Source organism: Salvelinus alpinus, chromosome 2 (assembly GCF_045679555.1).
Source record: "Salvelinus alpinus chromosome 2, SLU_Salpinus.1, whole genome shotgun sequence".
NCBI classification, from domain to species: domain Eukaryota; kingdom Metazoa; phylum Chordata; class Actinopteri; order Salmoniformes; family Salmonidae; genus Salvelinus; species Salvelinus alpinus.
Window position 1 is genome coordinate 104210321 of NC_092087.1, and position 72089 is coordinate 104282409.

At 44.9% G+C, this 72089-nt stretch overlaps 3 protein-coding genes across 3 annotated transcripts; 2 read left to right on the forward strand and 1 right to left on the reverse strand.

Moving 5' to 3' along the window:
* Nucleotides 1-8257: 8257 nt before the first annotated feature.
* LOC139546900 (zinc finger protein 260-like) lies at nt 8258-16495 on the reverse strand. Its single transcript, XM_071355831.1, has 4 exons — nt 15891-16495; nt 15380-15477; nt 15066-15243; nt 8258-9955 (listed from the first exon to the last, which is right to left on the reverse strand). Exons 1-4 carry the CDS (start codon nt 16249-16251, stop codon nt 9108-9110), a joined length of 1485 nt encoding a protein of 494 aa, XP_071211932.1. The 5' UTR covers nt 16252-16495; the 3' UTR covers nt 8258-9107.
* Nucleotides 16496-24372: 7877 nt separating this feature from the next.
* Nucleotides 24373-36032, forward strand: LOC139546863 (zinc finger protein ZFP2-like). Its single transcript, XM_071355763.1, has 2 exons — nt 24373-24982; nt 34378-36032. The coding sequence occupies exons 1-2, from the start codon at nt 24616-24618 to the stop codon at nt 35520-35522; spliced, it is 1512 nt and encodes a 503-aa protein (XP_071211864.1). The 5' UTR covers nt 24373-24615; the 3' UTR covers nt 35523-36032.
* A 5842-nt stretch (nt 36033-41874) lies between these two features.
* Nucleotides 41875-54912, forward strand: LOC139547009 (zinc finger and SCAN domain-containing protein 2-like). The gene is made up of 2 exons (XM_071356045.1): nt 41875-42864; nt 54024-54912. The coding sequence occupies exons 1-2, from the start codon at nt 42186-42188 to the stop codon at nt 54668-54670; spliced, it is 1326 nt and encodes a 441-aa protein (XP_071212146.1). The 5' UTR covers nt 41875-42185; the 3' UTR covers nt 54671-54912.
* Nucleotides 54913-72089: the final 17177 nt, after the last annotated feature.

Consider the following 72089-nt stretch of genomic DNA (forward strand, 5'->3'; position numbering starts at 1 on the left):
TGATAGTGGCAACACATGGAGTTGGGTTTGATATAGTCATGGTAGGATACATGATAGTAACAACACATGGAGTTGGATATAGTCATGGTAGGATACATGATAGTAACAACACATGGAGTTGGATATAGTCATGGTAGGATACATGATAGTGGACACACATGGAGTAGGGTTGGATATAGTCATGGTAGGATACATGATAGTGGCAACACATGAAGTAGGGTTTGATATAGTCATGGTAGGATACATGATAGTGGCAACACATGGAGTTGGGTTGGATATAGTCATGGTAGGATACATGATAGTGGCAACACATGAAGTAGGGTTTGATATAGTCATGGTAGGATACATGATAGTGGACACACATGGAGTAGGGTTGGATATAGTCATGGTAGGATGCATGATAGTGGCAACACATGGAGTTGGGTTGGATATAGTCATGGTAGGATACATGATAGTGGCAACACATGGAGTAGGGTTTGATATAGTCATGGTAGGATACATGATAGTGGCAACACATGTTGTGTTGGATATAGTCATGGTAGAACAAATATTGTGGTTAAACTCAAATATACTAATTGATAAAAAAAAAACGTATTTTTCTAAGAAATTGAAATGTTAAAAAAGGTATAGTTTTAATGAATGATATCATAAATAGGACTGGTGGAGTTATACCACACATACAGCTAACACAGACATATGGAAATGTCTGCTTTCAACTAATTGCAGCATTACCACAGAAATGGGGGGAAAGGTAAGGAGCTTTGTATGTCGGCCTCGGTATTAAAGAACATAAATGGTTAAAGAAAAGTATGATAAATTAAAGCATATACCAATTTCATTTCAGGACCAAAAAACTGACAGCTGTGCCATATAAATTGCAAAATAGTTGGGAAGAGATTTTCGATGTACCCATTCCATGGTTTATGAATTGATACGCAAAACAACGGCAGATTCAAAACTTCACATTTTTCAATTTAAAATACTATATAAAATTCTTGCAACCAATAGAATGTTATATATATACTGTATATCATACAATCATACATACAATCTTTCCAGCTCTGCAGATTTTACTGTGAGGAGGCAGAGTCATTAGATCATTTATTTTGGTATTGCCCATATGTAGCTCGTTTTTGGTAGCAGGTCCAGGAATGGCTGAAGAATTGCAACGAGAACTAACGCTGCAAATAGCAATACTGGGTGATTTGAAAAGACATAGTCAATCAATTAATAATATTATTATTATTTTAGCAAAAAAAAAGGTTTTTAATTTACAATCTGTAGAATCTATGAGAATAGAAAGGTTTAGTACTTTTGAGAAGCATCACAGCACAGTTGAAAAATATATGGCAAATAGAAATCCAAAATGGATGGTGTTGAGAGAAAGATGGGAGGGGTTGAATGGAGCCGAAGGGTGGGACTAATAACAAGATAACCAATGTAAAACATACAGGGTCTGTAAAATGTATATAGGTTCAGAACTTTTGTGAAATAACACAGTTTCAAATAGAAATCAGAAATAGAGGAAGGACTAAAAACAAACAAAATATAACTATTGTAAAGTAGATTGTGTCTGTAAAATGTGTATAAGATGTATAAACTGAAGGTAGAAGCCTAAGTGTTTATTAGTTCACTCCAATTGGGGGAAGGGTGGTAGGGTTTGTGGAGTAATAAAGGTATATTCAAAAAAAATATGTATGTATATATAGGTATGTGTATGTATATATGTGTATATGTGTCTATATAGGTATGTGTATGTATATATGTGTATATGTATCTATATAGGTATGTGTATGTATATATGTATATATGTATCTATATAGGTATGTGTATGTATATATGTGTATATGTATCTATATAGGTATGTGTATGTATATATGTGTATATGTATCTATATAGGTATGTGTATGTATATATGTGTATATGTATCTATATAGGTATGTGTATGTATATATGTGTATATGTATCTATATAGGTATGTTTATGTATATATGTGTATATGTATCTATATAGGTATGTGTATGTATATATGTGTATATGTATCTATATAGGTATGTGTATGTATATATGTCTATATAGGTATGTGTATGTATATATGTGTATATGTATCTATATAGGTATGTGTATGCATATATGTGTATATGTATCTATATAGGTATGTGTATGTATATATGTGTATATGTATCTATATAGGTATGTGTATGTATATATGTGTATATGTATCTATATAGGTATGTGTATGTATATATGTATATATGTATGCATATGTGTATGTATATGGATATATATATTTACCCCAAAAAAGATATGGAGGATTGGAAATGATGCAGACAATTACATTGATGGAAGCTACAATCTTTCTGCAATATTAATCTGATTCACCCCTTAAAAACAAACAAATGAAAAAAAACTACGTTGAGTCAACCAGTTTTGCCCAGTGGGGTTTTGTTTATGAGAGAGAATATGGTTGCTGTCTAAAAGTTATTGATGTGTTTTTCTGTGTCCTTTGGTTGTCCTCTCGTTGACCTGTTAATGACATCCTCTCTGGATGTTCTCACCATATTTAGTGTGTGATTATGTAACTTTATAGTGCAGCTGTTTCTTTGTAGTAAAACACATGTTTGAAGTAAAAAAGTAATGTCCTGGTGATTGATGTGGCGTGTAGTAACCTTGTTGAGCTTAAAGAAATGTGTTTGATGTAAAATATCTGGGATGTCTCAGTCAACCCCACCAAAATAAGCCCCCGAGGCCTCACACCATCCTCTTTAAAAGGGTCATTGTACTCTTTAACTGTGCTTCCTTTACTGACGACCTAAACAGATCACTTTTACCCTTTTAAAAATAGTTGTCAGCAATCCAGATTTAATGGTCAACCTAGAGGGGCCCTTGCAGACATGTTGTGTTTAGGTACACATATGTTTTCTGTTTATGAAGGAATAAATGATTGACAGGATATAGATCAAAAAACAACAAGATAATTCTTTAACGATGTGCCCTTTACTAATGACTATAACAGATCATTTTACCACATGAATAACCTTTTACTGCAGGGGGCTAAATCAGGGGCACACAGAGTGTTTTATTGGTAGTTTTAAAACAAATCTACTGTGAAACAAAAGTATCCACATCACACACATGGTTATGGGCTTAAAAAAAGAAGACACCAGTACCGGGTCAGATATAGTTTCCATGTATTTATATTTGAGTTTGCATCTCAATATGACACTTTAAATACATCACAGAAGACTGAAATGTAACAAAATGCCTCTTGTGTTTATTGAGCTGTACATTGAGATGCTCAGTTGGTCAATATTCCCCTCCAGCGATTCCCCAACATCTTGTCAAAATGTTCTATAAAAACGGAGCAGATATCTTATACCAGTCTTTCTTTATAGACATGTATCCATAACAAGGCTTAGACCTCCCCTATAGTGTCCAAAAACCTCTTCAAAATGTCATATTTTTAAAACAACTTTCTTTTCATGCATATATATTTGAAGTCGGAAGTTTACATACACCTTAACCAAATACATTGTAATACATCTGTGGAGATGGGAGAACCTTCCAGAAGGACAACCATCTCTGCACCCCTCCACCAATCATGCCTTTATGATAGAGTTGCCTGACGGATGCAACTCCTCAGTAAAAGGCACATGACAGCCCACTTGGAGTTTGCCAAAAGGCACCTAAAGACTCTCAGACCATGAGAAACATGATTCTCTGGTCTGATAAAACCAAGATTGAACTCTTTGCTTGAATGCCAAGCGTCACGTCTGGAGGAAACCTGGCACCATCCCTAGGGTGAAGCATGGTGGTGGCAGCATCATGCTGTGGGGATGTCTTTTAGCGGCAGGGACTGTGAGACTAGTCAGAATCGAGGGAAAGAAGAACGGAGCAAAGTATCCTTGATGAAAACATGCTCCAGAGCACTCAGGACCTCAGACTGAGGATGAAGGTTCACCTTCCAACAGGTCAACGACCCTAAGCACACAGCCCAGACAACGCAGTCGACAAGTCTCCGGGACAAGTCTCCGGTCTCTGAATGTCCTTAAGTGGCCAAGCCAGAGCCCGGACTTGAACCCGATCAAACATCTCTGGAGGGACCTGAAAATAGCTGTGCAGAAACGCTCCCCATCCAACCTGACAGAGCTTGGGAGGATCTGCAGAGAAGAATGTGACAAACTCTCCAAATACAGGTGTGCCGAGCTTGTAGCGTCATTCCCAAGAAGACTCAATGCTGTAATCGCTGCCAAAGGTGCATCAACAAAGTACTGAGTAAAGGGTCTGAATACTTATGTAAACGTTATATTTCAGTTTTTTTAAAATAAATTAGCAACAATTTCTAAAAACCTGTTTTTGTTTTGTTATTATGGGGTATTGTTTGTACAGTTGAAGTCGGAAGTTTACATACACCTTAACCAATTTCATTTAAACTCAGTTTTTCACAATTTCTGAAGTTTAATCCTAGTAAAAATTCCCTGTCTTAGGTCAGATAAGATCACCACTTTATTTTAATAATGTGAAATGTCAGAATAATAGTAGAGAGAATGATTCATTTCAGCTTTTATTTCTTTCATCACATTCCCAGTGGGTCAGAAGTTTACATACACTCAATTAGTATTTGGTAGCATTTCCTTTAAATTGTTTAACTTGGGTCAAACATTTTGGGTAGCCTTCCACAAGCTTCCCATAATAAGTTGGGTGAATGTTGGCCCATTCCTCCTGACAGAGCTGGTGTAACTGAGTCAGGTTTGTAGGCCTCCTTGCTCGCACACGCTTTTTCAGTTCTGCCCACCAATTTTCTGTAGGAATGAGGTCAGGGCTTTGTGATGGCCACTCCAATACCTTGACTTTGTTGTCCTTAAGCCATTTTGCCACAATTTTGGAAGTATGCTTGGGGTCATTGTCCATTTGGAAGACATATTTGCGACCAAGCTTTAACTTCCTGTCTGATGTCTTGAGATGTTGCTTCAATATATCCACATAATTTTCCTCCCTCAAGATGCCATCTATTTTGTGAAGTGCACCAGTCCCTCCTGCAGCAAAGCACCCCCACAACATGATGCTGCTACCCCCGTGCTTCACGGTTGGGATGGTGTTCTTCGGCTTGCAAGCCTCCCCCTTTTTCCTCCAAACATAACGATGGTCATTATGGCCAAACAGTTATATTTTTGTTTCATCAGACCAGAGGACATTTTTCCAAAAAGTACGATCTTTGTCCCCATGTGCAGTTGCAAAACGTAGTCTGGCTTTTTTATGGCTTTTTTTGGGGCAGGACTCATTTTACTGTGGATATAGATACTTTTGTACCCGTTTCCTCCAGCATCTTCACAAGGTCCTTTGCTGTTGTTCTGGGATTGATTTGCACTTTTCGCACCAAAGTACGTTCATCTCTAGGAGACAGAATGCGTCTCCTTCCTGAGCGGTATGACGGATGCGTGGTCCTATGGTGTTTATACTTGCGTACTATTGTTTGTACAGATGAACGTGGTACCTTCAGGTGTTTGGAAATTGCTCCCAAGGATGAACCAGACTTGTGGAGGTCTTTGCTGATTTTCTTTTGATTTTCCCATGATGTCAAGCAAAGAGGCACTGAGTTTCAAGGTAGGCCTTGAAATACATCCACAAGTACACCTCCAATTGACTCAAATGATTTCAATTAGCCTATCAGAAGCTTCTAAATCCATGACATCATTTTCTGGAATTTTCCAAGCTGTTTAAAGGCACAGTCAACTTAGTGCATGTAAACTTCTGACCCACTGGAATTGTGATACAGTGAAATAATCTGTCTGTAAACAATTGTTGGAAAAATGACTTGTGTCATGCACAAAGTAGATGTCCTAACCGACTTGCCAAAACTATAGTTTGTTAACAAGAAACATGTGTGGAGTGGTTGAAAAACGAGTTTTAATGACTCCAACCTAAGTGTATGTAAACTTCCGACTTCAACTGTAGATTGATGAGGGGAATTTAAACATTTTTTGAATAAAGACTGTAATGTAACAAAATGTGGAAAAAGTCAAGGGGTCAGAATACTTTCTGAAGGCACTGTATATATCCTAATTAATAAACTTAGGACAGAAACATAGTTATTTAAGCTGGTAACTCAACTGAGAACAGTCTCATTTACAGAAAATACCTGGGGAATAGTTACAGGGGAGAGGGGTTGAATGAGCCAATTGTAAGCTGGGGATGATTAGGTGACAGTGATGGTCAGATTTGGAACTAAGCCAGGACACCAGGGCTAACACCCCTACTCTTACAATAAGCGCAATGGGATCTTTAGTGACCACAGAGAGGACACCCGTTTAACATCCCATCCAAAAGACAGCAAACTACACAGGGTAATGTCAACCAATCACTGCCCGGGATATTTTTTTAGACCAGTGCCTCCTATTGGCCCTCCAACACCACTCCCAGCAGAATCTGGTATCCCATCCAGGGATCAACCAGGACCAACCCTGCTTAGCTGGAGAAGCCAGCCAGCAGTGGGATGCAGGGTGGTATGCTGCTGTCTCTAAACTCCAGCCTAATTATTATCCCTCAGGAAGCTCTGGTAAACAGTGTTTGTAGTGCACTGCTGTCACCACCAGGCCTGGAGGGCATTTTGACTTTGTTGATAGCGAGTTGTGTTGCTAAAGACATAGCAGCAAGCTAACTGGCTACTGATCAACCTATTGTGTGTATTGAACATTTATATTGGACAGCCTTACCTATAGAGTAGCACCACCACCCATCAGCCCATTCTCTTCTTGACTTCAAAGCTGCAGTGTATTGTATCTGTAGGAGTTTATGATTAATAATCCTATTTATTTAAAGCCCCACTAAGATGTCACCATACTATTCCTTTAAAGCCCCTCTGTCAGATATAAATCATCAGAGTGGGAAACCAACTGACATGGAAACAATGGAGCAAATGGATCACTATCAGAGTGGTGAATTATGACATCATATAGAACTACTCAGACATTCCAAATATCACTTGATTATCAGAGGAGTGTATTATGACATCAGATAGAACTACTCAGACATTCCAAATATCATTTGATTATCAGAGGGGTGTATTATGACATCAGATAGAACTACTCAGACATTCTAAATCAGGCTTCATCCATATCATGAAGGTGGATATTGATCCAACCATTTCAAAGGTAATGACCGGGCTGACGGAAACAAGATATGCCTGTACACTTTTATAAAAGCCGACAGACAATTTGTTAGTTCGTTTGACATGGTGGGGTCTTTTTGTGTCAGTAAAAACGTTTTAGTGAGAAATGGCGATGGAAACTCCTTTATGTACAAATATTTATATAATAACCATCACATCTTAGTTAACTTGGAGTCACATGATGACATGTTGTGTGGTCAGTTTCACCATCACAAGGTGGTGAAACTGCATGTGATGAGCTTGATGCTCCTTTCCAATACATTGTGATGGTCTTATTCTGGTGACATGATGATTGATGGTTGGTTGCCATTTGACAAATAAAATAATATCTCTCTTATCCATATTAATCTCATCATGTAGGTAGCTATTGGCTACAGTGCACGTGCCATGTTCACATTGTCTATAAAACCCAACAGCTTTTTAAAACCACCAGTAGAGTTGAAAATGCGATAGAAACCCATTTAACTTGTATTTTTCATTCGGTACATGGTAATGTAACAACAAACAAAAGTATTTTTTTGTGCACTAGGTTATCATGCAAAGCCTTTTATCCGCAATAAGTCTGTTTGATGCAAACATTTCTGATGGGAAAATGTGTATATTGTTTTATGCAGATTTGAGAATATTCACATGAAAATCTGTCGCAAATTGCATGGAAACTTAGCTACTAAGGTGGATATTGATCCAACACCTGCTACTTATTCGAACCAGCCCACTGGGCACAGACGTCAGTTCAACATCTAGTTTACATTTCTTTGACAAAATGTCATTGGATTTAGGTTGCCAGTTGGGTGAAAAACAAAATGTCATCTGTCATTGGATTTAGGTTGCCAGTTGGGTGAAAAATAAACAAAGATTCCTGATGTTGATGGCTTTTTACAAATCCAGTCAGTTTTCAACATCTAACATCATCACATGGATTTGTTTTGTTGAAATGACGTGGAAACAACGTTTATTCAACCAGTGGGAGGCTTGTAAATAACCCCAGGGAAGTGGAACGAGGAACTCTTCAATGAGACAATGATGAAACAGCAATCCGTGAGAGAGTTGATGTAGATATTATAAAATAAGGATCTGCTGGAGTCCAAGTCAAACCAAGATTCTTTATTTCTGAGCTCAGAGAGAATAACAGAATTACACAGCGCAGTGTAGACAGTCTGAATTCCTGAATCATTGGGTGATGGGCACATACCTTTTTAGTTTCCTGTTCCTGGGAGGGACTTTATTCATACAACCTGCGTAGGTGCAAATTGGTTTGCAACACAGAATGATACTCCCAAGAACAGGAGATTATAATAGGACAGTTTCACAAGGTTAGTCACATAATCAGTTATGTGGACACATACGATTAACATTTTCCATCACAGTCTGTGAACATTTTAATTTCATTAAATCATCAGTGGACCAACAATGCAAATGTAAACAATGGAACAAATGCATCACATCCAAATATCACTTGATTATCTGTAGTGCTGGAGGAATGACACACCCAGGTAAACACACACATAGTCAGAGTTTAAAAAAGGACCATTTAAACACATGGAATCCGATCTACTCTATATTCAAACTGACAGACTCCATATTCACTTCATGTTTTCTAATTAAAACGTATAATATATGTGTAAGTATTCTTTGTATAATTACATTTGATATGGTATAAACAAGTAAACACATTCTCAGTCAACAATATAAGACAATGGGAGCACTGTGTAAGTTCTCTGATGAATTTTAAGTCAATGTGATGTGAAATATCAATTTACACACTAGGAGAAGTAATTAAGTCAACGCGAAGTGAAATATCAATATACACACTAGAAGTAATAATTCTCTGCTGTGTGGATTCTCACATGATGATTAAGTGACCGTGAAAAGTAATATCTCTTCCCACAGTCTGAGCATTGGTAAGGCTTCACCCCTGTGCGCAGTCTCATGTGTTTTTTCAGGCTTCATAATTTGGTAAAATTCTTTGCACAGTGGAAGCAGGCTTCTCCCCTGTGTGTATTCGCTCATGGGCTTTCAGGTGTCCTAACTGGATAAAACTCTTTGCACACTGGGAGCAGTGGTAAGGCTTCTCCCCTGTGTGGGTTCTCACATGAATTTTAAGTGACTGTGATGAGCAATATGTCTTCCCACAGTCTGAGCATTGGTAAGGCTTCACCCCTGTGTGCAGTATCATGTGTTCTTTCAGATGTCCTAAATGGATAAAACTCTTTGCACAGTGGGAGCAGTGGTAAGGTTTCTCCCCTGTGTGTATTCGCTCATGAGTTTTCAGGCTTCCTGACTGGCTAAAACTCTTTCCACAATGGGAGCAATGGTAAAGCTTCTCCCCTGTGTGTATTCGCTCATGAACTTTCAGGTTTCCTAACTGGCTAAAACTACTTCCACATTGGGAACAATGGTAAGGCTTCTCCCCTGTGTGTATTCGCTCATGGGCTTTCAGGTATCCTAACTGGCTAAAACTCTTTGCACATTGGGAGCAGTGGTAAGGCTTCTCCCCTGTGTGGGTTCTTACATGAACTTTAAGTGACCATGAAGAGTAATATGTCTTCCCACAGTCTGAGCATTTGTAAGGCTTCTCCCCTGTGTGTATTCGCTCATGAGCTTTCAGGCTTCTTAACTGGTTAAAACTATGTCCACACTGGGCGCAATGGTGTGGCTTATCTCCAGTGTGTGTCCTCCCATGTCTTTTCAGGCTTCCTAACTTGGTAAAACGCTTTCCAATCTGGGAGCAGAGGTGCCGGCTTGCTGGTTTGGATGTCTCCTGTTCCTCCGAATTTTGTTTTTCTCCTGCCAAAGACAGTGTTTATTTAAAGACAGACCAGAATGAAATCTCCACATGATAAAACTGCCTTGCTATGAGGTTTAATCCAAATCAGAGCCCTCAACCTGAGGCCAGTTTCCAAACATTTAATCACTTAAAACAAATTATGTTGTAGAGCTTCCTGGTAATTACTGTTATGTTTACTTACTTATTTTATTCTGTTTTAGAAGTCAGAATACAAACAACAAGACAGTTCTAGGACACTCAAGACACAGACGTCGATGGATTCCTATCCAGCAGGTGGTTCTAAATATATAACCTTCATTATATAACCTTCATATTTGTAAGATACATAATTGGACTTTTTCCATACGCACAAATTTCGTGCACAAATTTGTTAACATCCTTTTGCCAAGATAATCCATCCACCAGACAGGTGTGGCATATCATGAAGCTGATTAAAAAGCATGATCATTACACAGGTCCACCTTGTGCTGGGGACAATAAACGGCCACTCTAAAATGTGCAGTTTTGTCACACGACACAATGCCACAGATTTCTCAAGTTTGAGGGAGCGTGACATTGGCATGCTGACTGCAGGAATATCCACTAGAGCTGTTACCTGAGAATGTAATGTTAATTTCTCTACCATAAGCCACCTCAAACGTTGCTTTAGAGAATTTGGCAGTACATCCAACTAGCCTCACAACCGCAGATCACGTTTAACAAAGCCAGCCCAGGACCTCCACATTGTCTTAGACCAGCCACTCGGACAGCTTCATTGGCTGGGCCTGGCTCCCCAGTGGGTGGGACTAGCTCCCCAGCAGGTGGATGGCTGCGCCCCTGCCTAGTAATGTGAAGTCCATAGATTAGGGCCTAATTAATTTATTTACATTGACTGATTTCCTTAAATTAACTGTAAATCATTGAACTTGTTGCAGGATGCTCTCGATGGTGCAGCTGTAGAACTTTTTGATGATCTGGGGACCCATGATAAATATTTTCAGTCTCCTGAGGGGGAATAGGTTTTATTGTGCCCTCTTCACGACTGTCTTGGTGTGCTTGGACCATGTTAGTTTGTTGGTGATGTGGACACCAAGGAACTTGAAGCTCTCAACCTGCTGCACTACAGCCCCGTCGATGAGAATGGGGGCGCGCTCGGTCCTCCTTTTCCTGTAGTCCACAATCATCTCCTTTGTTTTGATCACGTTGAGGGAGAGGTTGTTGTCCTGGCACCACACGGCCAGGTCTCCGACCTCCTCCCTATAGGCGGTGTCATGATGTTGGCCTGTGGGTAAGGTTAATGACCCCCCATAAATACCTTTCTCCCTTTCCTCTCGACTCTACTGAAGGACTCTTGAAAAGCCTTTGTTAAACATAGAGAGTCGGGGAACATCAACAGTTGGGGGGGAAAGGAACCATATTTCGGTAATCCAACCAGTTGAAAATATGCGTTGGTACTTAATGAATATGATGTCAGTTTGGTTGTCATCTGAGACATTCTTATTAATGATAGGATGACAAACTGTATTGTGGAAAGTCTACACATTATAGTTATCAGATTCACATGGAATTGTTGTACAATTTAAATGTTTAAATATAAAACTATTTGTGAAAAGATTCAATGGAATTTTAGCTTCCAAATGAGAGAATTGGGTTTTCATAAGGTTAGAGCTCTGCTCACTCAGTGGCCCGCCCATGTGAAGAGACATTGGTTATAAACTATGAAACACACCCTTCTCTCCCTCCACTATATAAGCCCTTTACGAAAATATAACTTCCTGTTCCGAGTACGCGAGGCCTGCAGCCTCTGCGTTAAAAGGGTGAATAACTTGCTGTTCCGGGTACATTAGGGCGGTGGTCCGATGTCAGAAGGATTCAGATAATAAGCAGTTCCGGGTACATTAGGGTGACGGTCCGATGTCAGAACGATTCAGATAATAACCTAACGAAATTAGCATCGTGATTCAATGTGAAGGTGACGATCGACACGCCGAACAGATGAATTTCGACCATACCAGCCAGAATATAGCATGAGCTTAAAGTATGGCAACTTGGTATGAACTTTGAACTCTTATTCACTAAAGAAGTGATACCTACTAGCCGTTGCGTTAGCAACCGCAGCTGTAAACGTGGGCTAGGAAAGGACGGACAAAGGATCTCTTCTAATAAACAACACTGCCAGGTATCCAGTTAACGACCAGAGACATTCTTCCGAGGACAGGAAGATCTCTGTTGGGCAACACGGCCTTCCATCTACAACCAACCTATTGAGGCGCAGCTCAGAGTAAATATTTATTGCATTTTCTTTTTCCAAATGGGCGGATATTTAGAATGCATAAGATTCTGTATTTACGATAGCATAGCTTCTCCCTTTGTTCTTCAGTTCTCCCGCGCTTTCATTCAAACCCAACCCCCTCTCTATGTCAAATCAAATCAAATCAAACCCAACCCCCTCTCTATGTCAAATCAAATCAAATCAAATCAAACCCAACCCCCTCTCTATGTCAAATCAAATCAAATCAAACCCAACCCCCTCTCTATGTCAAATCAAATCAAATCAAACCCAACCCCCTCTCTATGTCAAATCAAATCAAACCCAACCCCCTCTCTCTATGTGTAACCAGCCGTCACACAGGTTCTGTCCCCAGGGACGTTTTCTTGTAGGACATAATTAGTAATCAATGTATGATCCATTCTGTGTATATGTGATAAGGGAATTATATGCTTAATGGTAATGATTAAAATATTCCACCCTGAAACCATATAATTGTATGAAATTTATAAGAATCATAAATCTATAATCTGATGGTGTGTGTAGTTTTAGTCAGACTTAGAACAAGGACCTTTTGTTCCTTTTTAGTAGGTAAGCAGGGTGCAAGTGTGAAACAAATGATAAGAGGAGCTATCGACAGACAAGCTGTGCTACTGTGTTCCTTACAGGACATTCTGTCTCCACCCGTGGAGGGGAGAAACTGTTAGACTTGCAGAAGATTATGAAACATGTTGCAGATTAAACAATGTATCTGTGTAGTGGAAAAACCCTGACTGTCTGAGCAAGGCGTAGCTTAAAATTTTAACTTGTTTGTGTGTGTGTTATAAAGACTGTGTTTGCATTTTTGATTTCAGAGCGCTCTCGTGAATAAACTGTACTAACCTTTTGCATAAGCTGAGTCTTTATTATTAAACCCAGGGTCTTACGAACCTCGGGGATTGGTCAAAGTTTATTGATTGTGATTGAAAATTCTCGTGACAATATGTAGTTCTGTGTGATTAGTTAGTAAATAAATAATTAAACCAACGTTTGTGTATTGCTGATTCAACTTGTTAGCCAGGGTACATTAGGGCGACGGTCCGATGTCAGAAGGATTCAGGGTTCCTGAAGATAACAAAGATTTCAATGATGTTCAGATGAGACTGAAATAAGGTGACGATTAATGATTGACTGCTATTGAGGTGAAAGATAACCAGGTCTTTAAGAGTTTATTCGGAAGATAACAGCTCTATTAACACTCTTTCGTGGTGCCCCATACTTCCCAGTTAATTACATATACATGATTAGCTTAATCAGGTAATATTAATTACAGACAAAGGATTTTATAGAATAGCATGTCATATCACTTAATCCAGCATAGCCAAAGACACGACAGCGGTCTCGTCGTTGTCGGTGATCAGGCCTACCACTGTTGTGTCATCGGCACAAACTTAATGATGGTGTTGGAGTCATGCCTGGTCGTGCAGTCATGAGTGAACAGTGAGTACAGGAGGGGACTGAGTACGAAGCTCTGAGGGGCTTCTGTGTTGAGGATCAGCGAAGTGGTGTTGTTTCCTACCTTCACCACCTGGGGGCGGCCCGTCAGGAAGTCCAAACCCAGTTGCACAGGGCGAGGTTCAGACCCAGGGCCTTGAGCTTAATGATGAGTTGAGCGTACTATGGTGGTAAATGCTGAGCTATAGTCAAAGAACAGCATTCTTACATAGCTATTCCTCTTGTCCAGATTCTTTATGCGTTTGAGCCAATAAGTTGTGTTGTGACAAGGTAGGGGGGAAGATAGCCCTATTTGGTAAAAGACCAAGTCCATATTATGTCAAGAACAGCTCAAATAAGCAAAGAGAAAAAACAGTCCTTCATTACTTTAAGATATGAAGGTCAGTCAATACCGAAAATTTCAAGAACTTTTAAAGTTTCTTCAAGTGCAGTCACACAAAACTTCAAGCGCTATGATGAAACTGGCTCTCATGAGGACCGCCACAAGAATGGAAGACCCAGAGTTACCTCTGCTGCAGAGGATAGGTTCATTAGAGTTAACTGCACCTCAGATTGCAGCCCAAATAAATGATTCAGAGTTCAAGTAACAGACACATCTCAACATCAACTGTTCAGAGGAGACTGTGTGAATCAGGCCTTCATGGTCAAATTGCTGCAAATAAACCACTACTAAAGGACACCAATAAGAACAGGAGACTTGTTGGGGCCAAGAAACACGAGCAATGGACATTAGACCGGCGGAAATCTGTCCTTTGGTCTGATGAGTCCAAATGTGAGATTTTTGATTCCAACCGTCGTGTCTTTGTGAGACGCAGAGTAGGTGAACGGATGATCTCTGCATGTGTGGTTCCCACCGTGAAGCATGGAGGAGGAGGTGTGATGGTGCTTTGCTGGTGACACTGTCTGTGATTTATTTAGAACTCAAGACACACTTAACCAGCATGGCTACCACAGCATTCTGCAGCCATACACGATCCCATCTGGTTTGCGCTTAGTGGAGCTGTAATCTGTTTTTCAATGGACAATGACCAAACACACCTCCAGGCTGTGTAAGGGCTATTTGACCAAGAAGGAGAGTGATGGAGTGCTGCATCCTATGACCTGCCCTCCACAATCCCCAGACCTCAACCCAATTGAGATGGTTTGGGATGAGGTGGACCGTAGAGTGAAGGAAAAGCAGCCAACAAGTGCTCAGCATATGTGGGACCTCCTTCAAGACTGTGGGAAAAGCATTCCAGGTGAAGCTGGTTGAGAAAATGCCAAGAGTGTGCAGAGCTGTATTTGTATTAGTCAGGGACAGCCCTATTGGAAACAGATACCAGTGGACAGATATATTTCATTTGTTCAAACTAAATTACAGCACTTACTTTGATGTGTCAAATCTGATCCTTTCTTCTCTTCTCCTCCTCTCACAGTTCCCCTCAGCCCCGTTATTTTCCTGCAGTCCACCAGCAGCACAGACAACCTCTTCATACCCAGCAGTAAGGTGCTACCAGGAGAGGCACGACATGGGGACTCCGGGAGGGAGGAAGGGCTAGTGTTGTCCTGGTAACCATAAAGAGGAGACACAGACACATATCATTATGGATGCTGATGTCACTGTTGTCATGAAGTGTCTTTACAGAAACCCAGCCCAGACCCTGATAGCGCAAGCTGTATGCTAGACCAGACTAAGCTGTACCATCTGGTGTTCTGATCTGGAGAGACTCTTCTCTTCCTCGTCAGCATCAGGATGTTGTTGAGGCTCCCCAGAGGATCCACAATAGTCATGTCTCTCTCCTGTGTGAACGAGGACATCAAACAGGTGGTAAACTTACGACTGTCTATTAAAATCATAGGGTCTTACAAGAGTCATTAATATCTCTAAACTGGGCCTAAAACGCAAACGTTAAAGGGTTGTTCAGTGAAATGAGTGCATTTTGTGTCCCTTTGATATTTTAAGTAGACATTATGCTCCAATATTGCATTTTAAAAGCCTGTTGTATTAGATGAGGTGCACTTTAATACAGACCACATGGAGAATTCAAAACATCTTATTGAAAAGTCCCAACAATATATGTACCAATGGCAGATCGAACCGTTAACAATTTATACAGTACTGAACAACATATTCAAATATAGAACTTCAGTAGAACGCCCCCACAGTTCAACAACTGCAAAGTTTGTGCCCCTGCTTTGAAGAAAGTACTCACTGGTGTAAATCGGATCTTCTGTCTCCTCCTTTTTCACTCCCAAAACGTCTTCCTCCTTCACCTTTATTGAGTTAGCATCCTCTTCCTCTCTGAAAGGTTCTTTCTCTTCTTCCTTCACTATAACAGCCTCTTCTTCCTTCACTATAACAGCCTCTTCTTCCTTCACTATAAATGCCTCTTCTTCCTTCACTATAAACGCCTCCTCTTCCTCCTTTTTCATTCTGAAAGGTTCTTTCTCTCCTTTCACTGTAATATCCACCTCTTCTTCTTCTTTCACGACAATGTTCAGCGCCAGAGCCTCTTTCTCCATACAGCAAACCTCCTCTTCTTTAACAGGGGATGAGTAGTTTAGTGAACTCATGGTCAGGGATGTTCGTTAGTTAGCATTAGCGACTAGCCTAGTGCTAGGCTCAGTATCAATCTTTAACAAGTTTACAAATTGAACAAGCAAATTAGGTTCAAGTTAACCAGTTGATACGTCAACAGAACTGTGTTTAAAACACTGAGATCAGCTAATGAACATTAACATGGTCTAAAGCCTCAATCTTTCAGTTTTAAGTTGGCTAGCAAGCTACCGAGGTGGTTGTAAGTGTAGCTGCGTTGTTGTTCCTGAAGAACCGTCCCGTCCATTATACGTCACGCAAGAAGCATCCCCTGAAAGACGCAAATCGCCGTCTGCTGGCTGGAGTGGGTAACGCAGTTTGGAAACAATAGTTACTACACTTTTTGTATTGGAAAGAACGTCATAATAATTTAACAATTAGCTGCTATATTTTCTCTTACGTCTTACAAATAATAAGTTTGCTGACAACACAACAGTGGTAGGCCTGATCACCGACAACGATGAGACGGTTTACAGGTAGGTCAGAGAACTGTCAGTGTGGTGCCAGGACAACTACCTCTCCCTCAATATGAGCAAGACAAAGGAGCTGATCGTGGACTACAGGAAAAGACGGGCCCGAACAGGCCCCCATTAACATCAACGGGGCTGTAGTGGAGCGGGTAGAGAGTTTCAAGATCCTTGGTGTCCACATCACCAACGAACTATCATGGTCCAAACATACCAAGACAGTCTTGAAGAGGGCACTACAAAACCTTTTCCACCTCAGGAGACTGAAAAGATCTGGCATGGGTCCCCAGATCCTCAAAAGTTTCTACAGCTGCACCATCGAGAGCATCCTAACCGGTTGCATCACCGCCTGGTATGGCAAAAGCTTGGCAGCTGCCTGCTCCTCAGTCCCAGTTGCTAATATATGCATATTATTATTAGTATTGGATAAGGCGCTACAGAGGGTAGTGCAAACAGCCCAGTACATCACTGGGGCCAAGCTTCCTGCCATCCAGGATCGGTGTCAGAAGAAAGCCAGTAAAATTGTCAGAGACTCTGGTCACTCAAGTTATAGACAGTTTTCTCTGCTACCGCACGGCAAGTGGTACTGGAGCGCCAAGTCTAGGATCAAAAGGTTCCTCAACAGCTTCTACTCCCAAGACATAAGACTGCTGAACAATTAATACAATCGCCACTGGACTATTTACTATTTACATTTACTTGTACACTGCGGCTACTCAATGTTTATTATCTATGCGTAGTCACTTCACCCCCACCTACATGTACAAATTACCTCAACTAACCTGTACCCCCGCACACTGACTCGGTACCAGTACCTCCTGTATATAGCCTGCACACTGACTCGGTACCAGTACCTCCTGTATATAGCCTGCACACTGACTCGGTACCAGTACCCCCTGTACATAGCCTGCACACTGACTCGGTACCAGTACCTCCTGTATATAGCCTGCACACTGACTCGGTACCAGTACCTCCTGTACATAGCCTGCACACTGACTCGGTACCAGTACTCCCTGTATATAGCCTGCACACTGACTCGGTACCAGTACCTCCTGTATAGAGCCTGCACACTGACTCGGTACCAGTACCTCCTGTATATAGCCTGCACACTGACTCGGTACCAGTACTCCCTGTATATAGCCTGCACACTGACTCGGTACCAGTACCTCCTGTATATAGCCTGCACACTGACTCGGTACCAGTACCTCCTGTATATAGCCTGCACACTGACTCGGTACCAGTACCTCCTGTATATAGCCTGCACACTGACTCGGTACCAGTACCTCCTGTATATAGCCTGCACACTGACTCGGTACCAGTACCTCCTGTATATAGCCTGCACACTGACTCGGTACCAGTACCTCCTGTATATAGCCTGCACACTGACTCGGTACCAGTACCTCCTGTATATAGCCTGCACACTGACTCGGTACCAGTACCTCCTGTATATAGCCTGCACACTGACTCGGTACCAGTACTCCCTGTATATAGCCTGCACACTGACTCGGTACCAGTACCCCCTGTACATAGCCTGCACACTGACTCGGTACCAGTACCCCCTGTACATAGCCTCGTTATTGTTATTCTTATTGTGTTATTTCTATTTAATATTTTTTGCTTTAGTCTATTTGGGAGATTTGTTTTCTTAACTCTTCTTGACCTGCACTGTTGGTTGGGGGCTTGTAAGTAAGCATTTCACGGTAAGGTTGTATTCGGCGCATGTGACAAATAAAGTTTAAATTTGATTTGATTTAATACTTTCTTGTACACAGACATACAAGCTTAATATGAATATGTAGATGATGAATAAATACTTATATGAATAGGTAGTGTGTTAATACACATTTGCTCTGTTTATTTTTCACATTCGTTTTTATCTAGATGTGACCATACTATTCCCTTAAAGCCACGCTCTATAAAATACAAATCATCCTGTAAACAACAGAGCAAATGCATCACATGCAAATAGCACTTGATTATCTGTAGTGCTACACACTGAGTCTACAAAACATTAAGAACACCTGCTCCTTCCATGACTTAGACTGACCAGGTGAATCCAGGCTAAAGCTATGATCCCTTACTGATGTCACTAGTTAAATCCACTTCAATCAGTGTAGACGAAGGGGGAGGAGACAGGTTACATATGGATTTTTAAGCCTTAAGACAAATGAGACATGGATTGTGTATGTGTGCCATTCAGAGAGTGAATGGGGAAGACAAAATATTTAAGTGTCTTTGAAAGGTGTATGGTACTAGGCCGGTTTGTGTCAAGAACTGCAACGCTGCTGGGTTTTTCAGCTCAACAGTTTATTTCAGCTCAACAGTTTCCAGTTTTCTGAAAATCACTCAGGAGGATCGTGCTCCCCTTCCTCCTCTGAGGAGCCTCCACTGCACCCAAAGGACATCCAGCCAACATGACACAATTGTGGGAAGCATTGGAGTCAACATGGGCCAGCATCCCTGTGGAACGCTTTCAACACCTTGTAGAGTCCATGCCCCGACGAATTGAGGCTGTTCTGAGGGAGAAAGGGGAGGGTCTAACTCCATATTAGGAAGGTGTTCCAAATGTTTGGTATAATCAGTGTACACCGTTGAAGTCGTACGTTTACATACACCTTAGCCAAATACATTTAAACTCAGTTTTTCACAATTCCTGTCATTTAATCATAGTAAAAATCCCCTGTTTTAGGTCAGTTAGGATAACCACTTTATTTTAATAATGTGAAACGTCAGAATAATAGTAGAGAGAATTATTTATTTCAGCATTTATTTCTTTCATCACATTCCCAGTGGGTCAGAAGTTTAGTCATAGACATGGTAGGATACATGATAGTGGAAACACATGGAGTTGGATATAGTCATGGTAGGATACATGATAGTGGCAACACATGGAGTTGGATATAGTCATGGTAGGATACATGATAGTGGCAACACATGGAGTTGGATATAGTCATGGTAGGATACATGATAGTGGCAACACATGGAGTTGGGTTGGATATGGTCATGGTAGGATGCATGATAGTGGCAACACATGGAGTTGGGTTGGATATAGTCATGGTAGGATACATGATAGTGGCAACACATGGAGTAGGGTTTGATATAGTCATGGTAGGATACATGATAGTGATAACACATGTAGTTGGATATAGTCATGGTAGGATACATGATAGTGGCAACACATGGAGTTGGATATAGTCATGGTAGGATACATGATAGTGGCAACACATGGAGTTGGATATAGTCATGGTAGGATACATGATAGTGGCAACACATGGAGTTGGGTTGGATATGGTCATGGTAGGATGCATGATAGTGGCAACACATGGAGTTGGGTTGGATATAGTCATGGTAGGATACATGTAGTATATACTATAGTAACAATACTATAGTATTATATTATAGTATTACTAATACTATAGTATTAGGACAGCAGAGTCCCTGTCCATCTTCCCTCTGGAGCTAGGACAGCAGAGTCCCTGTCCATCTTCCCTCTGGAGCTAGGATAGCAGAGTCCCTGTCCATCTTCCCTCTGGAGCTAGGACAGCAGAGTCCCTGTCCATCTTCCCTCTGGAGCTAGGACAGCAGAGTCCCTGTCCATCTTCCCTCTGGAGCTAGGACAGCAGAGTCCCTGTCCATCTTCCCTCTGGAGCTAGGATAGCAGAGTCCCTGTCCATCTTCCCTCTGGAGCTAGGACAGCAGAGTCCCTGTCCATCTTCCCTCTGGAGCTAGGATAGCAGAGTCCCTGTCCGTCTTCCCTCTAGAGCTAGGACAGCAGAGTCCCTGTCCATCTTCCCTCTGGAGCTAGGACAGCAGAGTCCCTGTCCATCTTCCCTCTGGAGCTAGGATAGCAGAGTCCCTGTCCATCTTCCCTCTGGAGCTAGGACAGCAGAGTCCCTGTCCATCTTCCCTCTGGAGCTAGGACAGCAGAGTCCCTGTCCATCTTCCCTCTGGAGCTAGGATAGCAGAGTCCCTGTCCATCTTCCCTCTGGAGCTAGGATAGCAGAGTCCCTGTCCATCTTCCCTCTGGAGCTAGGATAGCAGAGTCCCTGTCCATCTTCCCTCTGGAGCTAGGATAGCAGAGTCCCTGTCCATCTTCCCTCTGGAGCTAGGACAGCAGAGTCCCTGTCCATCTTCCCTCTGGAGCTAGGATAGCAGAGTCCCTGTCCATCTTCCCGAAAACATCTGAAACCCTACCTACCTCTTCAAAGAGTATCTTAAATCATCCCTTTTGGAACACCTTTTTTATTTACCTCAATCTGACTTCATTAAACCTGTTCTCTGATCAGCCCAACTAGTACAGCAGAGACTGACCTGACTTCATTAAACCTGTTCTCTGATCAGCCCAACTAGTAGAGCAGAGACTGATCTGACTTCATTAAACCTGTTCTCTGATCAGCCCAACTAGTACAGCAGAGACTGATCTGACTTCATTAAACCTGTTCTCTGATCAGCCCAACTAGTAGAGCAGAGACTGATCTAACTTCATTATTAAACCTGTTCTCTGATCAGCCTAACTTGTAGAGCAGAGGCTGATCTAACTTCATTAAACCTGTTCTCTGATCAGCCCAACTAGTAGAGCAGAGACTGATCTAACTTCATTAAACCTGTTCTCTGATCAGCCCAACTTGTACAGCAGAGACTGATCTGACTTCATTAAACCTGTTCTCTGATCAGCACTACTAGTAAAGCAGAGACTGATCTGACTTCATTAAACCTGTTCTCTGATCAGCCCAACTAGTAGAGCAGAGACCGATCTGACTTCATTAAACCTGTTCTCTGATCAGCCCAACTAGTAGAGCAGAGACTGATCTGACGTCATTAAACCTGTTCTCTGATCAGCACTACTAGTAGAGCAGAGACTGATCTGACTTAATTAAACCTGTTCTCTGATCAGCACTACTAGTAGAGCAGAGACTGATCTGACTTCATTAAACCTGTTCTCTGATCAGCCCAACTAGTACAGCAGAGACTGATCTGACTTCATTAAACCTGTTCTCTGATCAGCACTACTAGTAGAGCAGAGACTGATCTGACTTCATTAAACCTGTTCTCTGATCAGCCCAACTAGTACAGCAGAGACTGATCGGACTTCATTAAACCTGTTCTCTGATCAGCCCAACTAGTACAGCAGAGACTGATCTGACGTCATTAAACCTGTTCTCTGATCAGCCCAACTAGTAGAGCAGAGACCGATCTGACTTCAATAAACCTGTTCTCTGATCAGCACTACTAGTAGAGCAGAGACTGATCTGACTTCATTAAACCTGTTCTCTGATCAGCCCAACTTGTACAGCAGAGACTGATCTGACTTCATTAAACCTGTTCTCTGATCAGCCCAACTAGTAGAGCAGAGACCGATCTGACTTCATTAAACCTGTTCTCTGATCAGCCCAACTAGTAGAGCAGAGACTGATCTGACGTCATTAAACCTGTTCTCTGATCAGCCCAACTAGTAGAGCAGAGACCGATCTGACTTCATTAAACCTGTTCTCTGATCAGTCCAACTAGTAGAGCAGAGACTGATCTGACTTCATTAAACCTGTTCTCTGATCAGCCCAACTAGTAGAGCAGAGACTGATCTGACTTCATTAAACCTGTTCTCTGATCAGCCCAACTAGTAGAGCAGAGACCGATCTGACGTCATTAAACCTGTTCTCTGATCAGCCCAACTAGTAGAGCAGAGACTGATCTGACGTCATTAAACCTGTTCTCTGATCAGCCCAACTAGTAGAGCAGAGACCGATCTGACTTCATTAAACCTGTTCTCTGATCAGCCCAACTAGTAGAGCAGAGACCGATCTGACTTCATTAAACCTGTTCTCTGATCAGCCCAACTAGTAGAGCAGAGACCGATCTGACGTCATTAAACCTGTTCTCTGATCAGCCCAACTAGTAGAGCAGAGACCGATCTGACTTCATTAAACCTGTTCTCTGATCAGCCCAACTAGTAGAGCAGAGACCGTGCGTAGAGTACAGAATCCTGCACACGCCGAATATATAATGACAAGTCACCTTGTCTGAGAGAAATTTATATGGTTATCAAAACGTCACGACAAGATAAGCCTACACGAAACATAGCCCTTATTTTAAGTGTTTCTAAAATCCCATATGGGGAAAAATGAATGGTGGAAAAATGATTGGAACCATTTCCCGGTTTGACCGCTAGGTTTTATGGGTGTTATGACACCTCCACTGTGCAATGCTGTTTTGCTCGCTTATTTCAGCAGAAAGGAAGAGGCAAAAACGAGAGGGCTCACTTGCCAAAACCTGTCCTGAATAAGCCCAGTGCGTTTCCATGGGCATAATATGCATTACTAAGCTTGTCGTCTACATACAAGCTTTAGGGACAACGACTCACATTGTTATGGCGGAGACATGAGCATCTCGTCATTATATACAGGTCTCTGGTTTCAGCCTCTTCTGAATTAGAAAGGAAAGTTGGTGGTGCACTGTTCAGATGCTGACTTTGTCACGCCCTGATCTGTTTCACCTGTCTTTGTGATTGTCTCCACCCACCTCCAGGTGTCACCTGTTTTCCCCATTTAATCTCTGGGTATTTATACCTGTGTTTTCTGTCTGTCTGTCAGTTCGTCTTCTCTTATCAAGTCAACCAGTGTGGTTTTGCAGTGCTCCTGCTTTTTCCTCATCACTGTTTTGCTAGTCCTCCCAGTTTTGACCCTTGCCTGCCTTGACTCTGAACCCGCCTGCCTACCCATTCTGCCTGCCCTGACCTTGAGCCTGCCTGCCTGACCATACAGCCTGCCCTGACCTCGAGCCTGCCTGCCACTCTGTACCTCCCGGACTCTGACCTTGTTTATGATCCTTTGTTTGTCCATGACCATTTTCTTGCCTGCCCCTTGGATTATAATAAATATCACAGACTGGAACCATCTGCCTCCCGTGTCTGCATCTGGGTCTCGCCCTGTGCCCTTATTGGCTTCCCCTAAAATAAATAGACTTTTTGCCAAAATTACATAATTACTCCTGTCTAAGTAAAATTATTCAAAATACTTAAATAGGTGTGGATTGTTTCAAACCACAAGTGTATAGGCCTTTGCTATTGGGGAAGCCAGCAGTTTGGGGGGAATGTGTAGAAACAGGCCTAGCTGTTTACTGGGGCCCCTCCTGTTCAGCCTCTACTGTAATGATCTGCCTTCTGTCTGTACTGGGTCTAAAGTACACATGTATGCAGATTATACAGTGATATGTGCATGCAAAGAGCAAACAACAAGCTGCACAAGAACTCACAGCAGAAATTGTCCATGTTACAAAGTGGCTCAGTGACTCATGTTTGCATCTCCTATAATGTTCTATACATACGGAATTGTTTGATTGCAGAGGCACCAAAACTGTACTTAAATGCTATGATACTGCTATGCCCCCCCCCCCCCCTTCTTTTTTCCACACGTGCCGCCCCTTGACTAGTTGGGCCCAAGCTTGCTGTACAACATTTCAACTCATTCAGTCTGTCCATAAACAAACTATTTTGTGAAATACATGTACCCATGTCGTGTATTCAAGTTCGTAAACGGCAATAAAACTTTTCGCTCAACTGCGTTACCCACTCCAGTCAATAGAGGGCGATGTGCGACTTGCATGCGAAGATGTTGGTGTGACGTATAATCTAGTGGACGGGACGCTTCTTCAACAACACAGCTACTCAAACCTCTTCGGTAGCTTGCTAGCCAACATAGCCGAAACATTACAGTTCTTTATACACTTTCTGTGTATATTAGCCTCTGTGTTTTAAGCAAACTTATGTTGTATAGCAAGTTGCCGCATTTAATTTCATTTTACGTTGTTAGTAGTCAGCTAGCTGGCTTGCTAAATTAGCGCAGCACTATTGCTAACTAGCTAGCTAACATCCCCGACCATATGAGCTCCCTAAACTACTCCTCCCCTGCTAAAGAAGAGGGGGTCAGATGGACGGAGAAAGAAACTCTCGTGAAAGAGGAGAAGGAAGAGGAGGCTGTTACAGTGAAACAAGTAGAGGGTGAGGCTGTTACAGTGAAACAAGTAGAGGGTGAGGCTGTTACAGTGAAACAAGTAGAGGATGAGGCTGTTACAGTGAAACAAGTAGAGGATGAGACTGTTACAGTGAAAAAAGAGGAAGAAGCTTTCAGAGTGAAAGAAGAGCATGTTACCGCGGAAGAAGAAAAGGAAGAGGAAGTGTTTGGATTGAAGGAGGAGGGGGAGATTACTGTCACATTGGAGGAGGAGACTGGAGATCTGATTAACACCAGTGAGTATTGTCTTAAAAACAGAGGCACAGCCTCCGCTGTTGATGAATCAATGTGTGGTTTTAAAGGTGCGTTCTACTGAAGTTCTACACTTGGATATGTTGGTCTGTACTGTAGGAATCATTAAAGCTACAAAGAATGGAGGCCACCAACAGAACATAAGTAATGGATAAAACGCTTCCTATATCTCTACATGCAGTGATTCGTTCAGTTTAAATACTCAACATCCCATAGACTCAGTAAGTCCCAAATAAAATGTCGCTTTTCTTCTGGTTTAATATATCTCGAAATTAATTTGCCATTTGGGTCACATCCAATTGATAAAACTGAAGGTTTTATGAATTTTAAGTACAGAAGCTTTGTTTACAAATTATAGGTCAGATTTCTCAAGGTAATAATGACGCAAAGGCCTATTGATAGTTTCTCTCGTGCACGTTCTATCCTTCTGATCCATCCACGACTACGGCAACACATCAACAATACATAGGCCTATATCTAACTACATCCCCCTCATTGCAAACGAGACTCGTTTATAAATGAGAGTTGAGTGATACAAAAAAAGCAGAGAAATCTTTTCTTCTTCAGTGGGGTTTATCGGCGTTATGGTGCATTACCGCCACCTACTGTACTGGAGTGTGGGCCAAAGACAGGGATAAACTAAATCCTACCTGCCAGCCCCATTGATCTTTAAAAAAAAAGATAACAAAATATTTGAGACTATATCTCATGACGTTCACCTCCAATATACTATTTAAACTCATTTCCTGTATCCCCTTTTCCCTCACAATAGATCTCAGCCTCTCTCTTTGCCTCTGATACTGCCCACACTGTATCAATACATGCTCCACGGTCTCTGTTTCCCTCTGATACTGCCCACACTGTATCAATACATGCTCCACGGTCTCTGTTTCCCTCTGATACTGCCCACACTGTATCAATACATGCTCCACGGTCTCTGTTTCCCTCTGATACTGCCCACACTGTATCAATACATGTTCCACGGTCTCTGTTTCCCTCTGATACTGCCCACACTGTATCAATACATGCTCCACGGTCTCTGTTTCCCTCTGATACTGCCCACACTGTATCAATACATGCTCCACGGTCTCTGTTTCCCTCTGATACTGCCCACACTGTATCAATACATGCTCCACGGTCTCTGTTTCCCTCTGATACTGCCCACACTGTATCAATACATGTTCCACGGTCTCTGTTTCCCTCTGATACTGCCCACACTGTATCAATACATGCTCCACGGTCTCTGTTTCCCTCTGATACTGCCCACACTGTATCAATACATGCTCCACGGTCTCTGTTTCCCTCTGATACTGCCCACACTGTATCAATACATGCTCCACGGTCTCTGTTTCCCTCTGATACTGCCCACACTGTATCAATACATGCTCCACGGTCTCTGTTTCCCTCTGATACTGCCCACACTGTATCAATACATGCTCCACGGTCTCTGTTTCCTGGCAATAATCACACCTTCCTGTTGGATGCTTTCCTATCACTGTCCACATCAGGCTTTTGGCCTTGCTCATTGAAACTACAACATCCCCACTACTAAGTGCTTGTTTAGCCAGTACATCAACATCCCCACTACTAAGTGCTTGTTTAGCCAGTACATCAACATCCCCACTACTAAGTGCTTGTTCAGCCAGTACATCAACATCCCCACTACTAAGTGCTTGTTTAGCCAGTACATCAACATCCCCACTACTAAGTGCTTGTTTAGCCAGTACATCAACATCCCCACTACTAAGTGCTTGTTTAGCCAGTACATCAACATCCCCACTACTAAGTGCTTGTTTAGCCAGTACATCAACATCCCCACTACTAAGTGCTTGTTCAGCCAGTACATCAACATCCCCACTACTAAGTGCTTGTTTAGCCAGTACATCAACATCCCCACTACTAAGTGCTTGTTTAGCCAGTACATCAACATCCCCACTACTAAGTGCTTGTTTAGCCAGTACATCAACATCCCCACTACTAAGTGCTTGTTTAGCCAGTACATCAACATCCCCACTACTAAGTGCTTGTTTAGCCAGTACATCAACATCCCCCACTACTTAGTGCTTGTTTAGCCAGTACATCAACATCCCCACTACTAAGTGCTTGTTTAGCCAGTACATCAACATCCCCACTACTAAGTGCTTGTTTAGCCAGTACATCAACATCCCCACTACTAAGTGCTTGTTTAGCCAGTACATCAACATCCCCACTACTTAGTGCTTGTTTAGCCGGTACATCAACATCCCCACTACTAAGTGCTTGTTTAGCCAGTACATCAACATCCCCACTACTTAGTGCTTGTTTAGCCAGTACATCAACATCCCCCACTACTTAGTGCTTGTTTAGCCAGTACATCAACATCCCCACTACTAAGTGCTTGTTTAGCCAGTACATCAACATCCCCCACTACTTAGTGCTTGTTTAGCCAGTACATCAACATCCCCACTACTAAGAGCTTGTTTAGCCAGTACATCAACATCCCCACTACTTAGTGCTTGTTTAGCCAGTACATCAACATCCCCACTACTAAGTGCTTGTTTAGCCAGTACATCAACATCCCCACTACTAAGTGCTTGTTTAGCCAGTACATCAACATCCCCACTACTTAGTGCTTGTTTAGCCAGTACATCAACATCCCCACTACTAAGTGCTTGTTTAGCCAGTACATCAACATCCCCACTACTTAGTGCTTGTTTAGCCAGTACATCAACATCCCCACTACTTAGTGCTTGTTTAGCCAGTACATCAACATCCCCACTACTGAGTGCTTGTTTAGCCAGTACATCAACATCCCCACTACTAAGTGCTTGTTTAGCCAGTACATCAACATCCCCACTACTAAGTGCTTGTTTAGCCAGTACATCAACATCCCCACTACTTAGTGCTTGTTTAGCCGGTACATCAACATCCCCACTACTTAGTGCTTGTTTAGCCAGTACATCAACATCCCCACTACTAAGTGCTTGTTTAGCCAGTACATCAACATCCCCACTACTAAGTGCTTGTTTAGCCAGTACATCAACATCCCCCACTACTTAGTGCTTGTTTAGCCAGTACATCAACATCCCCACTACTAAGTGCTTGTTTAGCCAGTACATCAACATCCCCACTACTAAGTGCTTGTTTAGCCAGTACATCAACATCCCCACTACTAAGTGCTTGTTTAGCCAGTACATCAACATCCCCACTACTAAGTGCTTGTTTAGCCAGTACATCAACATCCCCACTACTTAGTGCTTGTTTAGCCAGTACATCAACATCCCCACTACTAAGTGCTTGTTTAGCCAGTACATCAACATCCCCCACTACTTAGTGCTTGTTTAGCCAGTACATCAACATCCCCACTACTAAGTGCTTGTTTAGCCAGTACATCAACATCCCCACTACTAAGTGCTTGTTTAGCCAGTACATCAACATCCCCACTACTAAGTGCTTGTTTAGCCAGTACATCAACATCCCCACTACTTAGTGCTTGTTTAGCCAGTACATCAACATCCCCACTACTAAGTGCTTGTTTAGCCAGTACATCAACATCCCCCACTACTTAGTGCTTGTTTAGCCAGTACATCAACATCCCCACTACTAAGTGCTTGTTTAGCCAGTACATCAACATCCCCACTACTAAGTGCTTGTTTAGCCAGTACATCAACATCCCCACTACTAAGTGCTTGTTTAGCCAGTACATCAACATCCCCACTACTAAGTGCTTGTTTAGCCAGTACATCAACATCCCCACTACTAAGTGCTTGTTTAGCCAGTACATCAACATCCCCACTACTAAGTGCTTGTTTAGCCAGTACATCAACATCCCCCACTACTTAGTGCTTGTTTAGCCGGTACATCAACATCCCCACTACTAAGTGCTTGTTTAGCCAGTACATCAACATCCCCACTACTAAGTGCTTGTTTAGCCAGTACATCAACATCCCCACTACTAAGTGCTTGTTTAGCCAGTACATCAACATCCCCACTACTTAGTGCTTGTTTAGCCAGTACATCAACATCCCCACTACTAAGAGCTTGTTTAGCCAGTACATCAACATCCCCACTACTTAGTGCTTGTTTAGCCAGTACATCAACATCCCCACTACTAAGTGCTTGTTTAGCCAGTACATCAACATCCCCACTACTAAGTGCTTGTTTAGCCAGTACATCAACATCCCCACTACTAAGTGCTTGTTTAGCCAGTACATCAACATCCCCACTACTAAGTGCTTGTTTAGCCAGTACATCAACATCCCCACTACTAAGTGCTTGTTTAGCCAGTACATCAACATCCCCACTACTTAGTGCTTGTTTAGCCAGTACATCAACATCCCCACTACTAAGAGCTTGTTTAGCCAGTACATCAACATCCCCACTACTTAGTGCTTGTTTAGCCGGTACATCAACATCCCCACTACTAAGTGCTTGTTTAGCCAGTACATCAACATCCCCACTACTTAGTGCTTGTTTAGCCAGTACATCAACATCCCCACTACTTAGTGCTTGTTTAGCCGGTACATCAACATCCCCACTACTAAGTGCTTGTTTAGCCAGTACATCAACATCCCCACTACTTAGTGCTTGTTTAGCCGGTACATCAACATCCCCACTACTAAGTGCTTGTTTAGCCAGTACATCAACATCCCCACTACTAAGTGCTTGTTTAGCCAGTACATCAACATCCCCACTACTAAGTGCTTGTTTAGCCGGTACATCAACATCCCCACTACTAAGTGCTTGTTTAGCCAGTACATCAACATCCCCACTACTAAGTGCTTGTTTAGCCGGTACATCAACATCCCCACTACTAAGTGCTTGTTTAGCCAGTACATCAACATCCCCACTACTAAGTGCTTGTTTAGCCAGTACATCAACATCCCCACTACTAAGTGCTTGTTTAGCCAGTACATCAACATCCCCACTACTAAGTGCTTGTTTAGCCGGTACATCAACATCCCCACTACTAAGAGCTTGTTTAGCCAGTACATCAACATCCCCACTACTAAGTGCTTGTTTAGCCAGTACATCAACATCCCCACTACTTAGTGCTTGTTTAGCCGGTACATCAACATCCCCACTACTAAGTGCTTGTTTAGCCGGTACATCAACATCCCCACTACTAAGAGCTTGTTCAGCCAGTACATCAACATCCCCACTACTGGAAAACATGATTATAACTTTGTATAATGCTAATTTAACAGTGACACTATAAAACACTGAACTGTTACAGTAGTTCACCTCCTAGAGACACTCTCACCTTTTCCATTTGCTTCTGTACTTCAATGCACAACACATCAGCTGTATGTGACAAGGCGATAAATAACTCCAGTGTTATGGACATGTAGCATATGGAATGTCATGTGTGAAACTTCCAGGGGTGATCCGCTATCAATCAATCAATCAATCAATCAAGTTTATTTTATATAGCCCTTCGTACATCAGCTAATATCTCGAAGTGCTGTACAAAACTCCCTAGAAAGGCCAAAACCTAGGAAGAAACCTAGAGAGGAACCAGGCTATGAGGGGTGATCCGCTATATTGAGGAAATGTGGATAGCCACGTTAGCATCCCCCTTGTGTGGGTGCTGGCAAACACGGTAGATTGGCTGTTAATACCTAGCACTATCGAGTAGGGCTGGAATCTGACAGGAAGTCGCAGAGATATTTGCAGAATTTTGGGCAACCAATCACAGTGCTTAATGGATAGCAACTGTCGTCAAGTCCGACACCTCAGACAAGCTCACGTTTCAAATGCATGAAAGCCAATGAGAACTATGGCAAAACTTCTCGAAATGTATGTTAGTTTTCTGATTAACAAGCGGTAGTCCGTGTTTTAATTTGATTGTGTATTAAAAAACACATTTGGAGATCATTGTGAGGGGTTTTATCCAGTAGTTTAAATGGGGAATGGGGCCTCCCAGGAAAATGTTGTACAAGGTTGCAACAGTACTCAAGGGGTTCAGTGCTTAGCGAAGGGTAAATTGTTTGTAAGACTTTGGCAATTTTGTATTTATAGGCCGGCCAACTTTGTTTTTATAGGCCCGGTCAACTTTGTTTTTATACGCCTGGTCAACTTTGTATTTATAGGCCTGGTCAACTTTGTATTTATAGGCCTGGTCAACTTTGTATTTAAAGGCCTGGTCAACTTTGTTTTTATAGGCCTGGTCAACTTTGTATTTATAGGCCTGGTCAACTTTGTATTTATAGGCCTGGTCAACTTTGTATTTATAGGCCTGGTCAACTTTGTATTTATAGGCCTGGTCAACTTTGTATTTATAGGCCTGGTCAACTTTGTATTTATAGGCCTGGTCAACTTTGTTTTTAAAGGCCTGGTCAACTTTGTTTTTATAGGCTTGGTTAACTTTGTTTTTATAGGCTTGGTTAACTTTGTATTTATAGGCCTGGTCAACTTTGTTTTTAAAAGGCCTGGTCAACTTTGTTTTTAAAGGCCTGGTCAACTTTGTTTTTAAAGGCCTGGTCAACTTTGTATTTAAAGGCCTGGTCAACTTTGTATTTATAGGCCTGGTCAACTTTGTATTTATAGGCCTGGTCAACTTTGTTTTTAAAGGCCTGGTCAACTTTGTATTTATAGGCCTGGTCAACTTTGTATTTATAGGCCTGGTCAACTTTGTATTTATAGGCCTGGTCAACTTTGTTTTTAAAGGCCTGGTCAACTTTGTTTTTATAGGCCTGGTCAACTTTGTATTTATAGGCCTGGTCAACTTTGTATTTATAGGCCTGGTCAACTTTGTATTTATAGACCTGGTCAACTTTGTTTTTATAGGCCTGGTCAACTTTGTTTTTAAAGGCCTGGTCAACTTTGTATTTAAAGGCCTGGTCAACTTTGTATTTATAGGCCTGGTCAACTTTGTATTTATAGACCTGGTCAACTTTGTTTTTATAGGCCTGGTCAACTTTGTTTTTATAGGCCTGGTCAACTTTGTTTTTATAGGCCTGGTCAACTTTGTTTTTAAAAGGCCTGGTCAACTTTGTTCTGAAGTTATCGGCTGTCACTGTCAGATAAACTTCTTGATTCTATGTTTAGCATAGATCCTCTCTGAATAAAGTGAGGCGGAATGGATTTCTTGGCAAATTGCGAGAAGACAGTATTTCTGCTCATAGATTATGAACGTATAAACTACACATTGACACATTCAGCCCAAAGCAGGAAGTTTAAAAAAGACTTACCAGTCGCCAAAGTACCGGAGCATGTCTTTAAGGTTTGATGTTAAACAGAGAGCACTGGGATTGGACCTGTCATCCTGCATGTCGTTAAGGGTTAATGTTTGGTGTTAAACAGAGAGCACTGGGATTGGACCTGCCATCCTGCATGTCTTTAAGGGTTAAGGTTTGGGGTTAAACAGAGAGCACTGGGATTGAACCTGCCATCCTGCATGTCTTTAAGGGTTAAGGTTTGGGGTTAAACAGAGAGCACTGGGATTGGACCTGCCATCCTGCATGTCTTTAAGGGTTAAGGTTTGCTGTTAAACAGATAGCACTGGGATTGAACCTGCCATCCTGCATGTCTTTAAGGGTTAAGGTTTGGGGTTAAACAGAGAGCACTGGGATTGAACCTGCCATCCTGCATGTCTTTAAGGGTTAAGGTTTGGTGTTAATCAGAGAGCACTGGGATTGAACCTGCCATCCTGCATGTCTTTAAGGGGTAAGGTTTGGTGTTAAACAGAGAGCACTGGGATTGAACCTGCCATCCTGCATGTCGTTAAGATGCTTTTGGGAAACCTGGCCCTGGACTATTCACAGATATTTTTATAAACACATTTCTAATCTTTCTATCTAAAAAACACTACTGCCATGTATGAGAGAGACATTTTCCATGACTGACTACTATCACATGGACAGACTATATTAGTGTGTTTGTGTCAGACTGACTACTACCACATGGACAGACTGACTAGTACCACATGGACAGACTGACTAGTACCACATGGACAGACTGACTAGTAGCACGTGGACAGACTGACTAGTACCACATGGACAGACTGACTAGTACCACATGGACAGACTGACTAGTACCACATGGACAGACTGACTAGTACCACATGGACAGACTGACTAGTACCACATGGACAGGCTGACTAGTACCACATGGACAGACTGACTACTACCACATGGACAGACTGACTAGTACCACATGGACAGACTGACTAGTACCACATGGACAGACTGACTAGTAGCACATGGACAGGCTGACTAGTACCACATGGACAGACTGACTACTATCACATGGACAGACTGACTAGTACCACATGGACAGGCTGACTAGTACCACATGGACAGACTGACTAGTACCACATGGACAGACTGACTACTACCACATGGACAGACTGACTAGTACCACATGGACAGACTGACTAGTACTACATGGACAGGCTGACTACTACCACATGGACAGACTGACTAGTACCACATGGACAGACTGACTACTATCACATGGACTGACATCACCCACTAAATGTCAGTTGACACTGGCCCGGTGTGCCACTGGCAAATGTACTTGAATGTTGAACCCTGTGTATTCGGTTCACGTTGGTCCTATATGTCTACCACTTTGTGTAGCCGTTAGCGATGCTAATGTCTTCAGGTAGACTGAAAGACAATTTAAAGGTAACTACAAAGTAGCCTCTGTCTACCTGCCAGAATCGTGTGATTATTTGCATCAATCCATTGGCCATTTGTTTGGAAAACTTCCATCACAACTGTGCTACAGAAATACTGCTAGACAATCAAGAATGTCTGGCTGGTGGCACTAGAATTAAAGGGTAACTACACACAAAAAATAATAATATTGCAGATTTTTTCCTCCCAAAAATAAATGTATTCTGATGTGGTTAAAGTTGTGGATTTAGAACATTCAATATTGTTTTTCTATTAAAGTGTGATTTTGAGAGAGCGAAAACCTGAAGAAGAAAAAATAATGGGGAAATCAGTTCTCCCCACGTTTTGTTTTGTTGTCGTGGTATCTCTTTTCTTTGCTGTTACAGTAAATCGATGTAAGAACACAGGGGAATGCTAATTTAACAGATGGCTAGTCATTATTAGCCTGGTTCTATTATGGGACACAGGCCAGGTCATTATAAATTAGCACATTTAATTGAGGGGAAATGTGGTTGCTATCACTGTTGTGGTTGTGTCACCTAGCTACCTTAAGATGGATGCACTAACTGCAAGTTGCTCTGGATAGTGACCATACTATTCCCTTAAAGCCACACAGTGTAAAATACATGGGTCATGTAAAACAATGGAGCACATGCATCACATGCTAAGAGTACTTGACTGTAAGTCTCTCTGGATAAGAGGGTCTGCTAAATGACTAAAATGTATGTGGAGATTTCATTCAGGTCTCCCTCTTTAACCACTCTGTTTGTCTTTAGCAGAAGACCGACCAGAATCAGAGGAACCAGACACGTCTGAACCAACGAGACGCCACCACTGTTCCCAGTGTGGAAAGAGTTTTACCCGTTTAGGGAGCCTTAAAAACCACAAGAGAACACATGCAGAGAAGAAGTCTTACAACTGCTCTCAGTGTGGAAAGAGTTTTAGCTGGTCTGGGCAACTGAAAGAACATGAGAGAATACACACAGGAGTGAAGCCTCACCAGTGCTCCCAATGTGGAAAGAGATTTTTCAAGTCATCACATCTGAACGAGCATAACCGAATACACACAGGAGAAAAACCATTCCAATGCTCTCAGTGTGGAAGGACATTTTCCCGATCAGGGGACCTGAAATCTCATGAGAGAACACACACAGGGGAGAAGCCTTATCACTGCTCTCAATGTGGAAAGAGTTTTACCCGTTTAGGGAACCAAAAAACGCATGAGCGAATACACACAGGAGTGAAGCCTTACCCCTGCTCACAGTGTGAAAAGAGTTTTGCGAAGTTAGGGAACCTTAAAATACATAACCGAATACACACAGGAGAAAAACCATTCCAATGCTCTCAGTGTGGAAAGACATTTTCACGATCAGGGGACTTGAAATCACACGAAAAAATACACACAGGGGAAAAGCCTTATCACTGTTCCCATTGTAAAAGTAGTTTTAGCTGGTCAGGGCAACTGAAAGAGCATGAGAGAACACACACAGGAGTGAAGCCATACCACTGTTCCCAGTGTGGAAAGAGTTTTAGGAGGTTGGGGTCCCTTAAATCACATAAGATGTATACACACACAGGAGAAAAGCCATGTAACTTCTCCCAGTGTGAAAACAATAAGTACGTGTCATTAGGGGACATGAAAAAGCATGAGGGAACACACTCTGTAGAGAAGCCATTCCAGTGCTCACAGTGTGGAAAGGGATTTATCCAGTCATCGCATCTGAAAGTGCATAAGAGAATACACACAAGAGAGAAGCCATTCCAATGCTTGCTGTGTGGAAAGAGTTATACCCGGTTAGGGAACTTGAAAACGCATGAGATGACACACACAGGAGAGAAGCCATTCCAATGCCGTCAGTGTGGAAAGCGTTTTACCTGGTTAGGGAACCTGAAAATGCATAAGGTGACACATAAAGTAGGATAGCCTCACCTCTTTTCCCAGTGTGAAAAGGGTTTTGTTCATTTAAAGGGCTTGAAAGAGCATGAGAAAGTACATACAGGGGACGAGAAGACATACCACTGCTCTCATTGCCCAAATACACTTTCAGAGGACCTGAAATCACATGAGAGAAAAGAGAGGCTGTTCTGACTTATTTTTTTGATGAAGAATTGTTGTTTTTGGGGTTTGTGACATGAAATCTAATTGTATATATTAAATCATACTCACAATTAGGCCGACATTTGTTTTTAGTTTTTAAATCTCCAGACATGGTCATATCTCAAATCTGATTCAATCAAATGAAATGTGTATTAGGTTTTCATTATACACATTGATTGAATGGATGCAAATGTGGATGTTAATTTGATGATTTGGATATTTCAAAATGTAAATTAACAAGTAGATTAATATAATTCAGATTTCTTTATTCTAACCTTGAAAACTTCTTGAATTTAGTTGTTGTGTTTCATTGACTTAATTTGTGTACTAGTCATCATTAAAAACATTCACTACCTCATGAATGTTCCGATCATTATTATAAAAAACATTCACTACCTCATGAATGTTCCCATCAGTATTATTATAACATTCACTACCTCATGAATGTTCCCATCAGTATTATTAAAAACACTCACTACCTCATGAATGTTCCCATCAGTATTATTAAAACACTCACTACCTCATGAATGTTCCCATCAGTATTATTATAACATTCACTACCTCATGAATGTTCCGATCATTATTATTAAAAACATTCACTACCTCATGAATGTTCCCATCAGTATTATTATAACATTCACTACCTCATGAATGTTCCGATCATTATTATAAAAAACATTCACTACCTCATGAATGTTCCCATCAGTATTATTATAACATTCACTACCTCATGAATGTTCCCATCAGTATTATTAAAAACACTCACTACCTCATGAATGTTCCCATCAGTATTATTAAAACACTCACTACCTCATGAATGTTCCCATCAGTATTATTAAAACACTCACTACCTCAACATCAGTATTATTAAAACACTCAATACCTCAACATCAGTATTATTAAAACACTCACTACCTCATGAATGTTCTCATCAGTATTATTAAAACACTCACTACCTCATGAATGTTCCCATCAGTATTATTCAAACATTCACTCTACCTCATGAAAGTTCCCATCAGTATTATTAAAACACTCAGTACCTCATGAATGTTCCCATCAGTATTATTGCTATGTCAGAAAAACACAGGTGCTGATTATAAAAAGTACTTGATTAATGCAACAGTTTTTTCTGAATAGTGTAGGATGTTAGTCTGATGATGGCAGTGTGGTGCTGGGGAGTAGTTCTCTAGAGGTTATAGCATATGTATGAAGGTGCATTAACTCTGGAGAACCTTAAAGGTGAGCAGCACAATCTGACATTTGATCTTAAACACGAAGCCAATAGAGGTTGAATAAAACAGTAAGCCAATAGAGGTGAGCAAACAGGAAGCTTCCTAAACAGGAAGCCAATAGAGGTGAGCAAACAGGAAGCTTCCTAAACAGGAAGCCAATAGAGGTGAGCAAACAGGAAGCTTCCTAAACAGGAAGCCAATAGAGGTGAGCAAACAGGAAGCTTCCTAAACAGGAAGCCAATAGAGGTGAGCAAACAGGAAGCTTCCTAAACAGTAAGCCAATAGAGGTGAGCAAACAGGAACCCTCTTAAACAGTAAGCCAATAGAGGTGAGCAAACAGGAAGCTTCCTAAACAGGAAGCCAATAGAGGTTGAATAAAACAGGGGGTGATGTTTTTTTCTGGTTTGTGGTCTGGAAAGAAGCCTGGGATTCCTGTCAGCAGTAGTCAAGAACGACCTGATTGGAGCGATGTTACGCGGGTGGGAAAATGACACTTTATTGATGTTGCTTCAAATGAGAAAGTGATCATCTTGTTCTGTGCACTTTTAGAGCCAATAAGCAGAAGGTCTGTTTTGCTGCAATTAAGTTGAACTGCATCCGTCTTTTGGTTGCATCTAGACAGTCTGTCAGTTTGTTTCTCAGTGTCCTCAGCTAGACAGTCTGTCAGTCTGGTTCTCAGTGTCCTCAGCTAGACAGTTTGTCAGTCTGGTTCTCAGTGTCCTCAGCTAGACAGTCTGTCAGTTTGTTTCTTGAAGTCTCAGTGTCCTCATCTAGACAGTTTGTCAGTCTGGTTCTTGAAGTCTCAGTGTCCTCATCTAGACAGTTTGTCAGTTTGTTTCGAAGTCTCAGCCGTATCAATACAGTCTGTCAGTCTGGTTCTCAGTGTCCTCAGCTAGACAGTTTGTCAGTTTGGTTATTGAAGTCTCAGTGTCCTCATCTAGACAGTTTGTCAGTCTGGTTCTTGAAGTCTCAGTGTCCTCATCTAGACAGTTTGTCAGTTTGGTTCTTGAAGTCTCAGCCGTATCAATACAGTCTGTCAGTCTGGTTCTCAGTGTCCTCATCTAGACAGTTTGTCAGTTTGGTTCTTGAAGTCTCAGTGTCCTCATCTAGACAGTTTGTCAGTTTGGTTCTTGAAGTATCAGTGTCCTCATCTAGACAGTTTGTCAGTTTGGTTCTTGAAGTCTCAGTGTCCTCATCTAGACAGTTTGTCAGTTTGGTTCTTGAAGTCTCAGTGTCCTCATCTAGACAGTTTGTCAGTTTGGTTCTTGAAGTCAGTGTCCTCATCTAGACAGTTTGTGAGTTTGGTTCTTGAAGTCAGTGTCCTCATCTAGACAGTTTGTCAGTTTGGTTCTTGACGTCTCAGTGTCCTCATCTAGACAGTTTGTCAGTTTGGTTCTTGAAGTCTCAGTGTCCTCATCTAGACAGTTTGTCAGTTTGGTTCTTGAAGTCAGTGTCCTCATCTAGACAGTTTGTCAGTTTGGTTCTTGAAGTCAGTGTCCTCATCTAGACAGTTTGTCATTTTGGTTCTTGAAGTCTCAGTGTCCTCATCTAGACAGTCTGTCAGTTTGGTTCTTGAAGTCTCAATGTGAGTCTTTGTCCTCACATATATTTATGTCAGCAGCATAACCCTAACCCATAACCCTAACCCTAATAGATAAACAATATTATTTTCTACTGGTGTGGGTGTTTAATAGAAAAACAACATAAATTTCTACTGGTGTGGGTGTTTAAAACTTCTTGTGAATAGGGGGCGCTGTTTTCACTTTGGGAAAAAATCGTGCCCAATTTAAACGGCCTCGTACTCTATTCTACATCGTACAATATGCATATTATTATTACTATTGGATAGAAAACACTCTCAAGTTTCTAAAACTGTTTGAATTATATCTGTGAGTAAAACAGAACTCATTTTGCAGCAAACTTCCATACAGGAAGTGAAAAATCTGAAAACGAGGCTCTGTTCCAGGGCCTGCCTATTCAACTGGCTTATATTTATTGATATGCATGCACTTCATACGCCTTCCACTAGATGTCAACAGGCAGTGGAAGGTGGAATGGGGTGTCTAGCTTGATCTGAGGTCGAACAAGAGCTTTTGGAGTGGCAGGTCAGGAATTTCTCTACCTAGTATACACGGTTAATATCTCCGGATTTTATTTGATACATGTGATAATACCATCGTAAAGTATGTTTTTTCAACCGAGTTTTATCAGATTATTCAACGTTTATTGGGACTTTTGGAGTTTTCCGTTCTTTGCGTCGAGAGAAACTGGGAACGTCATCAACATTGGCTAGCATTGTGGCGCGAATTCGACAGGAGAAAAGGACATTCTAAAACCAAACAACGATTTATTCTGGAAATAGGACTCCTTGTACAAGATTCTGATGGAAGCTCAGCAAAAGTAAGAACAATTTATGATGTTATTTCGTATTTCTGTGGAAAATGTTATTTCTATTCTCTGCCGTTTTGGCGGGCGCTGTCTCGTAATAACGCAAGCTGTTTGTTATGGTAAAGTTATTTTTAAAAATCTAACACAGCGGTTGCATTAAGAACCAGTGTATCTTTCATTTGCTGTACAACAAGTATTTTTTAGTAAAGTTTATGATGAGTTCTTTGGTCAGATTAGGTGAGTGTCCAAAATAGCTCCTGACATTCTGGGGAAATGTTGCTACATTTTCACAATGTATAACCACGGTTTGCAGCTCTAAATATGCACATTTTTGAACAAAACATAAGTGTATTGTATAACCTGATGTTATAAGACTGTCATCTGATGAAGTTGTTCAAGGTTAGTGATTAATTTTATATCTTTTGCTGGTTTTTGCAAATGCTATCTATGCGGTGAATAAATGCGGTTGTGTGTTTGGCTATTGTGGTAAGCTAATATAATTCTATATTGTGTTTTCAATGTGAAAAATCAGAAATATTGGCTGGATTCACAAGATGTTTATCTTTCATTTGCTGTACACCATGTATTTTTCATAAATGTTGAGTATTTAGGTATTTCACGTTGCTCTCTGTAATTATTCTGGCTGCTTTGGTGATATTTTTGATGGTAGCTGCAATGTAAAACTATGATTTATACCTCAAATATGCACATTTTCGAACAAAACATAAATTTATTGTATAACATGTTATAAGACTGTCATCTGATGAAGTTGTTTCTTGGTTAGTGACTAATTATATCTCTATTTGGTCGGTTATGTGATAGCTACCTATGCGGTAGAAACATGGTGAAAATATGCAGTTGAGTCTTTGGCTATTGTGGTTAGCTAATAGAAATACATATTGTGTTTTCGCTGTAAAACATTTTAAAAATCGGAAATGATGGCTGGAGATGTTTATCTTTCATTTGCTGTATTGGACTTGTGATTTCATGAAAATTATATTATATGATATCCCTGTCCCGTTAGGCTAGGCTATGCTAGTCAGCTTTTTTGATGAGGATGCTCCCGGATCCGGGAGTATCACTGAAAGGTTAATAGAAAAACAACATCAATTTCTACTGGTGTGGGTGTTTAATAGAATAACAACAGAAGTGGATATTTAAAGTCCACAACAATGCTTAAACCACATCAGGAGACCACTCTTGAGCTATAGGAAAATCTAAGAAATGTTAATTTTTGTGTGTAGATACCCTTTAATTCAAGTGGCACCAGCAAGAGCCTTGCTTGGTTAGTGGTGTCTCTGTAGCACACATGTGATTGCAGAGTCTGCTGAACAAATCACAACTGGATTGATGCAAATAATCATGATATCATTCTGCCAGGTAGGCATAGACTACTATGAAGAGACTTGCTTGGGCCAAGAAACACGAGCAATGGACATTAGACCGGTGTCCTTTGGTCTGGAGTCCAAATTGGTCTGGAGTCCAAACAAAGACACACCGCTGTGTCTTTGTGAGACGCGGTGTGGGTGAACGGATGATCTCTGCATGTGTATTTCCCACCGTAAAGAATGGAGGAGGAGGTGTTATGGGGTTGGGGTGCTTTGCTGGTGACACTGTCAGTGATTTATTTAGAATTCAAGGCACACTTAACCAGCATGGCTACCACAGCATTCTGCAGTGGTACGCCACGCCGTCTGGTTTGGGCTTAGTGGGACTATCATTTGTTTTTCAACAGGACAATGACCCACCACACCTCCAGGCGGTGTAAGGGCAATTTTACCAAGAAGGAGAGTTATGGAGTGCTGCATCAGATGACCTGGCCTCCCCCGACCTCAACCAAATTAAAATGGTTTGGGATGAGTTGGACCGCAGAGTGAAGGAAAAGCAGCCAACATGTGCTCAGCATATTTACCTTTATTTAGCATATGTGGGAATTCCTTCAAGACTGTTGGAAAATAATTACAGGTGAAGCTGATTGAGAGAATGCCAAGAGTGTGCAAAGCTGTCATCAAGGCAAAGGGTGGCTATTTGAAGAATCTCAAATATAAAATAGATTTAGATTGGTTTAACACTTTTTTGGTTACTACATGATTCCATATGTGTTATTTCATAGTTTTGATGTAGAAAACTGTAAAAATAAAGAAAAACCCTTGAACGAGTCGGTGCTCTGAAAGTTGACTGGTAGTGTATATATATATGTAATAAACAACAGTAACATACAACACGGAACAGCCAGAGGGATTACATCAATACAAGATTACAAAGAGGAAAAATAATAACAAATCCGCATATCAAACACAGACATGTAGCCAATAAATTTGGGACATTTTGTTTTGCATACTTTTGAATGATTCTAAATCGTTTTCCAAATCAGTAAACAAAAAGGCCCTTTTCCACCTTGTATGTTGATTTGTGTATTACATTTTTTCCTAGTAAAAGAAGGAGATTGTTCGTTAATAAGAGCTTGTGAGTAAGCGTTTCACGGTAAGGTCTACAACTGTTGTATTCGGCGCATGTGACAAATAACATTTGATTTGATGTAGTGGATAATTGTGTTACCCACTCCAGTCAGCAGACGGCGATATGAGTATTTCAGGTGATTCTTCTTGCGTGACGTAAAATCTAGTGGACAGTACGGCTGTCGACTACTGAATCAGCCACATCGGTAGCTTGCTAGCCGACATAAAACCGAACAATTGAAGCTACTTTGACAATTTTGTGTATATTAATCGGCGTTTTAGACAATTATTTGTACGTATATAGTAGCTAACTTAATGTACTTGTTCAATTTACTACGTTGTTCAGATTGATTCTGAGCCTAGCACTAGGCTAATCGCTAATGCTAACTAGCTAGCTAACGTCCCTCACCATGAGCTCACTAAGCTACTCGTCCCTTGCTAAAGAAGAGGAGGTCTACTGGACGGAGAAAGAAGCTCTGGAGCTGAACATTGTCGTAAAAGCAGAAGATGAGAATATTACAGTGAAAGAAGAAGAAGCTTTCAGAATAAAACAGGAGGAAGAGGAGGCTATCACATTGAAAGAAGAAGAGGAGGATGTTAAAGTGAAAGAAGAGAAAAAACAGTTTGCAGTGAAAGAGGAAGAGGGGATATATGCTGTCACAGTGAAAGAGGAAGAGGGGATAGAGGCTGTCACAGTGAAAGAGGAGGAGGTAGAAGCTTTCAGAATGAAAAAGGAGGAAGAGGAAGCTGTTATAGTGAAAGAAGATAAGTATATTTTTGGAGTGAAAGAGGAGGTAGAAGTTTTCAGAATAAAAAAGGAGGAAGAGGAGGCTGTTATAGTGAAAGAAGAGAAATATATTTTTGGAGTGAAAGTGGAAGAGGGGATAGAGGCAGTCACAGTGGAAGAGGAGAAGGTAGAAGCTTTCAGAATGAAAAAGGAGGAAGAGGAGGATGTTATCGTGAAAAAAGTGGAAGAACCTTTTAGAGAGGAAGAGGATGATATCTCAATGAAGGTAAAGGAGGAAGACGTTTTGGGAGTGGAAGAGGAGGAAGGAGAGGAAGAGGAGACTGAAGATCTGATTAACACCCGTGAGTATTGTCTTAAAAACGGGCATAGACTCCGCACTGTCTACACATGAATAGGTTGTTCAGTACTATAGGAATTGTTAAAGGGCCAATCTGCGATTGGTACATGGACTTTTACATGAATAATATTTAAGACTAGCTCTCAATAACCCTTCTATGTATGTAGGGTTTTCAGCCATTACAGTCACCCACATGTGGCTCCATGTAAACTACTATTCTTCTATGTATGTAGGGTTTTCGGCCATAACATTCACCCACATTTGGCTCCATGTAAACTACTATTCTTCTATGTATGTAGGGTTTTCGGCCATTACAGTCACCCACATGTGGCTCCATGTAAACTACTATTCTTCTATGTATGTAGGGTTTTCGGCCATAACAGTCACCCACATGTGGCTCCATGTAAACTACTATTCTTCTATGTATGTAGGGTTTTCGGCCATAACAGTCACCCACATGTGGCTCCATGTAAACTACTATTCTTCTATGTATGTAGGGTTTTCGGCCATAACAGTCACCCACATGTGGCTCCATGTAAACTACTATTCTTCTATGTATGTAGGGTTTTCGGCCATAACATTCACCCACATTTGGCTCCATGTAAACTACTATTCTTCTATGTATGTAGGGTTTTCGGCCATAACAGTCACCCACATGTGGCTCCATGTAAACTACTATTCTTCTATGTATGTAGGGTTTTCGGCCATAACAGTCACCCACATGTGGCTCCATGTAAACTACTATTCTTCTATGTATGTAGGGTTTTCGGCCATAACAGTCACCCACATGTGGCTCCATGTAAACTACTATTCTTCTATGTATGTAGGGTTTTCAGCCATTACAGTCACCCACATGTGGCTCCATGTAAACTACTATTCTTCTATGTATGTAGGGTTTTCAGCCATTACAGTCACCCACATGTGGCTCCATGTAAACTACAATTCTTCTATGTATGTAGGGTTTTCGGCCATTACAGTCACCGACATGTGGCTCCATGTAAACTACTATTCTTCTATGTATGTAGGGTTTTCAGCCATAACATTCACCCACATGTGGCTCCATGTAAACTACAATTCTTCTATGTATGTAGGGTTTTCAGCCATAACATTCACCCACATGTGGCTCCATGTAAACTACAATTCTTCTATGTATGTAGGGTTTTCAGCCATAACATTCACCCACATGTGGCTCCATGTAAACTACAATTATTCTATGTATGTAGGGTTTTCAGCCATAACATTCACCCACATGTGGCTCCATGTAAACTACAATTCTTCTATGTATGTAGGGTTTTCAGCCATAACATTCACCCACATGTGGCTCCATGTAAACTACAATTATTCTATGTATGTAGGGTTTTCAGCCATTACAGTCACCCACATGTGGCTCCATGTAAACTACAATTCCGACGCTGTGCTCCAACAGGTTTAGAAACATGCTGATATGCCCGTTATAGTTCGTGTCAGCGACAAAGATTCTTTGAAATAGAAAAGAGACTTACTGTAGCTGTTTTGCACGGATCCAAACACTGTGTATGTCTCCAATTGACGAACTAAACTTCCTCCCCAGTTAGCTTACACACAGGTGTTCGGAGCATGCTAAATATTCAAATCAAGCTTTATTTATACAGCACATTTCAGACATGGCATTCAAAACAATGTCCTTCACAGGAAATAAATAAAAACACTGAAAATAAACTGAAATATTTACTACAAAACACATAAGGGGATATACATTCAAAGAACAGCAATACAAACTGAATCCTTTACCATACAACACATATGATAAAACAACTGAATCCTTTACCACACAACACATATGATAAAACAACTGAATCCTTTACCACACAACACATATGATAAAACAACTGAAACCATACAACACATATGATAAAACAACTGAATCCTTTACCACACAACACATATGATAAAACAACTGAAACCACACAACACATATGATAAATCAACTGAATCCTTTACCCCACAACACATATGATAAATCAACTGAATCCTTTACCACACAACACATATGATAAAACAACTGAAACCACACAACACATATGATAAATCAACTGAATCCTTTACCCCACAACACATATGATAAAACAACTGAATCCTTTACCACACAACACATATGATAAAACAACTGAAACCATACAACACATATGATAAAACAACTGAATCCTTTACCATACAACACATATGATAAAACAACTGAAACCACACAACACATATGATAAATCAACTGAATCCTTTACCACACAACACATATGATAAAACAACTGAATCCTTTACCACACAACACATATGATAAAACAACTGAATCCTTTACCATACAACACATATGATAAAACAACTGAAACCACACAACACATATGATAAAACAACTGAATCCTTTACCACACAACACATATGATAAAACAACTGAAGCCTTTACCACACAACACATATGATAAAACAACTGAATCCTTTACCATACAACACATATGATAAAACAACTGAATCCTTTACCACACAACACATATGATAAAACAACTGAATCCTTTACCACACAACACTTATGATAAAACAACTGAAACCTTTACCACACAACACATATGATAAAACAACTGAAAAATAACTAAAACTGAATGACTAAAAAGCAACCTGAGGAAAAGCACCGCTAAAAAGGTGTTGTAAGATCTCTTTTAAATATGTCCACAGTTTCAGCCCCCCTCAGGTTCTCTGGCAGGCTGTTACAGAGGCTGGGGGCATATTAGGCTACCTGCTGGGGCGGCAGGTAGCCTAGTGGTTAGAGAGGGGGCGGCAGGTAGCCTAGTGGTTAGAGCGTTGGACTAGTAACCGGAAGGTTGCAAGATCGAATCACCGAGCTGACAAGGTAAACATCTGTTGTTCTGCCTCTGAACAAGGCAGTTAATTGAAAATAAGAATTTGTTCTTAACTGACTTGCCTAGTAAAATAAAGGTAAAATAAATAAATAAATCAAATTAACTCAAGGCTGCCTCTCCATGGCTCTTGGTCCTCTTGGTCCAAGGTTAAAAGGCCAGTGCCAGAGGACCTGGGTACATCACTTAAAAGCATGTCTGACATGTATTGCTGTGCACAATCGTGGATTGATTTAAAAACCAATAGAGTACTTTTCAAATTAATTCTAAAACTCACAGGCAGCCAGTGCAGAGACCTTAAAACCAGTGTAGCGTATGTTCTCTGTCTGGTCTTGGTCAGTACCCGTGCTGCAGCATTCTGTATGTTTTGCTGTTGACCAATGGCTTTCTTGGGTAGACCAGACAGGAGAGACACCAGACAAGCTTGCTTGTAATAAAAGCATGGATGAGTCTCTCTGTATCAGCCTGAGAGTGAAACGGCCGCACATGTTCCTCAGTTGGTAAAAAGTTTTTGTCACATTCTTAATGTGTGATTAGAAATTTAGTTCAGAATCTAAAATAACACCTAGGTTTTTTTACCTGGTGTTTTATCGTTATTGCCCGTGAATGAAAATGTGTGGCCAGAATAGCAGGAGGAAGTTGTGAGCCATCCAAGTATTTAAATCACTAATACAGTCTAATAATTTATCCGTGGAGGGTAACATACAGTGCCTTCGGAAAGTATTCAGACCCCTTCCACATTTTGTACATTACAGCCTTATTATAAAATGGATTAAATACATACAAGATCCTCAGACATCTTTTTTATTTAACCCTTTATTTTACCAGGTAAATTGAGTGAGAACACATTCTCATTTACAGCAACAACCTGGGGAATAGTTACATGGGAAGATGAGGGGGAATGAATGAGCCAATTGTAAGCTGGGGATGATTAGGTGACCTTGATGGTGTGAGGGCCAGATTGGGAATTCAGCCAGGACACCGGGGTTAACACCCCTACTCTTACGATAAGTGCCATGGGATCTTTACTGACCACAGAGAGTCAGGACACCCGTTTAACATCCCATCCTAAAGACCGCACCCTACACAGGGCAATGTCCCAAATCACTGCCCTGGGGCATTGAGATATTTTTTTAGACTCAGAGGAAATGGTGCCTCCTACTGGCCCTCCAACACCACTTCCAGCAGCATCTGGTCTCCCATCCAGGGATCAACCAGGACCAACCCTGCTTAGCTTCAGAAGCAAGCCAGCAGTGGTATGCAAGGTGGTATGCAAGGTGGTATGCTGCTGACCTAACATTACCCCATAATGGCAAAGCAAAAACACGTTTTTTTAGAAAACTGAAATACCTTATTTACATAAGTATTCAGACCCTTCGTAATGAGACTAGAAATCATTCTTAAATGGAAGAAGTCCGAAACAAACAGGAGCTGGCCGTCCGGCCAAACTGAGCAAACTGGGGAGAAGGGCCTTGGTCAGGGAGGTGACCAAGTACCTGGTGGTCACTCTGACAGAGCTCCAGAGTTCCTCTGTGGAGATGGGAGAACCTTCCAGAAGTACAACCATCTCTGCAGCACTCCACCAATCAGTGGCAGGGACTGGGAGACTAGTCAGGATCAAGGTAAAGATGAACGGAGCAAAGTACAGAGAGATCCTTGATGAAAACCTGCTCCAGAGCTCTCAGAACCTCAGACTGGGGCAAGGTCTCTGAATGTCCTTGAGTGGCCTAGCCAGAGCCCGGACTTGAACCCGATCAAACATCTCTGAAGAGACCTGAAAATAGCTGTGCAGCGACGCTCCCCATCCAACCTGACAGAGCTTGAGAGGATCTGCAGAGAACAATGGGAGAAATTCCCCAAATACAGGTGTGCCAAGCTTGTAGCGTCATACCCAAGAAGACTCAAGGCTGTAATCGCTGCCAAAGGTGTTTCAACAAAGTACTGAGTAAAGGGTCTGAATACTTATGTAAATGTTATATTCTAGTTTTTTATTTTTTATAAATTAGATACAAATTTTAAAAACCTGTTTTTGCTTTGTCATTATTGGGTATTGTGTGTAGATTGATGAGTAAATGGGTAAAAAGCAATTTAATCAATTTTAGAATAAAGCTGTAACGTAACAAAATGTGAAAAAAAGGTCAAGGGGTCTGAATACTTTCCGAAGGACCTATATATAAAAATAGCTAATTAGCACAGGTGGTGGCTTATGTATATACAGTCGTGGCCAAAAGTTTTGAGAATCACACAAATATTAATTTTAACAAAGTCTGTTGCCTCAGTTTGTATGATGGCAATTTGCATATACTCCAGAATGTTATGAATAGTGATCAGATGAATTGCAATTAATTGCTAAGTCCCTCTTTGCCATGCAAATGAACTGAATCGCCCAAAAACATTTCCACTGCATTTCAGCCCTGCCACAAAAGGACCAGCTGACATCATGTCAGTGAATATGCAGATTCGGTGAGCGAGTTCATTAGGAAGTGCATTGACGATGTCGTACCCAGAGCAACGATTAAAACATTCCCAAACCAGAAACCGTGGATTAACGGCAGCATTCGCGTGAAACTGAAAGCGCGAACCACTGCTTTTAACCAGGGCAAGGTGACCGGAAACATGACCGAATACACACAGTGTAGCTATTCTCTCCGCAAGGCTATCAAACAGGCTAAGTCCCAGTACAGAGACAAAATTGAATCGCAATTCAACAGCTCAGACACAAGGGGTATGTGGCAGGGTCTACAGTCTATCACGGATTACAAAAAGAAAAGCAGCCCCGTCGCGGATCAGGATGTCTTGCTCCCAGACAGGCTAAATACCTTTTTTGCCCGCTTTGAGGATAATACAGTGCCACTGACACGGCCCACTACCAAAACCTGCGGGCTCTCCTTCACTGCAGCCGAGGTGAGTAAAACATTTAAACGTGTTAACCCTCGCAAGGCTGCAGGCCCAGACGGCATTCCCAGCCGCGTCCTCAGAGCATGCGCAGACCAGCTGGCTGGTGTGTTTACGGACATATTCAATCAATCCTTAGCCCAGTCTGCTGTTCCCACATGCTTCAAGAGGGCCACCATTGTTCCTGTTCCCAAGAAAGCTAAGGTAACTGAGCTAAACGACTACCGCCCCGTAGCACTCACTTCCGTCATCATGAAGTGCTTTGAGAGACTAGTCAAGGACCATATCACCTCCACCCTACCGGACACCCTAGACCCACTCCAATTTGCTTACCGACCCAATAGGTCCACAGACGACGCAATCGCAACCACACTGCACACTGCCCTAACCCATCTGGACAAGAGGAATACCTATGTGAGAATGCTGTTCATCGACTACAGCTCAGCATTCAACACCATAGTACCCTCCAAACTCGTCATCAAGCTCGAGACCCTGGGCCTCGACCCCGCCCTGTGCAACTGGGTCCTGGACTTCCTGACGGGCCGCCCCCAGGTGGTGAGGGTAGGTAACAACATCTCCACCCCGCTGATCCTCAACACTGGGGCCCCACAAGGGTGCGTTCTGAGCCCTCTCCTGTACTCCCTGTTCACCCACGACTGCGTGGCCATGCACGCCTCCAACTCAATCATCAAGTTTGCGGACGACTCTACAGTGGTAGGCTTGATTACCAACAACGACGAGACGGCCTACAGGGAGGAGGTGAGGGCCCTCGGAGTGTGGTGTCAGGAAAATAACCTCACACTCAACGTCAACAAAACAAAGGAGATGATTGTGGACTTCAGGAAACAGCAGAGGGAGCTCCCCCCTATCCACATCGACGGGTCAGTAGTGGAGAAGGTGGAAAGTTTTAAGTTCCTCGGTGTACACATCACGGACAAACTGAATTGGTCCACCCACACAGACAGCGTTGTGAAGAAGGCGCAGCAGCGCCTCTTCAACCTCAGGAGGCTGAAGAAATTCGGCTTGTCACCAAAAGCACTCACAAACTTCTACAGATGCACAATCGAGAGCATCCTGTCGGGCTGTATCACCGCCTGGTACGGCAACTGCTCCGCACACAACCGTAAGGCTCTCCAGAGGGTAGTGAGGTCGGCAGAACGCATCACCCGGGGCAAACTACCTGCCCTCCAGGACACCTACACCACCCGATGTCACAGGAAGGCCATAAAGATCATCAAGGACAACAACCACCCAAGCCACTACCTGTTCACCCCGCTATCATCCAGAAGGCGAGGTCAGTACAGGTGCATCCAAGCAGGGACCGAGAGACTGAAAAACAGCTTCTATCTCAAGGCCATCAGACTGTTAAACAGCCACCACTAACATTTAGCGGCCGCTGCCAACAAACTGACTCAGCTCCAGCCACCTTAAAAATGGGAATTGATGGAAATTATGTAAAAATGTACCACCAGCCACTTTAAACAATGCCACCTAATATAATGTTTACATACCCTACATTACACATCTCTTATGTATATGTATATACTGTACTCTATATCATCTACTGCATCTTGCCATCTTATGTAATACATGGACCACTAGCCACTTTAAACTATGCCACTTTATGTTTACATACCCTACAGTACTCATCTCATAGGTATATACCGTACTCTATACCATCTACTGCACCTTGCCTATGCCGTCTGTACCATCACTCATTCATATATCTTTATGTACATATTCTTTATCCCTTTACACTTGCGTGTATAAGGTAGTAGTTGCGGAATTGTTAGGTTAGATTACTTGTTGTTATTACTGCATTGTCGGAACTAGAAGCACAAGCATTTCGCTACACTCGCATTAACATCTGCTAACCATGTGTATGTGACTAATAAATTTGATTTGATTTGATTTGATTTGATTCTCTCGTTAATACAGGTGTGAGTGTTGACGAGGACAAGGCTGGAGATCACTCTGTCATGCTGATTGAGTTCGAATAACAGACTGGAAGCTTCAAAAGGAGGGTGGTGCTTGGAATCATTGTTCTTCCTCTGTCAACCATGGTTACCTGCAAGGAAACACATGCCGTCATCATTGCTTTGCACATAAAGGGCTTCACAGGCAAGGATATTGCTGCCAGTAAGATTGCACCTAAATCAACCATTTATCGGATCCTCAAGAACTTCAAGGAGAGCTGTTCAATTGTTGTGAAGAAGGCTTCAGGGCGGCCAAGAAAGTCCATCAAGCGCCAGGACCGTCTCCTAAAGTTGATTCAGCTGCGGGATCGGGGCACCACCAGTATAGAGCTTGCTCAGGAATGGCAGCAGGCAGGTGTGAGTGCAACTGCACGCACAGTGAGGCGAAGACTTTTGGAGGATGGCCTAGTGTCAAGAAGGGCAGCAAAGAAGCCACTTCTCTCCAGGAAAAACATCAGGGACAGACTGATATTCTGCAAAAGGTACAGGGATTGGACTGCTGAGGACTGGGGCAAAGTCATTTTCTCTGATGAATCCCCTTTCCGATTGTTTGGGGCATCCAGAAAAAAGCTTGTCCGGAGAAGACAAGGTGAGTGCTGCCATCAGTCCTGTGTCATGCCAACAGTAAAGCATTCTGAGACCATTCATGTGTGGGGTTGCTTCTCAGCCAAGGGAGTGGGCTCACTCATAATTTTGCCTAAGAACACAGCCATGAATAAAGAATGGTACCAACACATCCTTCGAGAGCAACTTCTCCCAACAATCCAGGAACAGTTTGGTGACGAACAATGCCTTTTCCAGCATGATGGAGCACCTTGCCATAAGGCAAAAGTGATAACTAAGTGGCTCGGGGAACAAAACATCGATATTTTGGGTCCATGGCCAGGAAACTCCCCAGACCTTAATCCCATTGAGAACTTGTGGTCAATCCTCAAGAGGCAGGTGGACAAACAAACAACCCACAAATCCTGACAAAGTCCTAGCATTGATTATACAAGAATGGGCTGCCATCAGTCAGGATGTGGCCCAGAAGTTAATTGACAGCATGCCAGGGCGGATTGCAGAGGTCTTGAAAAAGAAGGGTCAACACTGCAAATATTGACTCTGCATCAACTTAATGTAATTGTCAATAAAAGCCTTTGACACTTATGAAATGTAATTATACTACAGTATTCCATAGTAACATCTGACAAAAATATCTAAAGACACCGAAGCAGCAAACCTTGTGGAAATTAATATTTGTCTCATTCTCAAAACTTTGACACAACTGTCTATTATTATTATTATTTAAAAAATATTTTTCCCTGTCTCCATGGATAGACACTAACTACTGTTATATAGACACTAACTACTGTTATGTAGACACTAACTACTGTTATATAGACACTAACTACTGTTATATAGACACTAAACCCCATGGATAGACACTAACTACTGTTATATAGACACTAACTACTGTTATATAGACACTAAAGGTAGTTAACATCTATGACTAGTCCAATTGAGACCAGTGTCTCGTTTACAACGGTGCCCTGAGGATAAAAAAAAACCTCCCATCAACACAACGACGACAACAAAAAGATAACTACAAGACAGCTATAAATACATTCCGTCAGGTTATTACAACAAGTTAGAATAATCCATTGAAACAATTGCTCACCGGTGAATTAATTTATCATTTTAAACTGCCCTACTCGGCACCAGGGAATCCAGGTGCAATTTGTTTTGTAAGATATTCCGTAACTGTGGTGTGTTAAAACTAAAGGCAGATTTACCAAACTTTGTAGAGACAAGCGGGACTTCAAGAGTTAACCAAACCCGTTCTCAGGGCTGGTTATCTCCATATTGTTATATTTCAACCAGGAAGTGAGATATGTTGGAAGCTTGTGGAGCAGGAAGTGGGATATGTTGGAAGCTTGTGGAGCAGGAAGTGAGATATGTTGGAAGCTTGTGGAGCAGGAAGTGAGGTATGTTGGAAGCTTGTGGAGCAGGAAGTGAGATATGTTGGAAGCTTGTGGAGCAGGAAGTGAGATATGTTGGAAGCTTGTGGAGCAGGAAGTGAGATATGTTGGAAGTTTGTGGAGCAGGAAGTGAGGTATGTTTCCTGCTTGTGGAGCAGGAAGTGAGATATGTTGGAAGCTTGTGGAGCAGAGCTTTGTAAACAACAATGGAGTAATGTAGAGATCTACGGGACTTTAGTGAGGTCCAGCTCACCTGATACAGGATGCAGTGATGCGTATTAAAACTGTCACCCGTAATTAAAAGAAGGCCGCTAAGGTAGACGGAGGTTTAAGAGTCGTGGCTGCTGCATTCTGGTAAATGGTGACATCATAGCCAACAATGACAAGACAGTGGTCATCTGCTTCCTGCTCTTCGTGGAGAAGCCAAGATGTATTTCTAAAATGAAGAAGTCTACTTTACATTGGAGCTTTTTAACGAGCTTCATGTTTTCTAGGCTTTAGTGGAAGGGGAGGAAGGCGGGAGGGAGGGAAGGAGAGAGGGAGGAAGGAGGGAGGGAGGAAGGAGGGAGAGAGCGAGAGAGATGTATTTCTAAAATATGAAGAAGTCTACTTTACATTGGAGCTTTTTAACGAGCTTCATCAGTATGTTTTCTATGCTTTAGAGGAAGGGGAGGGAGGCGGGAGGGAGGGAAGGAGAGAGGGAGGGAAGGAGAGAGGGAGGGAGGGAGTTAGGGAGGAGCTTCATGTTTTCTAGACTTGTCCAGATACTTCTAGAACCCGATGAGAGAAACCATCCAATGAGTGGAGACGTAGCCCATCTGAGGCATGTTAACTATCACTGTTGTGGTTGTCTCACCTAGCTACCTTAAGATGGATGCACTAACTGAGGGAAACTGTATTTACTATCACTGTTGTGGTTGTCTCACCAAGCTACCTTAAGATGGATGCACTAACTGAGGGAAACTGTATTTACTATCACTGTTGTGGTTGTCTCACCTAGCTACCTTAAGATGGATGCATTAACTGAGGGAAACTGTATTTACTATCACTGTTGTGGTTGTCTCACCTAGCTACCTTAAGATGGATGCATTAACTGAGGGAAACTGTATTTACTATCACTGTTGTGGTTGTCTCACCTAGCTACCTTAAGATGGATGCACTAACTGAGGGAAACTGTATTTACTATCACTGTTGTGGTTGTCTCACCAAGCTACCTTAAGATGGATGCACTAACTGCAAGTTGCTCTGGATAGTGACCATAATATTCCCTTAAAACCACACAGTGTAAAATACATGGGTCATGTAAACAATGGAGCACATGCATCACATGCTAAGAGCACTTGACTGTAAGTCTCTCTGGATAAGAGGGTCTGCTAAATGACTAAAATGTATGTGGAGATTTCATTCAGGTCTCCCTGTTTTAATCACTCTGTTTGTCTTTGGCAGAAGACCGACCAGACTCAGAGGAACCGGAGCCGTCTGAACCAGCGAGACTACACCACTGTTCACAGTGTGGAAAGAGTTTTACCCATTTAGGGAATCTTAAAAACCATAAGAGAACACATGCAGAGAAGAAGTCTTACAACTGCTCTCAGTGTGGAATGAGTTTTACCCGGTTAGGGAACCTAAAATCGCATGAGAGAATACACACAGGAGAGAAGCCTTACCACTGCTTCCAGTGTGGAAAGAGATTTATCGAGCCAGCACAACTGAAAGTTCATTGGAGAAAACACACAGGGGAAAAACCATTCCAATGCTCTCAGTGTGGAAATACATTTTCCCGATCAGGGGACCTGAAATCACATGAGAGAACACACACAGGGGAAAAGCCTTACCACTGTTCCAATTGTGAAAAGAGTTTCAGTTGGTCAGGGCAACTGAAAGAGCATAAGAGAATACACACAGGAGAAAAGCCATTCCAATGCTCGCAGTGTGGAAAGAGTTTTACCCGGATAGGGAACCTGAGAACACATGAGAAAATGCATACAGGAGAAAAGCCGTTCCAATGCTCTCAGTGTGGAAAGAGTTTTACTCAATTAAGGAGCCTGAAAAGTCATGAGAGGACACACACAGGGGAGAAGCCTTTCCAATGATCTCAGTGTGGAAACGGTTTTACCCGGTTAGGGTACCTGAAAACACATGAGGTGACACACAAAGGAGGGTAGCCTCACCTCTGCTCCCAGTGTGAAAGAGTTTTACTCAATCCTGAAAGAGCATGAGAGAATACATACTCTTCATGTCACTACTCATTGTGGAAAGACATGTTATGGTTTCGACTGAGAATTTGTGTTTTTGTCATGAAATCTAATTGTCTATATTAAATCATACTCACAAATAGGTCGACATTTGTTTTTTATATTTGAGATTCTTCAAAGTAGCCACCCTTTGCCTTGATGACAGCTTTGCACACTCTTGGCATTCTCTCAACCAGCTTCATGAGGTAATCACCTGGAATTAATTTCAATTAATGGTGTGCCTTGTTAAGTTCATTTGTGGAATTTCTTTCCTTCTTAATGCAATTGAGCTAATCAGTTGTGTTGTGACAAGGTAGATAGCGTATCCAGAAGATGCCCTATTTGGAAAAAGACCAAGTCCATAATATGGCAAGAACAGCTCAAAAAAGCAAAGTGAAACAACAGTCCATCATTACTTTAAGACATGAAGGACAGTCAATCCGGAAAATCTCAAGAAATTTGAAAGTTTCTTCAAGTGCAGTCGCAAAAAACCATCAAGCGCTATGATGAAACTGGCTCTCATGACGACCGCCACAGGAAAGGAAGACCCAGAGTTACCTCTGCTGCAGAAGATAAATTCATTACATTTAGCTGAACCTCAGATTACAGCCCAAATAAATGCTTCACAGAGTTACCCAAGTATGTTTCATAGCATCATCGGACTGAGCTTGTTGTCATTGCAGGCAATCTCAATGCTGTGCATTACAGGGAAGACATCCTCCTCCCTCATGTGGTACCCTTCCTGCAGGCTCATCCTGACATAACCCTCCAGCATGACAATGCCACCAGCCGTGCGTGATTTCCTGCAAGACCGGAATATCAGTGTTCTGCCATGGCCGGCTGTCACGTTCCTGACCTGTTTTCTGTTAGTTTTGTATGTGTTAGTTGGTCAGGACGTGAGTTTGGGTGGGCAGTCTATGTTTTCTGTTTCTATGTTGGTTAATGGGTACCTAATATGGTTCTCAATTAGAGGCAGGTGGTTTTCATCTCCTCTGATTGAGAATCATATTAAGGTAGGTGGTGTCACATTGTTTGTCGTGGGTGGTTGTCTCCTGTGTCTGTGTCTATGTTGCACCATACGGGACTGTTTTCGGTTTGTTTGTTCGTTTCGTTTTATGTAGTCATTTTTCCTGTTCGTGCGTTCTTCGAGTTACATGTAAGTTCTTACGTTCAGGTTTGTCTACTCCGTTTGTTGTTTTGTTTAGATTCAAGTGAAGTTCATGTTTGTCGTCTTTACTTAAATAAATAATGTCAAATCGCAACGCTGCAGTTTGGTTCAATCCCTGCTCCTCCTCTTCGGATGAAGAGGAGGAGGAACGCCGTTACACCGGCGAAGAGCCCGGATCTCAATCCCATTGAGCACGTCTGAGACCTGTTGGATTGGAGGGTGAGGGCTTGGGCCATTCCCCCCAAAAATGTCTGTCGAACTTGTTCAGTTTATGTCTCAGTTGTTGAATCTTGTTATGTTCATGTTATCTTATGTTAAGTTTAAGTTTGCTGAAAATAAACGATGTTGACAGTGAGAGAACTTTTCTTTTTTGCTGAGTTTATTTTACAATGTAGAAAATAGTAAAAATAAAGAAAAACCCTTGAATGAGCAGGTGTCCAAAGTTTTGACTGGCACTGTGTATATATAAGCCTAACTCAGGAAGAGTAGCTGAGGTGTAGTTTGGTCGGATGGAGGCTCCATAGCTGTATGGATCTGTAACTGCTACAGTGTAGTTTAGTAGGATGGAGGCTCCATAGCTGTATGGATCTGTAACTGCTACAGTGTAGTTTAGTAGGATGGAGGCTCCATAGCTGTATGGCTCTGTAACTGCTACAGTGTAGTTTAGTGGGATGAACCCATAGCTGTATGGATCTGCTACAGTGTAGTTTAGCAGGATGGAGGCTCCATAGCTGTTTGGATCTGTAACTGCTACAGTGTAGTTTAGTAGGATGGAGGCTTCATAGCTGTATGGATCTGTAACTGCTACAGTGTAGTTTAGTAGGATGGAGGCTCCATAGCTGTATGGCTCTGTAACTGCTACAGTGTAGTTTAGTGGGATGAACCCATAGCTGTATGGATCTGCTACATTGTAGTTTAGCAGGATGGAGGCTCCATAGCTGTTTGGATCTGTAACTGCTACAGTGTAGTTTAGTAGGATGGAGGCTCCATAGCTGTATGGATCTGCTACAGTGTAGTTTAGTAGGATGGAGGCCCCATATCTGTATGGATCTGCTACAGTGTAGTTTAGCAGGATGGAGGCTCCATATCTGTATGGATCTGTAACTGCTACAGTGTAGTTTAGTAGGATGGAGGCTCCATAGCTGTATGGATCTGTAACTGATAGTGTAGTTTAGTAGGATGAAGGCTCCATAGCTGTATGGATGTGCTGTGATAGCCTCCTCTTTCACTACAAAAGATTCTTTAACTATAAAATCCTTTTTCATTCAATGTGATAGAGGAGGAAGGTTTAATGTGATAGCCTCCTCTTCCTCCTCTATCATTCTAAAAGCTTCTTCGTCTCTTTTCACTGTAGCATCTTTCTTCTTTTAATGTTGAAGGGTTCGGTGGAATGAGGACCGTGCCGAAGCTGCGGAGGGGGGGGGGACAGAAGCAGCCCCTACACTGTTATATGATGGTGTAGAGGAGGGAGGGGGGACAGAAGCAGCCACTACACTGTTATATGATGGTGTAGAGGAGGGAGGGGGGACAGAAGCAGCCACTACACTGTTATATGATGGTGTAGAGGAGGGAGGGGGGACAGAAGCAGCCACTACACTGCTATATGATGGTGTAGTGGAGGGAGGGGGGGACAGAAGCAGCCCCTACACTGCTATATGATGGTGTAGAGGAGGGAGGGGGGACAGAAGCACCCCCTACACTGCTATATGATGGTGTAGAGGAGGGAGGGGGGACAGAAGCAGCCCCTACACTGCTATATGATGGTGTAGAGGAGGAGGGGGGGGGGACAGAAGCAGCCCCTACACTGCTATATGATGGTGTAGAGGGAGGGGGGACAGAAGCAGCCCCTACACTGTTATATGATGGTGTAGAGGAGGGAGGGGGGACAGAAGCAGCCACTACACTGTTATATGATGGTGTAGAGGAGGGAGGGGGGACAGAAGCAGCCACTACACTGCTATATGATGGTGTAGTGGAGGGAGGGGGGGGACAGAAGCAGCCCCTACACTGCTATATGATGGTGTAGAGGAGGGAGGGGGGACAGAAGCAGCCACTACACTGCTATATGATGGTGTAGTGGAGGGAGGGGGGGTGAGAAGCAGCCCCTACACTGCTATATGATGGTGTAGAGGAGGAGGGGGGGGGGACAGAAGCAGCCCCTACACTGCTATATGATGGTGTAGAGGGAGGGGGGACAGAAGCAGCCCCTACACTGCTATATGATGGTGTAGAGGAGGGAGGGGGGACAGAAGCAGCCCCTACACTGCTATATGATGTTGTCGAGGAGGGAGGGGGGGGGGACAGAAGCAGCCCCTACACTGCTATATGATGGTGTAGAGGAGGGAGGGGGGACAGAAGCAGCCCCTACACTGCTATATGATGGTGTAGAGGAGGGAGGGGGGACAGAAGCAGCCCCTACACTGCTATATGATGGTGTAGAGGAGGGGGGGGGGGACAGAAGCAGCCCCTACACTGCTATATGATGGTGTAGAGGAGGGGGGACAGAAACAGCCCCTACACTGCTATATGATGGTGTAGAGGAGGGAGGGGGGGGACAGAAGCAGCCCCTACACTGCTATATGATGGTGTAGAGGAGGGAGGGGGGACAGAAGCAGCCCCTACACTGCTATATGATGGTGTAGAGGAGGGGGGGGGACAGAAGCAGCCCCTACACTGCTATATGATGGTGTAGAGGAGGGAGGGGGGACAGAAGCAGCCCCTACACTGCTATATGATGGTGTAGAGGAGGGGGGGGGACAGAAGCATCCCCTACACTGCTATATGATGGTGTAGAGGGAGGGAGGGGGGACAGAAGCAGCCCCTACACTGCTATATGATGGTGTAGAGGAGGGGGGGGACAGAAGCAGCCCCTACACTGCTATATGATGGTGTAGAGGAGGGGGGGACAGAAGCAGCCCCTACACTGCTATATGATGGTGTAGAGGAGGGAGGGAGGACAGAAGCAGCCCCTACACTGCTATATGATGGTGTAGAGGAGGGAGGGGGTCAGAAGCAGCCCCTACACTGCTATATGATGGTGTAGAGGAGGGAGGGGGGGGGGGGACAGAAGCAGCCCCTACACTGCTATATGATGGTGTAGAGGAGGGAGGAGGGGGGGACAGAAGCAGCCCCTACACTGCTATATGATGGTGTAGAGGAGGGAGGGAGGACAGAAGCAGCCCCTACACTGCTATATGATGGTGTAGAGGAGGGAGGGGGTCAGAAGCAGCCCCTACACTGCTATATGATGGTGTAGAGGAGGGAGGGGGGACAGAAGCAGCCCCTACACTGCTATATGATGGTGTAGAGGAGGGAGGGGGGACAGAAGCAGCCCCTACACTGCTATATGATGGTGTAGAGGAGGGGGGGGGGACAGAAGCAGCCCCTACACTGCTATATGATGGTGTAGAGGAGGGAGGGGGTCAGAAGCAGCCCCTACACTGCTATATGAAGGTGTAGAGGAGGGGGGGGGGGCAGAAGCAGCCCCTACACTGCTATATGATGGTGTAGAGGAGGGAGGGGGGACAGAAGCAGCCCCTACACTGCTATATGATGGTGTAGAGGAGGGAGGGGGGACAGAAGCAGCCCCTACACTGCTATATGATGGTGTAGAGGAGGGAGGGGGGACAGAAGCAGCCCCTACACTGCTATATGATGGTGTAGAGGAGGGAGGGGGGACAGAAGCAGCCCCTACACTGCTATATGATGGTGTAGAGGAGGGAGGGGGGACAGAAGCAGCCCCTACACTGCTATATGATGGTGTAGAGGAGGGGGGGGGACAGAAGCAGCCCCTACAGTGCTATATGAAGGTGTAGAGGAGGGGGGGGGGACAGAAGCAGCCCCTACACTGCTATATGATGGTGTAGAGGAGGGAGGGGGGGGACAGAAGCAGCCCCTACACTGCTATATGATGGTGTAGAGGAGGGAGGGGGGACAGAAGCAGCCCCTACACTGCTATATGATGGTGTAGAGGAGGGGGGGGACAGAAGCAGCCCCTACACTGCTATATGATGGTGTAGAGGAGGGGGGGGGGGACAGAAGCAGCCCCTACAGTGCTATATGATGGTGTAGAGGAGGGGGGGGGACAGAAGCAGCCCCTACAGTGCTATATGATGGTGTAGAGGAGGGGGGGGGACAGAAGCAGCCCCTACAGTGCTATATGATGGTGTAGAGGAGGGAGGGGGGGCGGGACAGAAGCAGCCCCTACACTGCTATATGATGGTGTAGAGGGGGGAGGGGGGACAGAAGCAGCCCCTACACTGCTATATGATGGTGTAGAGGAGGGGGGGGGGGACAGAAGCAGCCCCTACACTGCTATATGATGGTGTAGAGGAGGGAGGGGGGACAGAAGCAGCCCCTACACTGCTATATGATGGTGTAGAGGAGGGGGGGGACAGAAGCAGCCCCTACACTGCTATATGATGGTGTAGAGGAGGGAGGGGGTCAGAAGCAGCCCCTACACTGCTATATGAGGGTGTAGAGGAGGGGGGGGGGGGGGACAGAAGCAGCCCCTACACTGCTATATGATGGTGTAGAGGAGGGGGGGACAGAAGCAGCCCCTACACTGCTATATGATGGTGTAGAGGAGGGAGGGGGGACAGAAGCAGCCCCTACACTGCTATATGATGGTGTAGAGGAGGGGGGGGACAGAAGCAGCCCCTACACTGCTATATGATGGTGTAGAGGAGGGGGGGGGACAGTAGCAGCCCCTACACTGCTATATGATGGTGTAGAGGAGGGGGGGACAGAAGCAGCCCCTACACTGCTATATGATGGTGTAGAGGAGGGGGGGGACAGAAGCAGCCCCTACACTGCTATATGATGGTGTAGAGGAGGGGGGGGGACAGAAGCAGCCCCTACACTGCTATATGATGGTGTAGAGGAGGGGGGGGACAGTAGCAGCCCCTACACTGCTATATGATGGTGTAGAGGAGGGGGGGACAGAAGCAGCCCCTACACTGCTATATGATGGTGTAGAGGAGGGGGGGGACAGTAGCAGCCCCTACACTGCTATATGATGGTGTAGAGGAGGGGGGGACAGAAGCAGCCCCTACACTGCTATATGATGGTGTAGAGGAGGGGGGGACAGAAGCAGCCCCTACACTGCTATATGATGGTGTAGAGGAGGGGGGGGACAGAAGCAGCCCCTACACTGCTATATGATGGTGTAGAGGAGGGGGGGACAAAAGCAGCCCCTACACTGCTATATGATGGTGTAGAGGAGGGGGGGGACAGAAGCAGCCCCTACACTGCTATATGATGGTGTAGAGGAGGGAGGGGGGACAGAAGCAGCCCCTACACTGCTATATGATGGTGTAGAGGAGGGAGGGAGGACAGAAGCAGCCCCTATACTGCTATATGATGGTGTAGAGGAGGGAGGGGGGGACAGAAGCAGCCCCTACACTGCTATATGATGGTGTAGAGGAGGGAGGGGGGGGTGAGAAGCAGCCCCTACACTGCTATATGATGGTGTAGAGGAGGGGGGGGGACAGAAACAGCCCCTACACTGCTATATGATGGTGTAGAGGAGGGAGGGGGGGTGAGAAGCAGCCCCTACACTGCTATATGATGTTGTAGAGGAGGGAGGGGGGACAGAAGCAGCCCCTACACTGCTATATGATGGTGTAGAGGAGGGAGGGGGGACAGAAGCAGCCCCTACACTGCTATATGATGGTGTAGAGGAGGGAGGGTGGGTGAGAAGCAGCCCCTACACTGTTATATGATGGTGTAGAGGAGGGAGGGGGGACAGAAGCAGCCCCTACACTGCTATATGATGGTGTAGAGGAGGGAGGGGGGGTGAGAAGCAGCCCCTACACTGCTATATGTTGGTGTAGAGGAGGGGGGGGACAGAAACAGCCCCTACACTGCTATATGATGGTGTAGAGGAGGGAGGGGGGGTGAGAAGCAGCCCCTACACTGCTATATGTTGGTGTAGAGGAGGGAGGGGGGACAGAAGCAGCCCCTACACTGCTATATGATGGTGTAGAGGAGGGAGGGGGGACAGAAGCAGCCCCTACACTGCTATATGATGGTGTAGAGGAGGGAGGGGGGGTGAGAAGCAGCCCCTACACTGTTATATGATGGTGTAGAGGAGGGAGGGAGGACAGAAGCAGCCCCTACACTGCTATATGATGGTGTAGAGGAGGGAGGGGGGACAGAAGTAGCCCCTACACTGCTATATGATGGTGTAGAGGAGGGGGGGACAGAAGCAGCCCCTACACTGCTATATGATGGTGTAGAGGGGGGGGGGGACAGAAGCAGCCCCTACACTGCTATATGATGGTGTAGAGGAGGGAGGGGGGACAGAAGCAGCCCCTACACTGCTATATGATGGTGTAGAGGAGGGAGGGGGGACAGAAGCAGCCCCTACACTGCTATATGATGGTGTAGAGGAGGGAGGGGGGACAGAAGCAGCCCCTACACTGCTATATGATGGTGTAGAGGAGGGAGGGGGGGTGAGAAGCAGCCCCTACACTGCTATATGATGGTGTAGAGGAGGGAGGGGGGACAGAAGCAGCCCCTACACTGCTATATGATGGTGTAGAGGAGGGAGGGGGGACAGAAGCAGCCCCTACACTGCTATATGATGGTGTAGAGGAGGGAGGGGGGGTGAGAAGCAGCCCCTACACTGTTATATGATGGTGTAGAGGAGGGGGGGACAGAAGCAGCCCCTACACTGCTATATGATGGTGTAGAGGAGGGGGGGGGACAGAAGCAGCCCCTACACTGCTATATGATGGTGTAGAGGAGGGAGGGGGGACAGAAGCAGCCCCTACACTGCTATATGATGGTGTAGAGGAGGGAGGGGGGACAGAAGCAGCCCCTACACTGCTATATGATGGTGTAGAGGAGGGAGGGGGGACAGAAGCAGCCCCTACACTGCTATATGATGGTGTAGAGGGGGGAGGGGGGACAGAAGCAGCCCCTACACTGCTATATGATGGTGTAGAGGAGGGAGGGAGGACAGAAGCAGCCCCTACACTGCTATATGATGGTGTAGAGGAGGGAGGGGGGACAGAAGCAGCCCCTACACTGCTATATGATGGTGTAGAGGAGGGAGGGGGGGACAAAAGCAGCCCCTACACTGCTATATGATGGTGTAGAGGAGGGGGGGGACAGAAGCAGCCCCTACACTGCTATATGATGGTGTAGAGGAGGGAGGGGGGGACAAAAGCAGCCCCTACACTGCTATATGATGGTGTAGAGGAGGGAGGGGGGACAGAAGCAGCCCCTACACTGCTATATGATGGTGTAGAGGAGGGGGGGACAGAAGCAGCCCCTACACTGCTATATGATGGTATAGAGGAGGGGGGGGACAGAAGCAGCCCCTACACTGCTATATGATGGTGTAGAGGAGGGAGGGGGGGACAAAAGCAGCCCCTACACTGCTATATGATGGTGTAGAGGAGGGAGGGAGGACAGAAGCAGCCCCTACACTGCTATATGATGGTGTAGAGGAGGGAGGGGGGACAGAAGCAGCCCCTACACTGCTATATGATGGTGTAGAGGAGGGAGGGGGGGGCAGAAGCAGCCCCTACACTGCTATATGATGGTGTAGAGGAGGGAGGGGGGTGAGAACCAGCCCCTACACTGCTATATGATGGTGTAGAGGAGGGGGGGGACAGAAGCAGCCCCTACACTGCTATACGGTGGTGTAGAGGAGGGGGGGGGGGCAGAAGCAGCCCCTACACTGCTATATGATGGTGTAGAGGATGGGGGGGGGACAGAAGCAGCCCCTACACTGCTATATGATGGTGTAGAGGAGGGGGGGGGACAGAAGCAGCCCCTACACTGCTATATGATGGTGTAGAGGAGGGAGGAGGGACAGAAGCAGCCCATACACTGCTATATGATGGTGTAGAGGAGGGAGGAGGGGACAGAAGCAGCCCCTACACTGCTATATGATGGTGTAGAGGAGGGAGGGGGGACAGAAGCAGCCCTTACACTGTTATATGATGGTGTAGAGGAGGGAGGGGGGGACAGAAGCAGCCCCTACACTGCTATATGATGGTGTAGAGGAGGGGGGGGACAGAAGCAGCCCCTACACTGCTATATGATGGTGTAGAGGAGGGGGGGGGGACAGAAGCAGCCCCTACACTGCTATATGATGGTGTAGAGGAAGGAGGGGGGGACAGAAGCAGCCCCTACACTGCTATATGATGGTGTAGAGGAGGGAGGGGGGGACAGAAGCAGCCCCTACACTGCTATATGATGGTGTAGAGAAGGGAGGGGGGGACAAAAGCAGCCCCTACACTGCTATATGATGGTGTAGAGGAGGGAGGGGGGGACAAAAGCAGCCCCTACACTGCTATATGATGGTGTAGAGGAGGGAGGGGGGGGGGGGACAGAAGCAGCCCCTACACTGCTATATGATGGTGTAGAGGAGGGAGGAGGGGGGGACAGAAGCAGCCCCTACACTGCTATATGATGGTGTAGAGGAGGGAGGGAGGACAGAAGCAGCCCCTACACTGCTATATGATGGTGTAGAGGAGGGAGGGGGTCAGAAGCAGCCCCTACACTGCTATATGATGGTGTAGAGGAGGGAGGGGGGACAGAAGCAGCCCCTACACTGCTATATGATGGTGTAGAGGAGGGAGGGGGGACAGAAGCAGCCCCTACACTGCTATATGATGGTGTAGAGGAGGGGGGGGGGGACAGAAGCAGCCCCTACACTGCTATATGATGGTGTAGAGGAGGGAGGGGGTCAGAAGCAGCCCCTACACTGCTATATGAAGGTGTAGAGGAGGGGGGGGGGGCAGAAGCAGCCCCTACACTGCTATATGATGGTGTAGAGGAGGGAGGGGGGACAGAAGCAGCCCCTACACTGCTATATGATGGTGTAGAGGAGGGAGGGGGGACAGAAGCAGCCCCTACACTGCTATATGATGGTGTAGAGGAGGGAGGGGGGACAGAAGCAGCCCCTACACTGCTATATGATGGTGTAGAGGAGGGAGGGGGGACAGAAGCAGCCCCTACACTGCTATATGATGGTGTAGAGGAGGGAGGGGGGGGGGACAGAAGCAGCCCCTACACTGCTATATGATGGTGTAGAGGAGGGGGGGGACAGAAGCAGCCCCTACAGTGCTATATGAAGGTGTAGAGGAGGGGGGGGGGACAGAAGCAGCCCCTACACTGCTATATGATGGTGTAGAGGAGGGAGGGGGGGGACAGAAGCAGCCCCTACACTGCTATATGATGGTGTAGAGGAGGGAGGGGGGACAGAAGCAGCCCCTACACTGCTATATGATGGTGTAGAGGAGGGGGGGGACAGAAGCAGCCCCTACACTGCTATATGATGGTGTAGAGGAGGGGGGGGGGGACAGAAGCAGCCCCTACAGTGCTATATGATGGTGTAGAGGAGGGGGGGGGACAGAAGCAGCCCCTACAGTGCTATATGATGGTGTAGAGGAGGGGGGGGGACAGAAGCAGCCCCTACAGTGCTATATGATGGTGTAGAGGAGGGAGGGGGGGCGGGACAGAAGCAGCCCCTACACTGCTATATGATGGTGTAGAGGGGGGAGGGGGGACAGAAGCAGCCCCTACACTGCTATATGATGGTGTAGAGGAGGGGGGGGGGACAGAAGCAGCCCCTACACTGCTATATGATGGTGTAGAGGAGGGAGGGGGGACAGAAGCAGCCCCTACACTGCTATATGATGGTGTAGAGGAGGGGGGGGACAGAAGCAGCCCCTACACTGCTATATGATGGTGTAGAGGAGGGAGGGGGTCAGAAGCAGCCCCTACACTGCTATATGAGGGTGTAGAGGAGGGGGGGGGGGGGGGACAGAAGCAGCCCCTACACTGCTATATGATGGTGTAGAGGAGGGGGGGGACAGAAGCAGCCCCTACACTGCTATATGATGGTGTAGAGGAGGGAGGGGGGACAGAAGCAGCCCCTACACTGCTATATGATGGTGTAGAGGAGGGGGGGGACAGAAGCAGCCCCTACACTGCTATATGATGGTGTAGAGGAGGGGGGGGGACAGTAGCAGCCCCTACACTGCTATATGATGGTGTAGAGGAGGGGGGGACAGAAGCAGCCCCTACACTGCTATATGATGGTGTAGAGGAGGGGGGGGACAGAAGCAGCCCCTACACTGCTATATGATGGTGTAGAGGAGGGGGGGGGACAGAAGCAGCCCCTACACTGCTATATGATGGTGTAGAGGAGGGGGGGGACAGTAGCAGCCCCTACACTGCTATATGATGGTGTAGAGGAGGGGGGGACAGAAGCAGCCCCTACACTGCTATATGATGGTGTAGAGGAGGGGGGGGACAGTAGCAGCCCCTACACTGCTATATGATGGTGTAGAGGAGGGGGGGACAGAAGCAGCCCCTACACTGCTATATGATGGTGTAGAGGAGGGGGGGGACAGAAGCAGCCCCTACACTGCTATATGATGGTGTAGAGGAGGGGGGGACAGAAGCAGCACCTACACTGCTATATGATGGTGTAGAGGAGGGAGGGGGGGACAAAAGCAGCCCCTACACTGCTATATGATGGTGTAGAGGAGGGGGGGGACAGAAGCAGCCCCTACACTGCTATATGATGGTGTAGAGGAGGGAGGGGGGGACAAAAGCAGCCCCTACACTGCTATATGATGGTGTAGAGGAGGGAGGGGGGACAGAAGCAGCCCCTACACTGCTATATGATGGTGTAGAGGAGGGGGGGACAGAAGCAGCCCCTACACTGCTATATGATGGTGTAGAGGAGGGGGGGGGACAGAAGCAGCCCCTACACTGCTATATGATGGTGTAGAGGAGGGAGGGGGGGACAAAAGCAGCCCCTACACTGCTATATGATGGTGTAGAGGAGGGGGGGGACAGAAGCAGCCCCTACACTGCTATATGATGGTGTAGAGGAGGGAGGGGGGACAGAAGCAGCCCCTACACTGCTATATGATGGTGTAGAGGAGGGAGGGAGGACAGAAGCAGCCCCTATACTGCTATATGATGGTGTAGAGGAGGGAGGGGGGGACAGAAGCAGCCCCTACACTGCTATATGATGGTGTAGAGGAGGGAGGGGGGGGTGAGAAGCAGCCCCTACACTGCTATATGATGGTGTAGAGGAGGGGGGGGGACAGAAACAGCCCCTACACTGCTATATGATGGTGTAGAGGAGGGAGGGGGGGTGAGAAGCAGCCCCTACACTGCTATATGATGTTGTAGAGGAGGGAGGGGGGACAGAAGCAGCCCCTACACTGCTATATGATGGTGTAGAGGAGGGAGGGGGGACAGAAGCAGCCCCTACACTGCTATATGATGGTGTAGAGGAGGGAGGGTGGGTGAGAAGCAGCCCCTACACTGTTATATGATGGTGTAGAGGAGGGAGGGGGGACAGAAGCAGCCCCTACACTGCTATATGATGGTGTAGAGGAGGGAGGGGGGGTGAGAAGCAGCCCCTACACTGCTATATGTTGGTGTAGAGGAGGGGGGGGACAGAAACAGCCCCTACACTGCTATATGATGGTGTAGAGGAGGGAGGGGGGGTGAGAAGCAGCCCCTACACTGCTATATGTTGGTGTAGAGGAGGGAGGGGGGACAGAAGCAGCCCCTACACTGCTATATGATGGTGTAGAGGAGGGAGGGGGGACAGAAGCAGCCCCTACACTGCTATATGATGGTGTAGAGGAGGGAGGGGGGGTGAGAAGCAGCCCCTACACTGTTATATGATGGTGTAGAGGAGGGAGGGAGGACAGAAGCAGCCCCTACACTGCTATATGATGGTGTAGAGGAGGGAGGGGGGACAGAAGTAGCCCCTACACTGCTATATGATGGTGTAGAGGAGGGGGGGACAGAAGCAGCCCCTACACTGCTATATGATGGTGTAGAGGGGGGGGGGGACAGAAGCAGCCCCTACACTGCTATATGATGGTGTAGAGGAGGGAGGGGGGACAGAAGCAGCCCCTACACTGCTATATGATGGTGTAGAGGAGGGAGGGGGGACAGAAGCAGCCCCTACACTGCTATATGATGGTGTAGAGGAGGGAGGGGGGACAGAAGCAGCCCCTACACTGCTATATGATGGTGTAGAGGAGGGAGGGGGGGTGAGAAGCAGCCCCTACACTGCTATATGATGGTGTAGAGGAGGGAGGGGGGACAGAAGCAGCCCCTACACTGCTATATGATGGTGTAGAGGAGGGAGGGGGGACAGAAGCAGCCCCTACACTGCTATATGATGGTGTAGAGGAGGGAGGGGGGGTGAGAAGCAGCCCCTACACTGTTATATGATGGTGTAGAGGAGGGGGGGACAGAAGCAGCCCCTACACTGCTATATGATGGTGTAGAGGAGGGGGGGGGACAGAAGCAGCCCCTACACTGCTATATGATGGTGTAGAGGAGGGAGGGGGGACAGAAGCAGCCCCTACACTGCTATATGATGGTGTAGAGGAGGGAGGGGGGACAGAAGCAGCCCCTACACTGCTATATGATGGTGTAGAGGAGGGAGGGGGGACAGAAGCAGCCCCTACACTGCTATATGATGGTGTAGAGGGGGGAGGGGGGACAGAAGCAGCCCCTACACTGCTATATGATGGTGTAGAGGAGGGAGGGAGGACAGAAGCAGCCCCTACACTGCTATATGATGGTGTAGAGGAGGGAGGGGGGACAGAAGCAGCCCCTACACTGCTATATGATGGTGTAGAGGAGGGAGGGGGGGACAAAAGCAGCCCCTACACTGCTATATGATGGTGTAGAGGAGGGGGGGGACAGAAGCAGCCCCTACACTGCTATATGATGGTGTAGAGGAGGGAGGGGGGGACAAAAGCAGCCCCTACACTGCTATATGATGGTGTAGAGGAGGGAGGGGGGACAGAAGCAGCCCCTACACTGCTATATGATGGTGTAGAGGAGGGGGGGACAGAAGCAGCCCCTACACTGCTATATGATGGTATAGAGGAGGGGGGGGACAGAAGCAGCCCCTACACTGCTATATGATGGTGTAGAGGAGGGAGGGGGGGACAAAAGCAGCCCCTACACTGCTATATGATGGTGTAGAGGAGGGAGGGAGGACAGAAGCAGCCCCTACACTGCTATATGATGGTGTAGAGGAGGGAGGGGGGACAGAAGCAGCCCCTACACTGCTATATGATGGTGTAGAGGAGGGAGGGGGGGCAGAAGCAGCCCCTACACTGCTATATGATGGTGTAGAGGAGGGAGGGGGGTGAGAACCAGCCCCTACACTGCTATATGATGGTGTAGAGGAGGGGGGGGACAGAAGCAGCCCCTACACTGCTATACGGTGGTGTAGAGGAGGGGGGGGGGACAGAAGCAGCCCCTACACTGCTATATGATGGTGTAGAGGATGGGGGGGGGACAGAAGCAGCCCCTACACTGCTATATGATGGTGTAGAGGAGGGGGGGGGACAGAAGCAGCCCCTACACTGCTATATGATGGTGTAGAGGAGGGAGGAGGGACAGAAGCAGCCCATACACTGCTATATGATGGTGTAGAGGAGGGAGGAGGGGACAGAAGCAGCCCCTACACTGCTATATGATGGTGTAGAGGAGGGAGGGGGGACAGAAGCAGCCCTTACACTGTTATATGATGGTGTAGAGGAGGGAGGGGGGACAGAAGCAGCCCCTACACTGCTATATGATGGTGTAGAGGAGGGGGGGGACAGAAGCAGCCCCTACACTGCTATATGATGGTGTAGAGGAGGGGGGGGGGACAGAAGCAGCCCCTACACTGCTATATGATGGTGTAGAGGAAGGAGGGGGGGACAGAAGCAGCCCCTACACTGCTATATGATGGTGTAGAGGAGGGAGGGGGGGACAGAAGCAGCCCCTACACTGCTATATGATGGTGTAGAGAAGGGAGGGGGGGACAAAAGCAGCCCCTACACTGCTATATGATGGTGTAGAGGAGGGAGGGGGGGACAAAAGCAGCCCCTACACTGCTATATGATGGTGTAGAGGAGGGAGGGGGACAGAAGCAGCCCCTACACTGCTATATGATGGTGTAGAGGAGGGAGGGGGGGACAGAAGCAGCCCCTACACTGCTATATGATGGTGTAGAGGAGGGAGGGGGGACAGAAGCAGCCCCTACACTGCTATATGATGGTGTAGAGGAGGGGGGGAGGACAGAAGCAGCCCCTACACTGCTATATGATGGTGTAGAGGAGGGAGGGGGGGGGGGCAGAAGCAGCCCCTACACTGCTATATGATGGTGTAGAGGAGGGAGGGAGGACAGAAGCAGCCCCTACACTGCTATATGATGGTGTAGAGGAGGGAGGGAGGACAGAAGCAGCCCCTACACTGCTATATGATGGTGTAGAGGAGGGAGGGGGGGGGACAGAAGCAGCCCCTACACTGCTATATGATGGTGTAGAGGAGGGAGGGAGGACAGAAGCAGCCCCTACACTGCTATATGATGGTGTAGAGGAGGGAGGGGGGACAGAAGCAGCCCCTACACTGCTATATGATGGTGTAGAGGAGGGGGGGGGACAGAAGCAGCCCCTACAGTGCTATATGATGGTGTAGAGGAGGGAGGGGGGGGGGGGGGGACAGTAGCAGCCCCTACACTGCTATATGATTGTGTAGAGGGGGGAGGGGGGACAGAAGCAGCCCCTACACTGCTATATGATGGTGTAGAGGAGGGGGGGGGACAGAAGCAGCCCCTACACTGCTATATGATGGTGTAGAGGAGGGGGGGGGACAGAAGCAGCCCCTACACTGCTATATGATGGTGTAGAGGATGGGGGGGGGACAGAAGCAGCCCCTACACTGCTATATGATGGTGTAGAGGAGGGGGGGGGACAGAAGCAGCCCCTACACTGCTATATGATGGTGTAGAGGAGGGAGGAGGGACAGAAGCAGCCCATACACTGCTATATGATGGTGTAGAGGAGGGAGGAGGGGACAGAAGCAGCCCCTACACTGCTATATGATGGTGTAGAGGAGGGAGGGGGGACAGAAGCAGCCCCTACACTGTTATATGATGGTGTAGAGGAGGGAGGGGGGGACAGAAGCAGCCCCTACACTGCTAAATGATGGTGTAGAGGAGGGGGGGGGGGGGGACAGAAGCAGCCCCTACACTGCTATATGATGGTGTAGAGGAGGGAGGGGGGGACAGAAGCAGCCCCTACACTGCTATATGATGGTGTAGAGGAGGGGGGGGACAGAAGCAGCCCCTACACTGCTATATGATGGTGTAGAGGAGGGGGGGGGACAGAAGCAGCCCCTACACTGCTATATGATGGTGTAGAGGAGGGAGGGGGGGACAGAAGCAGCCCCTACACTGCTATATGATGGTGTAGAGGAGGGAGGGGGGGACAGAAGCAGCCCCTACACTGCTATATGATGGTGTAGAGGAGGGAGGGGGGGACAAAAGCAGCCCCTACACTGCTATATGATGGTGTAGAGGAGGGAGGGGGGGACAAAAGCAGCCCCTACACTGCTATATGATGGTGTAGAGGAGGGAGGGGGGACAGAAGCAGCCCCTACACTGCTATATGATGGTGTAGAGGAGGGAGGAGGGACAGAAGCAGCCCATACACTGCTATATGATGGTGTAGAGGAGGGAGGAGGGGACAGAAGCAGCCCCTACACTGCTATATGATGGTGTAGAGGAGGGAGGGGGGACAGAAGCAGCCCCTACACTGTTATATGATGGTGTAGAGGAGGGAGGGGGGGACAGAAGCAGCCCCTACACTGCTATATGATGGTGTAGAGGAGGGGGGGGGGGGACAGAAGTAGCCCCTACACTGCTATATGATGGTGTAGAGGAGGGAGGGGGGGACAGAAGCAGCCCCTACACTGCTATATGATGGTGTAGAGGAGGGGGGGGACAGAAGCAGCCCCTACACTGCTATATGATGGTGTAGAGGAGGGGGGGGGGACAGAAGCAGCCCCTACACTGCTATATGATGGTGTAGAGGAGGGAGGGGGGACAGAAGCAGCCCCTACACTGCTATATGATGGTGTAGAGGAGGGAGGGGGGACAGAAGCAGCCCCTACACTGCTATATGATGGTGTAGAGGAGGGAGGGGGGGACAAAAGCAGCCCCTACACTGCTATATGATGGTGTAGAGGAGGGAGGGGGGGACAAAAGCAGCCCCTACACTGCTATATGATGGTGTAGAGGAGGGAGGGGGGACAGAAGCAGCCCCT

Bases quoted from the DNA above. Each gene is read 5' to 3' on its own strand.
- LOC139546900 (XM_071355831.1), bottom strand. From the start codon at position 16,251: ATGAGTTCACTAAACTACTCATCCCCTGTTAAAGAAGAGGAGGTTTGC. The intron at 15,244-15,379 runs GTACAGCTTAGT...TATGGTTACCAG, and splicing joins CCAGATCAGAACACCAGATG to GACAACACTAGCCCTTCCTC. The intron at 9,956-15,065 runs GTAAGTGCTGTA...TGTCTTTGGCAG, and splicing joins ATCAGATTTGACACATCAAA to GAGAAAAACAAAATTCGGAG.
- LOC139547009 (XM_071356045.1), top strand. From the start codon at position 42,186: ATGAGCTCACTAAGCTACTCGTCCCTTGCTAAAGAAGAGGAGGTCTAC. The intron at 42,865-54,023 runs GTGAGTATTGTC...TGTCTTTGGCAG, and splicing joins TGAAGATCTGATTAACACCC to AAGACCGACCAGACTCAGAG.
- LOC139546863 (XM_071355763.1), top strand. From the start codon at position 24,616: ATGAGCTCCCTAAACTACTCCTCCCCTGCTAAAGAAGAGGGGGTCAGA. The intron at 24,983-34,377 runs GTGAGTATTGTC...TGTCTTTAGCAG, and splicing joins TGGAGATCTGATTAACACCA to AAGACCGACCAGAATCAGAG.